At 47.6% G+C, this 72,089-nt stretch overlaps 1 protein-coding gene across 1 annotated transcript; it reads right to left on the reverse strand.

Annotated features, from left to right (window-relative positions):
• Positions 1-428: 428 nt before the first annotated feature.
• On the reverse strand, positions 429-44,201 carry USP22 (ubiquitin specific peptidase 22). Its single transcript, XM_021667277.2, has 13 exons — positions 44,031-44,201; positions 28,194-28,326; positions 24,281-24,394; positions 21,912-22,013; positions 20,745-20,914; positions 18,284-18,431; positions 15,991-16,096; positions 14,028-14,186; positions 10,863-10,989; positions 9,892-9,983; positions 5,437-5,499; positions 4,738-4,887; positions 429-3,644 (listed from the first exon to the last, which is right to left on the reverse strand). Exons 1-13 carry the CDS (start codon positions 44,199-44,201, stop codon positions 3,602-3,604), a joined length of 1,578 nt encoding a protein of 525 aa, XP_021522952.1. The 3' UTR covers positions 429-3,601.
• Positions 44,202-72,089: the final 27,888 nt, after the last annotated feature.

Raw genomic sequence — 72,089 nt, forward strand, 5'->3', positions numbered from 1 at the left:
AGTATTTCTTTTCATCTGCTACTCTCCAATCACCCAGGGAGTTTGCTACAAAATGCATGTTAACCACAGCCCAGGTCGTGCAAGCCAATCTGGCAGATTCAGTATGTCAAGGGCTTCAGGTGACTTTCATGCATACCCAAGTAAGTCTGAAGGTCCATGGCTGTCCTGAATCCTGGTGTTGCCTTCCTGCCCCCAAGAAGAGGGACAAAGCTCAACCAGCAGCAGGCCAGCCACAGAAAGGGACGAAACATGAGCGTGTGGCCTTCCTGAGACCCAGACAAGACTTTGGGCACAAAGCCAGGCCGCAGCTCTGGCCCCTGACTCGGACCAGGGACGCCCCCCATGCGGGCTGGTCTGCCCTGGCTGTTCTTCTCCCTCCTGCCACCTTCTGTTAGGCTGCTTGTGTCAATAAAAGGAAAATCAGCCAGTTTTCAGAAGAAAATGTAGCTTTATTATGACATAGGAGAGATTACAAAGCATTAGGGGAGGAGGAGAAGGAATTACACAGGGCCTTGAAATGAGAGGGGACAGGAAAGGGTAACATCTTGGTAAATAAAGTCTCCAACCACAGCACAGTCATTGGAATTTTTTTCTTAATTTTTTTTATTTTCAAACTTACAGTAAACAAGTCACTTAAATTGTCAAAAGAACAGCAATTTTACACAAGGAAAAGCACACACACCAAGGCAAAATACAACAGCACTCGGGTCTATAGGTTGCAGTGATGCTGGTGCCGGAGGGGACGTCCAGGGAGGTTCCAGTGCCCACCAGGGAGCCCAGGTCCACAGAGGGCCCCGGGGCTGGAGGGAGGCCGCCCACTCCCAGCCCATCACCTGCCTCAAAGCACTCCCTTCAGGCATCTGAAGAGGGAAAGCCCATTTGTCTTCCTGTGAAGCACTGAAAGGACAGCCAGCATCTCCAAAATGCAGGCTATTTTAAATACACTGGTGTGAATGTTATTTTTTTGGGGGGGGGTCACCCGGGGGTCCCTTAGGGGTCAGATCCACTTTGTCACAATTTACACCTACATGGGGCGATTACTAGGCAATGGGAGAACAGGTTTCCTCAATTTCATAGCCAGATCAGAAGCTAAAAGGAGAGATTCCTGAACCCAACTTGCGAATATTTTGCTCTGACAAAGTAAATTCACAAGAGCACATCAAACACAAGACCTAATGCAAGGGCAGTGCCCAGGTCCGCTGCCTGCCTCAGGGGAGCAGCTCTTCAGCAGCAAGTATGGGGTAATTGCTTAGAACAGCAACGCCACAGTGCATAGGGGGATAACTTGGATACAAAAGTTTAGAATAATGCCCGCCAAGAATGCAAGTGACCAGCTCTCTTCCCAGATCTAATGTTCTCAGAACAACAGCCACCCCGAATCCAAGTGCAGAGAGAAGAGGGGTGGGAGGGGAGACAGGGCCTGGCCAACCACAGGCAGCTGCCAGAAAGGCCCAAGGCCCACGCTACTGCCTTCCACGCTCTCCAAGACGCCGCCATAAACCAGGGTGTCCCCAGGTGGCAAGCCTTCAGGAAGGCACTGCCCGGCTCACAATCCTGTGGGCCAACATCAGTCAACTCTCCTTTCCGTTAGATTTGTTCCTGATTAAAAGACAGCTCATCCTCAAAAGAGATCATCAAAGCATTGTCACCCAAACAACTTGGTCACATGAGGCCATTTCTAAAAATCTCGGCCTGTTTCTCTGATAATTCATTTTACAAAACATGCCTCCACATGAATAAACGCAGAACGACAGAAAATGAACTTGAGCACGTATGTGAGAAATCGAATCCCCAAGGCTTCTGCCATACATGACGGAAACTGCATCCCCTAGACTTCTGCCGCATGATGGTTCTGTGGGGTGTGATCGCCAAGTCCTGCGTCCTCATGTTTTCTACACTGAGCAGTGAGTAGCTACTCAGCTGCCCCTGTCACTGCCCCTCCCCACCCAACCGGCTAAGGAACTGGGTCTGGTCCCCACCAGCTTCTCTATGGCCTGTGAGCTAAGAATACTTTTCACATTTTTAAGCAGTTAAAAAGAAACTCTAAGTTTCTTGACATGGAACATTATGTGCAATTCAGATTTCTGTGTCTACAAGTTGCACTGGTCACAGCCACACGTCTGTGTATTGATGGCAGAGACCGTACAGCCCACAGGGCCAGAGGGCTCACTACCTGGCTGTCTATGAAAACACCTGCCCACTCGAGACAGAGGATCCCACCCTCTGCAGGACTGAAGAGCCCTCAGTTCAGATGCAGCTGGGGCTCCCGGGACAAGCACAGTTTGAGCTATGGTTGCTTCAAAAACCATATTTAAGTATTCTTCCTCCCCCTTGTTCCTAGTTTGTAATTTCTCAGTGGACAAATGGACAAAGCAACTGTTTAAATTTGAATACAAAGATACATGCAAGATATCTTACAAGGAAAAATGCACATCTTCCTACTTCCTCCCTTGGCTCTGCAGACAACCTCAATCATGATGTCATTTTACCCCCACCACATCCAAAAGTACACCAAACGTAAAGCAGAGGCCGATGAGACAAGACAAAGGCCCCACAAGAAAGCACTCCAGCTTCGTGAGCAACACGCCTGGCTGCCAGGTGGCGGGAGCCAGGCCACGGGACAGAGGGGAGACGAAGAAGCAAGCACGAGGGAGGGAACCGATCAGACACCAGCAGAGGCTGGACTGACTCCAGACTGAGATGACAGAGACACAGTGTGAGCCGCAGCACGACTCTCCAACACCACGCCCACTGCCAGCCACCCACAGACACCACGGCGCCCAGAGGAGCCAGGCACACAGGGCGGCAACAGCATAAACAGCACCGATTAAAAAGCAAGACTCGCTCTCAAGACCAAAGGAGAAGTTAACTAGACTTCCCTATAAACTCCGTGACTCATTCACTTTGCTAGTATTACATTTATGAAATTCACCTCTGTGGAAACAGGAAAGGGAGAGGGATAAGAAAACGCCTGTTTCTAGAAAACTGCAAGATGCTTCCTCGTGCAGTGTGTTGCTAAGTTACCTGTGGAACAGACACGCTTGAAAACCCAACATAGTGTCCTTCATTCCGAAGCTCTGGGGGCTCCTTCACAGCCACTGAGAAAAACGGAGGTGAAGAGTTCCACACTCTCTGTATCTTAACACTAAAACACGAACAGAAAGGCATCTGCAAGGCCCTCTGGCCCACACACTACACCTGTGTGTCTTCAGCTTACTGCTTTAATGGACCCATAATCTTATGGCAGGCAGGGGCCTTTCCACACCGAGTGCTAGGCAGCGCTAGGCAGCGGTCACTCCGTGCTGTGAGGCCCCCGTTGGACCCCCATATTATGAGCACAGGATATTATGACGGGTGCACGCTGCTCCTCCCCCCAGAGCACACCCCTCATCTCATCCATCTTCAATGTAGCTCCGGGAGCCTCCCCGTTCATGTGGTCTATCTCGAACCCAGGGGTCCCAGGTGCAGAGGGGCCATCGCTGCATGGGAGATGGTGTCACCAGGCCGGGGAGGCAGGGGGTGGGGGTAGGGGGCAGGGAGGATCACTTTGTGAGGCTTGCCAATTCGTTGCCTTTGTTTTTCTGACCGGCTGCAGATAAGGCTACTCGTATTCCAGGAACTGTTTGTGATAGAACAGCAAGTAACTGTGGAGGAAGAGAAAGGGAGGATGCTCATATCTAACTCCTCAGACAGGGAGCCAGAACGACCCGCCCTACACATGCGCACACGTGTTCTGCACAGCTCTTCAAGGCCTGATTGCATGGGTTTGGTTTTTCAGGCCCAAGGAGGAAAGAGTGCTTCAGTGGCTGATGCTACTGACCCCGCCCATCACCGCAGCCCGACCACCACTCCCACCTGCCATGAGGTCACCCACTGCCTTACCCAATCTCCCACAGACTCTCCCACACTCGTGACAGTCCCACTGCTTTTAACTGGGTCCAGCCCAGATCCATCTCATTGCCCTGAAGGCTGTCCTTCAGCCCACAGATTCTTCCAAATAAAACCTCTCAAGACGGCTTCCATGTGGCTCAGAATGTAAAGTGCAAAGCCCTCAAGGAGTTGATGGCAGCTGGGGTCCCCTTGAACCCTGGAGGGTCAACAGGTTTCTATGCCATGAAGGAATGAAACTGGCAAGGAGAGGAGCTGATAAAGAACTTATGTGGGCCAGGCGTGGTGGCTCACACCTGTAATCCCAGCACTTTGGGAGACCGAGGCAGGTGGATTGCCTGAGGTCAGGAGTTTGAGATGAGCCTGGCCAACACGGCAAAGGCTCATCTCTACTAAAATACAAAATTAGCCAGGCGTGGTGGCACATGCCTGTAATCCCAGCTACTTGGGAGGCTGAGGCAGGAGAATCACTTGAACCCGGGAGGCGGAGGTTGCAGTGAGCCGAGATCGCGCCATTGTACTCCAGCCTGGGCAATAAGAGCGAAACTCCATCTCAAAAAAATAAAAGAACTGATGTGTTCAGTTCACACAGTAGTTAAAAAACAACTGCCCTCGAGTTCTCTGCGCTAAGGGAATGCCCCTAGAGAGGGCCTTTGCTCAGGCACGTCTTCTCCCACGTGAGCGCCCATTGAGGCTGGCATCCTATTCAGAACAGGTCTCACTACTTCAGCAAATGAAGGTCAACACCTTCAGACTGGTTCTAGGCTCAGACGTGGGCTGGTCTCAGCTATACCGAAGCGGAAGCAGCGTGGCCACCGCAGGGCCTTCCTCCCACCCCACAGGACGCACCCTTCGCTGTCCAGCACGTCCTTGATGCTGGCCTTGGTGATGATGGCATCGTCACACTTGAACCACTGGTCTTTGTGCTGCCGAATAAAGCTGGTGTAGTGGCCGCTCTCCAAGGTCCCTTGATGGTTAACAACAGCAAACAGGGAATACCTAGTACAGGAGGAAAGGAGAGGGGGGTGCAGCTGCCTCCACGCCGTCACTCGAGGTCATCACCATCAGAAGCCAGGCCGCCCGGGCAGGGAGCAGGAGGCCTGTGAGCCTGGCTGTCACCCCCCTGGGCCTCAAGCTGAGGCTGCAGGGACTAAGGGAGCTTGGTCATGCCCCTTGGCTCTAGCCCAGGTCCAGCCGCTTCCTGGACACCCATCCAGCAGGCGTGGTGACTCAGTCAGCAGTGGGGACGCTGGAACATCCTACTAGCCTTTTGTTCTTTCTACAACCTCAAGGCTAGAAGAATGGACACCAAGTTTTCCAGATGGAACCTTCCTCCTGCCAGAGGCCAGGAGTGGAGCGGGACTCCTCCAATAGGAGGGAGCATTTGTGGCACCGCATGAAATGGCCTTCCCTAGTGGGGCCGCGGGCAGCCAGGCAGGAAGCAGGTCGGTGGCAGGAGATCTGCTGGATGCCCTACAAGCAGACAGGAGCCCACCCCCAGCTCTCGGCCAGAGGCCCTGGACACCCACACCGCTGAGCACCACTTACTTGTTGTCGTTGTTGAGACTGTCCGTGGGCTGCTGGTACTGTCCGTTCATCCTGCTCTCTTTGCTGTAACAAACAACGGCAGGATTCAGCATCATTAAAATCAAGAGGCCCAGAGACACAAGGCTCTCGTGAAACCAACACTTATCCAGGCCTGACTGTGCAGACGCAGCGCTGGGGTGCGCTTCACGCTGCAGGGAGAAATCTCCCCACATTTCGTGAGGACACTGACACTCGCATTGTCGAGTCCCCTGCCTGAGAGCACACCCGGGTCCTGGGGCCATCTGGCCTGACCCCTGATTCTTCCAAGGTGGGTCCTGAATGGGCCTGGTGATGGGAGCTGGATCTGGATGAATGTGAGTTTGGTTTGTGACACAGCAGGTGGTGAAGGCGCTCTTCCTCCCACACATAAAGGGTTAGCTTGAAAAGGGTAAGCTGAATCCATTCCACAACCTAGGCAGCTGCCTCCTCAAAAGGTACAAAGATTGCTGCTCATTATTTCAAGACCGGCACCTCTCCTGGCGAGACGGGGGAGGGGCGGCTGGGAAGAGGAAGCATGCATGCTATTTACTGCATTTTCCCACGTTTTGAAACACCCAAGATCTCTGAGACTCCGACCTCAGAAACAGCACTGCCACGCCCCTCAGTACGTGACCATCGTGGTCAGACTGACAATATGAAGCTCTGACTCTGGTGGTCTTGTGTTATTCAGGAGATCAGCTGTGTGCCACAGGGGTGGAACAGCCATGAGAAAGGACACCAGGGGCCAGGCGCAGTGGCTCACGCCTGTAATCCCAGCACTTTGGGAGGCCAAGGCAGGAGGATCACGAGATCAGGAGTTCGAAACCAGCCTGGCCAATATGATGAAACCCCGTCTCTACTAAAAAATAACAAAAATTAGCTGGGTACAGTGGGGCGCACCTGTAACCCCCACTGCTTGGGAGTCTGAGGCAGGAAAATTGTTTGAACCAGGGAGGCAGAGGTTGCAGTGAGCCGAGATCGCACCACTGCACTCCAGCCTGGGTGACAGAGTGCGACTCTGTCTCAAAAAAAAAAAAACAAACATAAAAAAAACACCAGGGAAGAGGCCGATTACCAAAAGGCAACATGCTTTTCATGGTGCTGGGGCTGGGGCTGTGGCCGCCAAAAAATAACACCCTGCAAATAACAACATCCGTGTCTCAACCCTCAGAACCTGATTCTGGAACCTCATCTGTGAAACTAGTCTTTGCAGAAACTCAAAGTAAGGATGTCGAGATGACATCCTCCTGGATGATCTGCCTGGGCCCTAAATCCAACCACCTCTGTCATGACGGAGAAGCAGAGGGAGACTGGCCACAGACTCAGGGGAATCAGCCCTGTGACCAGGAAGCCGGGGGAGTGGCGCGGCCACAGAAGGAACATGTAGGACCACCGGCAGCTGGAGACGGTGAGGAATGGAATCGTGAGGAATGGAATCCCCCAGACCCTAGTAGGAATGTGAGGCCCTGCCCAGCTTGATTTCAGATTTCCGACCTCTAGAACTGTGAGAAAATTAATTTTAATCCGCCAAGTTTTTGGTCATTTGTCACAGAGCCATAAGAAACTCCTATGTGTCTCATGCATTGAACAGCATGGTATTCTGGAGGGTTAAATTCCAAGTGCCCCATAATATGCAGATTTGAAAAGGAAGGAGAGAGATCCAAGATGGCTGATCATTAGCAGCTCGGGCTCCTAGCTCCCAGTGAAAGCGCAGAGAACGAGAGGACGCCACACTTTCAGACGAATATTTGTTGCTCACGGACCAGGAGATTCCCAGCAGAGGAGCCCCACGGGTCGCCAGTGCGACTCTTGCGGCCGGCGCAGGGGTTTTGCTGGTGCCTTAGCCCGCCAGTTTTTGGTGCAGAGTCCGGAGATTCCCAGGCAGAAAAGCACCATCAATCTTAACACCGCTATTTTGGCCGGCACAGTAGACTGCTCAGATTTCGGCGCTGGGAATCAACAAGTTGGACATCTGCTCAGAGACCTAGTTAGAAAGTCGGTAATTACAAAGACAACAGACGTATAAATATATAATGAAGGGAAGAAATCAGCGTAAAAAGGCAGAGAATACTCAAAATCAGAATGCCTCTCCCTCTACAGGGGATCGCAATTCCTCATCAGTAACGGAACAAGGCTTAATGGAGAACGAGTATGTTCCAATAACAGAAGCAGGTTTCAAAACGTGGGTGATAAGAAACTTCTGTGAATTAAAAGAACTTGTTCTAACCCAATGCAAAGAAACTAAGAACCTTGAAAAAAGATTTGACGAAATGGACAATTTAGAGAGGAATGTAAGTGAATTGATGGAGCTGAAAAACACAACACGAGAACTTCGCGAAGTATGCACAAGTTTAAACAGTCGAATTGATCAAGCAGGAGAAAGGATATCAGAAGTCGAGAACCAGCTCAGTGAAATGAAACGAGAAGACAAGATTGGAGAAAAAAGGATGAAAAGGAATGAGCAAAGTCTCCAGGAAATATGGGACTATGTGAAAAGACCTAATTTACGTTTGATAGGTGTACCTGAATGTGATGAAGAGAATGAATCCAAGTTGGAAAATACTCTTCAGGATATCATTCAGGAAAACTTTCCCAACCTGGCAAGGCAGGGTAATATTCAACTCCAGGTAACACAGAGAACACCACAAAGATATTCTTCAAGAAGACCAACCCCAAGGCACATAATTGCCAGATTTATTAGGGTTGAAATGAAGGAGAAAATACTAAGGGCAGCCAGAGAGAAAGGTCAGGTTACCCATAAAGGGAAACCTATCAGACTTACAGCAGATCTCTCAGCAGAAACCCTACAAGCCAGAAAAGAGTGGGGACCAATATTTAACATCCTTAAAGAAAAGAACTTTCAACCCAGAATTTCATATCCAGCCAAACTAAGCTTTATAATCGAAGGAAAAATTAAATCCTTTGCGAACAAACAAGTACTTAGAGAGTTCACCACCACAGGCCTGCTTTACAAGAGCTTCTGAAAGAAGCACTATACATATAAGGGAACAACCAATATCAGCCTTTCCAAAAATATATCAAAAAGAAAAGAACATTAACACAACGAAAAATTTACACTAACTAATGGGCAAAACAGCCAGCTAGCATCAAATGCCAGTATTAAAGTTATATATATTCTAATTGGATAAAAAGCCAAAACCCATTGGTATGCTGCATCCAGACCCATCTCACATGCAACGATACACCAAGACTCAAAACAAAGATAAGGAGGAAGATTTATCAACCAATCAGAGAGTAAAAATAAACAAATAAAAAGCAGGAGATGCAATTCTCGCCTCTGATAAAGTAGACTTTAAAGCAACAAAGATCAAAAGAGGCAAAGAAGGACATTATATAATGGCAAAAGGATCAGTGTAACAAGAAGAGCTAACGATTCTATAGATCAACCAGACAGAAAATTAACAAGGACATCCAGGACTTGAACTCAGACCCGGAACAAGTAAACTTAATAAACATTTATAGAACTCTCCACTTCAAATACATAAAACATACATTACCACCTCACACCTATTCCGTAAGTGACTACATAATTGGAAGTAAATCACTCCTCAGTAATCGCATAGCATTTCATAGGTTTAAATGAAATATTGGTTGGCTGCTCGTTTGTTATTTTCTTCCCTTATTCCTTCCTGTTTACATCAAGTATAATTATTGGTATAAAAGAGGTTTTCAATACCCATTACTAAACTGCATTCTAGCCTGGGCAAGAAAGCAATACTCCCATTCTCTCTCTTTCTCTTCCTTTTTCCTCCTCTTCTTTATTCTTTTTCTTTCAAAAAAAAAAAAAAAAGGAAAATGAAAATGCAGTCTACAACTGCAAAAACAACTGTGCCTGTCTGTACTTCAACCTCTGTTCCAGGAAGTAAAGTGTTACTTTCTCATTGTGATCCCACCTTGAGGAATCTGCCAGTTTGAAAGTGGATTGAGAATTGTCAGAGAAACATTCAAAGCAAAAACAGGGTATCTGACAAAGAACAACTCATTAATGTGTGCCACATCTTAAGATTAGGATAAATAGGTTTTGGGAAGGTGGGGTTTCTATTAATATAAACAATCATCTTTTTTCTTTTCCCCAGAGCCGGAGTCTCCCTCTGTCACCAGGCTGGAGTGCAGTGGTGCGATCTCGACTCACTGCAACCTCCACCTCCCAGGTTCTAGCTGGGACTACAGGTGTGCACCACTATGCTCGGCTAATTTTTTGTATTTTTAGTAGAGATGGCATTTCACCATGTTGGCCCAGATGGTCTCGATCTCTTGATCGCGTGATCTGCCCCCCCGGACTTCCAAGTGCTGGGATTCCAGGCGTGAGCCACTGCGCCCAGCCAACAGGTGTCTGACAGGAGTTCCAAGCGGGATTCCTGTCCTGATAGGATCACAGACCCTCCGGACACAGAATGGGCCAACACCCCCACCTACCTGGAGGCCATGAAAGGGGTCATGTCCAGCTCCAGGGGGAAGGAGACATACGTGGTGATCTTCCTCCGCAGCTTGGCTGAATGTTCAAATCGCTACAGAAATAGGAAAGGGGCAGAGGGAAGAGGAAAGAAGACCAGAAATGTCACTGGAAGCTTCAGGGGCTTCTTGCGATGACAGGTGTCTGTGTATCGCTTTGTATTTTATTGAATTGCCTTGTGACTACATCTATAATTAGATTTAAAAACAATGGTAATCCATACAAGTCTTCATTTACAGAGTTCAAGTCAAGTCTTCAAATGATTGGCTTGTTCAGTACCCAGAGTGCAAAAAGTAATCTCGCAGCAAACCCAGCAGAGCATAGAAAACAAAACAAAGATCCATGACCCGAGGCAGCAAAAACAAACCAACGGTTCCTTTCACCGAACAGACAGTCCTTTGCCTAGATCAGGAGTTACCCATTCCAGCCAGCAAGCTAGGAATGGGTGTGTTCCATGTTTAAAGGGTGGTAAAATGAAACAAAGAACACGCAACAGAGAATCGTATGCTCGCACGCAGCCTGTGGAGCCTGACAGCTTCACTATCTGGGCCTTTAGACAAAGAGCTGGCCAACTCCTGGACCAGATCTGAATCCTGAGGGCTTTTGCCTTCAAATAAAAGAACAACAGAAAACCTGAGGAGGGAGGAGCTAGAGGAATCTGGGTGGAAAAACTTCACAAGGCTCTGCTCCCCAAGAAAAGTTGACTCACATCCTACTTTCACTGTGAAGCCACTGATTCTGTTTACTGTGGCACAGACAAAAGGACAATTCACAGACAGAAGGACAATTCACGAACGTCCTCCATTCCTCAGCGTTCTCACTGGCTTGCTGCAATGATAAAACATGTAACTGCACAGCAAACCAAAAGGCTGAGGGCCGTACTGTGGACTGAAAATTGAGCCTGCCACTCGAGTCGGCTTTCTGGAAAACTCACTTTGAGATGAAAACAGGCTACAATGGGCAGTTTCTTCATGGTGAGCTGCTTCGTGGACTCCTGGTAGCTGTGGCACCCGCTACACTTGATCTTGGCACTGCTGCCCAAGTGCTCTGGTCTGGTGAATCTGCAGGCATTTAAAAAAGGCAGAAGCTTAGGTAAGGGAAACGTAAGAGACAGAAAAAAGAGGAAAAGGGTATTTTATCTCTTTCAATGGGTTGATTTCCCTACCAAAAACATACACAATACAACTAAAAATGAAACAATGAAAAAGAGAGATAATGTTGTCCACCTTTGCTGCCTATCTCTCTTTAAGGAATATTTATCCTAAATATTGTGTTTCCAGGAAAGGCCTGGGGAAATGGTAATAATTTTCCAACTACCGTATGATCCAGCAGTTGAATTTGAGCCAGAAAAATGAAAACTAATGTTCACACAAAAACTGTCCACGAATGTCTACCAGAATGCTACTCATCAGAGTCACGAAACTGGAAACAACCCCTTTCTTCCCATGGGTGAATAATTAAAGAAACTGTGGAACACTGTACCGTGTGTGGAATAGGAGTCAGCAGCAAAAAAGAAAAGAACCACTGATCCCAAGCCACACCCTGGATGCATCCCCAGAAAATCACGATGCATTGAGAAAAGCCAATCTCAAAGGGTTCCCTGTTGCATGGTTCGGCTGACGTGACAGTCTAGAATTGTAAGGCGTATGCGAATGGAGGAGTCCTGGGTGACTGGGGTTACAAATGGGGTGATAAGGGAGGAGGCCATGCTGGGTACTTTCTGCATAAACATCTGAATCATGGCGAGGGCACTGCACCACAGTGCTAAGGAGGTCACTATCAGGGGACCTGGGCAGAGGGTAGCTAATGGCTTCTTACTGCATGTGAATCTACAATGATCTCAACATAAGCAGTTTAATGTAGACAGGCAAGACGTCTGGGAAAGGTGATTTCCTGACAGTGCAGAGGCAGGAGTAGGAGGGCTGCGTCAGAAGTGTGACTGGCACAGGTGACAGCTGCCACTGACAAAACCTGCGGAACAGACGATTCAACAAGTGCATGCCAAATTTTAAAATATCCATCTTTTCACAACCAGGCATGGAAAGCCCTCGTTGATGCTCTGGAAATTCTGCTATCTCACCTAGGGCAAGACAAGGGGGCCTCTGTGCAAAGCTGCACCTGTTTCATTGGTAGCTTTGTGATCTGCTCTCCAAAGGACTCAACAAGGAGCTTTTGCTTGCAATACAAAGTGTGGAAGGGTGCACTCCACCTCTCCCCCTTCCTGGAGCCAGACCTGCGCCATGTATCCGCTACCAACACAGGCTTCCTACACACTGTAGTTTATGAAGCGTAGTTTCCTCCTCATGGCCTGCTGTTTTGGCAAAGCTTTCATCTTATTGTAATTTATGATTAAATTTAATTTAGTTGCAAAGACTTTCTTAAAAAAGGTTTTGGTTTCCATTGCTTATTTGCTAGTTTTCCAAATTAAAAAATGTGATACCCTATTTTATATGTGCACTTACGAGTGTAACAAAGCTGATGCTTTCAAAATTCTCGACATGCAAACTTTCAGCAGGGCACAGTGGTTCATGTCTATAATACCAGCATTTTGGGAGGCTAAGGTGGGAGGACCACTTGAGCTCAGGAGTTCAAGACCAGCCTGAGCAACATGACAAGACTGTCTCTACAAAAAAAGAAAAACAACCAGGCATGGTGGCTCATGCTTGTAATCCCAGTACTTTGGGAGACTGAGGCAGGTGAATCACCTGAGGTCAGGAGTTTGAGACTATCCTGGCCAACATGGTGAAACCCATCTCTACTAAAAATACAAAAATTAGCCAGGCATGGTAGCGGGCACCTGCAATCCCAGCTAGTCGGGAGGCTGACGCAGGAGAATTGCTTGAACCCAGGAGGTGGAGGTTGCAGTGAGCTGAGATCGTGCCACTGCACTCCAGCCTGGGTGACACAGCAAGACTCATTCTCAAAAAAAAAAAAAAAAAAATTCACAAAATCACCTGGGCATGGTGGCATGCCCCTGTAGTCCCAACTTCTCAGGAGGCCAAGGCAGGAGACCGAAGCTGAGGTGAGATGGAGGCTGCAGTGAGCTATGATGGCACCACTGCACTCCAGGCTGCATGACAGAGCAAGACTCTATCTCAAAAAATAAAATAAACATGCAGCTTTGGTCCTGCTGACTATGCAGCCAGACAGAAACCAAAAGATTGTACCTCCTCTAAGGAATACGTCCACTCAACAAGGATTCTTCTGCATTACCTTTAACTGACACAAATACAACAAACACTTGACAAAATTTAGGAAGGTTTTCTGCTGTCTTTACAATTGTATGATACAGTTATTTAATACATTAAAAAAAAAACCACTCACAGGTGTGGTGGCTCACATCTGTGAGCACTTTGGGAGACCAAGGTGGGGGAGGATCACCTGAGATCACGAGTTCAAGACCAGCTTGGCCAACATGGTGAAACCCCGGCTCTACTAAAAATACAAAAATTAGCCAGGCATGATGGCACATGCCGGCAGTCCCAGCTACTCAGGAGGCTCAGGCAAGAGAATCGCCTGAACCCGGGAGGCAGAGGTTGCAGTGAGCAGAAATCACACCACTGCACTCCAGGCTGGGCAGCAGAGCAAGTCTATGTCTCGGGTAAAAAAATAAATAAATAAATAAATAACTTTGTAAATTTTATTACTTATCCCAAATGAAGCAATGAATGCACAATTTCAAAAATGGCCCTAAGTGCAGAACATCACAACTAAGTTTTAATCACATGCAGAGAAGGCTATGGGCTACGGGGAGAGGGCCAGGCGCTTCTCAGCTCACATACTCCGGGGTAGGTGATTACCACAAAGGCTGAGGTAGCATCTAGTTTGGCTCTGGATTCATTTACAAGAGGAGGTTGGAACAGCAGCTGCTGACACCAATGCCCAATATCGTGCAAAGCTGGGGACAGAAATATCCAGTCATTTAGCCGAAACAAAAGACAAACCAGCACCAGAGACCGCAGCCAGCCCAGGCTCATGCCGCATCTTTGCTCAGGCTCTGTCCTGGGCGTGTGAAAGAGCCCTGCTCTGGTCCTGATGGAGCACAGCCTCCCTGCCAGGAAGACACACCCCTGCCACGTGGGTGCAGAAGGGTTCTCACCGTCGCAGGCAGTCCGTGAGCGTGGTGGTTCCCGCCACGTGGCTTTCCCCGTTTACCACGTTGCCCTCGCTCCCTGGGCTCAGGGGCCAGAATGGGGTGGAAGAGCCGGGAAGATCCAAGCTGATGTCCCAGAAGGGGTCTATGGTGGTGGAGACTCCACTGGAAGCAGAGGGAAAACAATGGCTGTGAGGACTAATGCCCGCCCAGCTCCAGAGGCAGCCCAGGGTGGAGGCCATCCCTTCCCCTTCCCCACCGTGCCCTTTGCTGCAGTGACACTCAGGTGGGATGAGGCAGGAGCGAGAGCAGCACTGCTCACACCCAACCTGTCCTGGCTCCCAAGGTGGCCCTGGGGAGGGGTGTGTGTAAACCCAAAGGCAAGGGGCACTCCTCAGACAAGGGTTGTCCAGCCTGGAGACCATCACAGTCACTGAGGGACTTGAGAGGAGGATAAACTCATGGGGCCCGTCAGAGGCTCTGAATCCAGCTGCATCTAGATCTATCTCAGCTGCATCTAGAACTTGGGGCCTGCAACCCTAGGCAACACAGGAGGCCTCCACGCACACCTCAGAGCGTGCCTGAGCCAGCCCCGGCAGCCCCACCTGCTGCATCTCACAAAGCCAGTTCCTCACTAGAAATGTATTTAGCAATACAAAAGACGAAAACTTGCAGACTGGGAAACGTACTCTCGATATTTATACAGGATTTGAATCTGAGACAGTCTCCTGCTAACGGAATTCAGTAGGTAAGGACCAGTGAGGAGGTCCAAATTGCTCAGAGCAAACTTGGTTTCTAATGCTCAGAGCCAAGGCCGCTTACAGAAAATGGCACCCGTGACACAGGCAGCACTGGCCTTTCCCAGTATTCGCTGGCCTTATGCAGATTACAAGTGGCAATCCGTTTCGGGTTCTGAAATAATTTCGGTGGATCATGTCCAGGGCTTTTAAAACTTAAACTGGAGTAAAGAACAGAGCCAGGCACGGTGGCCCACGCTTGTAGTTCCAGCTACTTGGGAGGTTGGGGAGGGAGGACTGCTTGAACCCATGGGTTCAAGGTCAGCCTGGGCAACGTAACAAGACCCCATGCCTGAAAAAAAACTGAAACAAAAACCAGCAGCATGCACTGAGGTGGGGTAAGAAGGTCCCAATGACCTAACAAAGCAGTGGGTTCGGGCCGGGCGCAGTGGCTCACGCCTATAATCCCAGCACTTTCGGAGGCCGAGGCGGGTGGATCACGAGGTCAAGAGATCGAGACCATCCTGGTCAACATGGTGAAACCCCGTCTCTACTAAAAATACAAAAAATTCGCTGGGCATAGTGGCACGTGCCTGTAATCCCAGCTACTCAGGAGGCTGAGGCAGGAGAATTGCCTGAACCCAGGAGGCGGAGGCTGCGGTGAGCCGAGATCGCACCATTGCACTCCAGCCTGGGTAATGAGCGAAACTCCGTCTCAAAAAAAAAACAAAGCAGTGGGTTCCTCCTGCATTCAACACTTGGGGATCTAAGCAGAGACCACACCTGAGAAGAATTAGGGCCACCACATCAGAGAAAATGGAACCAGAAACCATAAAACAATGAAACTAACATACTTCAAAGCATGTATGTAAACAATTCGCCCTCATGATCCACCCCTTCTTAAAAGGGACTATTTTATTTGGTCCTTGCTCAAGGACTAGAAGACTGTAAGCTTCCCCCACCATTTCTCCAGGCTTCCAAGAACACACTGCTGGCTGTACACAACAGTGAAGACCTCAACACGAAGGGTTCACATCCCAAAGGACACATGTCCCAGGACCTCCCCAAGAGGAAGCAGACCCACCACATGACCTTTGCTCTCAGGGCGTCTGTTAATCATTTCTCTTGTAGTTCCTTAAAACCTCTCAGAGTACACAAAGCTCTGGAGACTGAGGATACCAGCACCGCCCCAGAGGCTTCTGACATTGCCGAGCACACAGCCTCTCACTTACTGGCAGACCTGGCAGGTGACGTCTGACTGCAGCCCACCGGTGAAGATCTGGTCTATGATACAGTTGCAGTGGTTGGGGTTGTTGGCCTTCTTCCCGTTGTCATCACCTGGGGACAGACCACGGCTCTGGGATTAGTGTCTGTGCACCCCAAAGATGGGGAGTCTCTAAGGGAAGAACAGTTCACCCTGCAGAGGCCTGGGAAGCCAGGGCCGACGCTTTAAAAGGCCACCTGAAGGTCTCATTTTTGGGACAAAATGTTAGCGCACCAGAATATCCATGCAGGAAGATGCAAAGAAAGAAGAACGGAGAGATGCCATGGAGGCCACAAGGACAACCAATGCATGTAACCAAGGGCACGTGGCCAGGCGCCTTGCTAAACGGCTCTGACAAGCAGGCTTCTAAACAGAAGAACCTTACACTTCTTCCCAGACATTTCCAAGGGAATCCTGTCAGAAGCACATCAGTGGTTTTGTCATATTTTGGTCACATGAACATTTTAACAGCAACACATTTTTGAACAAGTGATTTTTAGAACATCTTTCTGCTGCTTGCAGATAGCTCTTATTCTGACCAGGTATTTTGGACTAATAATGTAGTCCACTTCCACAGAGGTTCTTTTCTCTCTTATAAATCATATGGCCAGCATGGTGGTTCACGCCTGTAATCCCAGCACTTTGGGAGGCTGAAGCGCAGGTGGATCACCTAAGGTCAGGAGTTCAAGACCAGCCTGGCCAATGTGGTGAAATATCATCTTAAAAATACAGAACTTAGCCAGGTGTAGTGGTCGGCGCCTGTAATCCCAGCTACTAGGGAGGCTAACGCAGGAGAATTTCTTGAACCCAGGAGGCAGAGGTTGCAGTGAGCCAAGATTGCGCCACTGCATTCCAGCCTGGGCGACAAGAGCAAAACTCCATCCCAAAAATATCATAACATAAATAAAATAAATCATACTAGGAAATGAAACTCTACCTAAGCTACTAAGTAACTTTGATTTCTAGGGTAAGAATTAGAAGGATCATGAAGTTCTTCAGTAGGAAAAAAATCAAGTACCAAAAAAATAAAACCCAAAATCACATTTGACCAAAACCAGTCATTTTAGCTCAACTGTGGGGTATTTCTGGCTGCAATCTCAGAACCCATAGTGTGTGTGTAAGTGCCCAGCTGCACAGCCCTGAAACTGATGAGAAGCGCTGGGGAAGCCAGCCCACCAGGCTGTTAACCAGTGAACCACCAAAACAAGACTCTGTTCTCTAAAAGTCTCTTAAGTTAAAATTAGCCAGTGGGGTATCACCTAGAACTAGCCAGCCCAGAGGTCACAGGTAACCCAGAAGCAGCCAGGTGCCCTGTTACCTGAGCTCATGGGTTCTCAGAGCATGGCATCTGAACCAGTACCATCAGCTGGGAACGGATTAGAAGTGAAGAAGCCCCTGCCCCTCCCTGCAGACCTACTGAATCAGAAATGCCAGGGCGGGCTTTAGGAAGCTGCAGGTGACCAGCCCACATTCATTTAAAAGGCCAAAGATTTATGCGATCTGAAGAGAAACCAAAATATCCACACTAATTTAAGAATCACCCCTCAGTCTCTGCCTGTGTGGACAGACTTCAGCTACAGGGGAGGAGCTGACCTTGGCTCAAGCCATTCAGTCCTAGCCTCCCATCTCCAGCCCTAAGACGGTCCCCACCAACTATCAACACCACACAACTCTGAGAACCTTGGGAGGGCACCATCCTGGGGCCAGGCTGTGGGAGATGCCGAGGTCTGGTGAGACACCAAGAGAAGCTCTGCTCGCCCTGTGTCCCAGCTCTCTGGCCATTTCAGAGCAACCATCAATCCTTTTGGAGAGTCCCCAAGGGGAAGGAGACGGTTGGGTGGTTGTGTTTGAGGGATGTTCAGAAGCCTCAGGCCTGATAATCCACAGGATCCCAGAACTGCCAAGGCAGGCAGAGGCCTCAAAGCACAGGCCCAAGAGGGCCCCGAGAGCTGGCTGTTGACTGTGATGGGCCACTGAGGATCTGCCGTACTGCCGGAACTACTTCCTCACTGAGGACCTGCCGTGCTGCCGGAACTACTTCCTCACCTCCTAAAAGTAAATTAGGAGGAGCCTCTCTAAGGTCATTACTTATGGTGTTTCTTATTGGAAACATGATGACAGAGGCTACAAAACAATGCAATGTGTCTCCCATGCCCCCTTTTCCCTGAGTGCACACTGGCACCTTGTTTCCTTCCCTTTCAAGGAAAGCATCCTGCCCTGACCCCCGCAAAGGTGTGGAGGGTGCAGAACCCAGGGCCCACCTTTGCAGTGTCGGTGGAGCACGTCCAGGGCCGCGATGAGGAACTCATGGGCGTCCTGCTGCTCGTAGCCTGCCAGGTGCCTCGCGTGGGTCCACACCAGGTGCAGCAACTTATACGGGATGTGAGGGGACCGGTGTCCAGAGTAAAACTGCCGGCGGGGGAGGGGAAGAGAAACCTTGTCAGGAATAAATGTAGACTCTGAACACAGAGGTCACACAATCAAAGTCTTTATCAGCTGCCTACCATTGGCTGTGGCTCATCTGACACAAATGGTTGAATTTTACTTTTCTACATTTTGCAAAGTCTATTTTTATCTGGCCTCATTGGACTTTGAGTCCTCATATGAATTTTTACCTTTCCACCATCTAGTTTTCCACGTATAAGCCTAAAAGATGAATTATGACTTGCTACTGTGAGATCACATGCAAATATTGGGGACTCGATTTGCCCAATACTAGTTTCCTCAAAGCACCAGGCCCACAGACACCAGCACCTCCGCAAAGGGAGGCGCATCCTGTGATGATGCAGAAATCACCAGGATCAGCCACAGGACTCGCCGGCTCTGAGGCTAATGGCAGTTAGCTCAGGGCTTGCCAGTCAACCCCCTCCGCCAACTCAACTCAGGACACCAGACCCAGCAGCACACCGTCCATTCCACGGCTTCTGAATCAGGTCAGAACCCACAGAGAGGTCTTGCCTGTGCATATACAGAATTCAGGGCAGTTTTGTTCCTCATTGGAAAGGCCCGAAAACCACAGACCACCCAAATGTGTCTGAACTGGGAAACAGACAACTAAACTACAGCCCATCTCCATACTGGAACCCGACTCAGCCACCAAAAGCACACATCATGGCTGCACACGAAGATACGGGTGAACCCACCACGTATAAAGTTAAGCAGGGGCAGCCAGATTCAGAAAGGCTACTTCCTGCATGCATCCATCCAGATGATGTGCTGCTAAAGGACACTCAAGGGACCGAAGACAGATCGGCAACTGTCAGGGTCTGGGGATTAGGGGTTGACTTCAGAAGGGCACGAGGGAGTTTGGGAGGTGACAGTTCTTCATCTTGAGTAGCAGCAGTTATACAACTATGAATTCATCAAAACTTGTATCTATATACTAAAAGGTGGTTGTGACTGTAATTTACACCTTAACAAATCTGAGTCTAAAAAACAATCTAACACTTGTGTTAGATTATTACTAAAGTCAGTCACACAACCACCCACCAATTTCCTAGCTGCATCCTCCTTTCTCCTATTTGGGCTGTGTCCCCATTAGTTACGGAACATTGCAGGTACTTAGAGGAAATGGGTTAGACTCAACTACAGGCTGGCAAGGCCCAGGCAGAGGCTGGGTGCGGTGGCTCACACGTGTAATCCCAGCACATTGGGAGGCCAAGGAGGGTGGATCACAAGGTCAGGAGTTCGAGACCAGCCTGGCCAATACGGTGAAACCCCGTCTCTACTAAAAATACAAAAGTTAGATGGGTGTGGTGGTATGTACCCATAATCCTAGGTACTCGGAGGGGCTGAGGCAGAAAAATCACTTGAACCCAGAAGGCGGAGGTTGCAATGAGCCGAGACTGCGCCACTGCACTCCAGCCTGGGCAACAGAGCGAGACTCCATCTCAAAAAAAAAGAAAGAGAGGGAGAGAGAAAAAGAAAGGAAAGGCCGGCCCAGGCTGTAAACAGTTTCAGCTTTGCAGGTAGGACAGCCTCTGTCCAACTGCTCAACTTTGCGGCTGTCCCGAAAAAGCGACCAATGACCAGACATAAGCAGGCAGCCGTGGCTGTGTCTCTCGCTGAGGTTACTAACAGAAACAGGCCAGGGCTGTCGGTTGACACCTGTGCAAGGCACCTGAGGGACAGGCACCATCCTGGTCTTTAGTTGAGGTAACTGAGCTGCTTCAGCTCTAAGAAGCACGTCGTAGAGCTGGTGGGGGCTGAGGCGGCAGCCCTTATGTGCCTCGCCCTGAGCACTGCCATGCTCTGATGCTGGACTGGGGATAGACATGGACAGGAACCACCAACATGCAGCACATAGCTCATGAGAATAGAGGCTCTGATGGGGCATCTTAGAGAGGCCTGGGAGCGGCGAAGACCCACATTCCAGGAGGACGCAGGAAGGGGGCACATGCATGCCTTTCTGAGCCCGGAAGGCAGACCATGGAGGAAGAGGAAGAGGGAGAATCACCCGTCTTTAGAGACAAATGTCACCTGCCAGGGAACTCCGCCATGCGCCTCCCAAAGATCTCCTCTGTTCTGAGCCAGCAGCGTGTCCCCAAAACTCATGCCAGGTCTTCCCTTTTTGGAAAATCGTGTTTTCCATAACTGATATGTATATTAAACATTAACTTACCACAAAAGGTTCTTAATGTACCTTCCTTTATCACAGGCCACCTTATTTCATTTTTTATTTTTTTATGGAAATGCTCCCCTGCAGAAGTCAGTGGTACTCACCTCCTGAAACAGTGAGGACATCTCACACACCAGACAGGAGCTGGGGCTCTGCATCTCACAGCGGTGCCTGTCAGACAGGAAGAAGTCCCGCAGAAGTGGTGTGTGGGTCAGAGCCTGCACAATGCAGTTCATGAAGCACGTGTTCCCAAGGTTGATCAGGCCGCGCAGACCTGCACAGAAGTCACCAGAGAGCAAGAGTTACCTGTGTGCTGAACCACAGGCGCTGCCGGACCCCAGAAGCTGCCTCACCCTCTACATACTCATTTTCTTTTATTCATTCATTTGAGAAGCCAGAAAACAACAAGATGTCGCATTTTGCTCGTTTTGATGCCACTTTTACATGAGCGGTATTGAAGAATGTCCCCCATCTTCACCCCCTCACACTTTGGCCATTGTGTGCTTTCACAGAATTACACAAATACAGTTTCTACAACAGGCCAGGTCAGAATGGAGCCTAACAAACAAACAAAACAGCTTTCAAAAAATGTTCTAGGGCCAGGTGCCAGGGCTCACACCTGTAATCCCAGCACTTTGGGAAGCCAAGGTGTGAGGATCACGGGAGCCCAAGAGTTTGAGATCACCCTGGGCAACATGTGAAGCCATGTCTCTAAACAAAACACAAAAATTAACCAAGCATGGTGGTGTGCACCTGCAATCCCAGCTACTTGGGAGGCTAAGGTGGAAGGATCGCTTGGGCCCAGGAGATGGAGGCTGCAGTGAGGTGAGATGTCAAAACTGCACTCCAGCCTGGGCAACAGAGCAAGAACCCGTCTCAAAAAAACAAAAGTTATAAAAGGTTTTCCCTCAATTTGTAGAAAATTGAGCAAACACTTACACTCACACACATCATTTCTCTCCCTGAAGATTACTGTCCCAGCCTCACTCTGGTCAGAATCAACTTGAGTCCCTTCACATGCACAGACGCAGAATGTGGCGAGGGCAGGGGTCACTGCCACGCATTGCTGTGTGCCCCAAGCCCACCGCAGGTCCCTGCAGAGAACAGGTGCTCAAGAGCTGGTCACTGAGCACATCGATGAGTGACAGTTATGCAGGGTTTCAACAGAATCACATGGACTTACAAAACCCCTAAATCTGTATTTACTTTTAAACCCTGGAAAGAAGCCGAGCTGAGTGACAACGCGACTGCAGACAGCGCCCTCCACCCACCTATGGTGCAGTTCGAGGTGATCTTTCTCCTTTTCGGATTGTGCTTCAGCAGTTCAAGCTCCCGTTTGGTTGGTTCCCAGGTTGAAAACTTCTCTCCAGCACCTGAGCAGATGAAGGACAGTTCCAGTTGCTATTAGCAAAATTTTCACATCAAGTGTGTTTACACATAAAAGCTGTGGTGCTATCATATCTGTCAGGGTGCATTTCAGTGAGTGACAGCCACAGCACCAGGGCCTTCTCAAACCCTCCTGTGCTGATGGGCTACACACAACACTGAAAGGAGCTTCTCACAGAGGGTGTGAGCTACATTTCCTGCAAAAAGAAAAGCAGCACCTCCAGTCTAGACTACCCCAACGCCAATGCCCAAACAGTTCGGTTTTTTTTTTTTTTGAGACAGAAGTTTCACTCTTGTTGCCCAGGCTGGAGTGCAATGGCACGATCTCAGCTCGCCGCAACCTCCGCCTCCCGGGTTTTAAGCAATTCTATTGCTTCAGCCTCCAGAGTAGCTGAGATTACAGGCATGAGCCAAAATGCCCAGCTAATTTTGTATTTTTAGTAGAGATGGGGTTTCTCCATGTTGGTCAGGCTGGTCTCGAACTCCTGACCTCAGGTGATCCGCCCGCCTCGGCCTCCCAAAGCGCTGGGATTACAGGCGTGAGCCACTGCGCCCAGCACAATTATTTTTCAAATGTCTTTCATCCTTCAGCCCAGAGATGGCAGTATCAGCACCATGGGAACTTACATGAAGGATTCTCCTGCAAACAAGTGAAATCGAAGGAGAGAACATGCACTTTTCAGCAAACTGAAATAGCATAAACCCAGCATAGTTACCAAACTAAAATAGATTCAACAGTTAAAAACGTGGGTGCCACAAAATATTCAGAGTGGTGTAAACGCAACCCTTTGCACTCAGAGGTACTGAACAAGTGGCATGGAACCATGCCAGCCAACATTTCTGAATACTTCAAAATACTTTTAAAGACAAGCGTGGCCAGGCATGGTGGCTCACGCTTGTAATCCAAGCACTTTGGAGGCCAAGGTGGGCGGATCACCTGAGGTCAGGAATCCAAGACCAGCCTGATCAACATGGTGAAACCTTGTCTTCTAAAAAAAAAAAAAAAACCAAAAAAAAAGACATAGCGTGTTGGATAGATGGAATTATGAAATGATTCTAGAAGAATTCCATTTAAAGCCTAGACATACATCTCTGAGGCATGTGCTTTAAATGCTCTGCACAAAACAATACTCGCACACTTAAGCCACAATGTTATTAAATTTCTGAAGGAAAAGAATAGAGAACACAAGTCAGAGATTGCTCTCCAGAAAAGACTTGTTAAACACAAATAATTCTGCTCACTGAAAGAGCGCCTGTTGCTATTCTTGCCTTCTCAAAACACTGGGGTGTTTCCATTGGAGAATAACCAAGGCAAGAATGTAAAACAGGCGCCGGGTTCATACATTTCCTTTGCAAACAGCAATGACTCTGCTACCAGAGAGATCAGAAGCTCGCCTGTCAACTAGGGCAAACCACACCTGTCACTGGCAACCACTATGAGCATCTGTCAGAAGTGAAAAACAAAAACATAAAGAAAATCAACTCGGGGAAGGCAAGAATAAATAAGTAATAAAGAACGTGACTGCATGATGTCTGCACCTCTCACTCAGTGCAGCCGATAACCAGAGCGTGCGGCACGGAAAGGCGAGGGCAAGTGTGAGAGCCACGAGGGTGGCTCCGAGTGCAAGGATCTGACTGTGCGGGGCAGGGGGCTGGCAGGAGACTCTCCTTGCTTCCATCTGCTGAGTTCACTCTGCTGACATGGACTTAATGTCACCCCAACAGTCCACAGTTTTCAAAGAGATTCTATCACAACTCACTCAGAAAATAGTCTACCCTCCTCGGAGGAAGCAGGTGTGTTTACACATAACATTACAAGAGATCACTTGCTAGAATCCAGTAGAGCTGAGGGCAAACCACTCTGGGATTTCCGGATATGGAGTCGCCTGTTCCCCAGAGGTGTGACCTCACCACACTGGTTCAGTCCCACATCTGCAGGTGCACCCTGGGAGAGCTTACGTACTCCTGGGGTTGTTCCCCTAACCCAGCCACAGGCCCATGGGGGAGCCTGCAAGGTAACACCTTGGAAGTGGTCCCAGGCACAGGGGCAGCTACGCATGCCTCAACGCGAGCCCCTCCCCTGCAGTGCACAGCTTCAGCTGACTCCACTGAGGGCCTTAGGGGAAGATGGGGGGGCCTCTTCCCACCAGCCACCACCTTCCTACTAGGTATTTCTATTTCTCCTGTGGGGTCTGCCCTTGATGGACATGCAGGAATTGCAGGGTCAGGGAGGTAAACTGAGGCAGAACCAAACCTTGCATTTTCCAAGCCTTCCGCTGCTCCTCCTTGGCGATTATTTCCATGTCTTTGTCATAGATGTAGTCCTGACACAGAAAGCAGTAGATGCCTCCATACATCAGATCAATGGCTGAAGAGAGAAAGGAGGGAGGAGAAACCGAGTTGACTTAAAAACAACAAGGAAATGCTGCAGGGCGAGTTAAATACAGTGAGGTTCTGGAGACACTGACTGTTCATGGCACCTTCCTATGCCCAAGCCGCAGTGCCCAGTCCAGCAGGGTCTCCTATCCTCATCAGCTGAGGGGCATGCACTGTGCTTGGGAGCTCATGCCCAGGGCTGAGGTGTCTAAAAAACAGAGGCAACCCATACATACTTTTCAAAGTAGCCAATACTCCAGGATCAGGACCTCTGCCACCTTCTCTGAATGCGTGGTATTTAAAACTGGTACATCTGCATTGGGTATTTTCACTCCTGGCCACCTGACACACAGTGACTGTGCTTCCCTCCATCTAGGACTCCTGACACCATCACCATAAAGAATGCAGCAGCAACTTGCTATGACTTTTGTGGTTGGCGGCATTCGCTACTCTTACCTTAAGGACAGGGGTAAAATAGTTTCTCATCGGATGACCTTGATTGACATCCTGACCCATAACTACCTGAAGATGGATCTCCCAGTTTCTCAACTGCATCTTCTATAAAAAGGGACTAATAGGCTGGGAGCTGTGGCTCATGCCTGTAACCCCAGCACTTTGGGAGGCTGAGGTGGGCAGATCACTTGAGGCCAGGAGTTCAAGATCAGCCTGGCCAACATAATGAAACCCCGTCTATACTAAAGGACAAAAAAGTAGCCAGGCATGGTGGCACACACCTGTAATCCCAGCTACTTGGGAGGCCAAGACAGGAGAATCGCTTGAACCTGGGAGGCAGAGGTTGCAGTGAGCCAAGACTGCACCACTGCACTCCAGCCTGGGCAACGAGAGAAACTCCTTCTCAAAAAAAAAAAAGGTTAATTGGATCTTATGTGGCCAGAAGCAGTAGCTCACACCTGTTTAAGCCCAGCACTTTGGGTGGCTGAGGTGGGCAGATCGCTTAAGGTCAGGAGTTCGAGACTAGCCTGGCCAATATAGTGAAATCCCATCTCTACTAAAAATACAAAAATTAGCTGGGCTGGTGGCGCATGCCTGTAATCCCAGCTACTCAGCGATTACTGGCAGCATTTGGTACTCTTCAGCCCCACATTTGCAGGTAAGCCCTGGGAGAGCTTAAGTACTGCTGGGGTTGTTCCCCTAACCCAGCCGCAGGAGCCTGAGGCAGGAGACTCACTTGAACCCACGAGGAGGAGGTTGCAGTGAGCCAAGACTGCGCCACTGCACTCCAGCCTGGGTGGAGTGAAATCCGCCATGCCCAGACACATACTTTCTTAAGTACAAATATATTTCCAATGTTCCATAACCCTTTTCACCACACTGAATCCTAGCCCAGGTGTAATAGCAGCATGCATTGGTCTGAGAATCAGAGCAGAAACATTCTTCATTTATCCTATTCAAAGTAAGTATCTACACTAGGGAGCTACTGCAGAATTCTATCACACCCACACGGTCCTGATCAGCGTCCTCTCCCTTTACTTCCTCCATGTCAGAAGTCATCACTCTCTGCCAATCCCTCGCTATGGATTAGGCAGCCTGGTCACCTGGGGCCAATCAGGGCCCTGTGTGCCTTCAGCTCTCCTTCCAGAAAGGCCAGGGAACTCACTGTTACAACTTGAGGCCCTACTTTCAAGCAGCCTTTTCACAACCAGTTGCTCTTAGCTGCAAATGAGATACGTCCCCTGGCAATGACCAACTTACTCATTTTAATCTCTATTACTTAAAGCTTTCTTTAATATCAACTACCACCATGTCACCTAAAAATTAAAGAAATATTTCCTTTACAATAACTGTAGCTGTGGCAAAACAGCATGATATTGAGGCGACAGCTTCCAGGTGTCCATAGGGAAACAGTGGGATCATAAACACATCATATTATAAGGTAAAGGTATGTTTTGCTTTAAATTGTCTCCTTTCTTTTTTATTTTATTTCTTTGAGACAAGGGTTTGCTCTATCACCGAGGTGGGAGTGCAGTGGTTTGACCACAGCTCACCATAGCCTTGACCTCCTAGGCTCAAGGAATCTTGCCACCTCAGCCTCCTGAGTGAGTAGCCAGGACCACAGACACACACCACCATGCCCTGCTAATTTTTAAATTTTTTTGTAGAGACAGGATTTCACCATGTTGCCCAGACTGGTCTTGAACTCCTGAGCTCAGGTAATCTGCCTGCCTCAGTCTCCCAAAGTGCTGGGATTCCAGCTGTGGTGGTGTGTGCCTGTGGTCCCAATGAGAGGCTGAGGCAGGAGGATCTCTCGAGTTCAGTAGGTTGAGGCCACAGGGAGCCATGACTGCACTACTGTACTCCAGCCTAGACTCCAGACAAAGCAAGACCCTGTCTCCAAAAAAAAAAAAAAAAAAAGTATCAGACACATTTTCTGTGTCAGCCTCAGTTAAAGCAGCTGTGGGTCTTATCCTTTACTACGAGTACTCCTTATAGAGAGCTTTAAGGGCCATGGGTGACTGCAGTAACTTGATGGACTCACATTGTTTCCAATAGGTCTTTTTAGGCTAATGTTTTTAAGAGAGCATCAGATTACAGAACTTCAGGGGGGAAAGGCCTAAAAATATCTTTACCTGGAATCACTAGGCTCACATGAATTATTCCCTAAAACAGGTCTCTGGCGTGGACTGCTTGAAAATGCTATTCTGAAGGATATCCTGCCAACTTCATAAGCATTCCAAGGAAAACACTACTGTGTAGAAGAAACATTTAATGAACACAGTCAGAAAACAAAGCCAAGGCCAGGCGCGGTGGCTCACACCTGTAATCCCTGCACTCTGGGAGGCTGAGGCAGGAAGATCACCTGAAGTCAGGAGTTTGGAGACCAATCTTGCCAACATAGTGAAGCCCCGTCTCTACTAAAAATATAAAAATTAGCCAGGCATGGTAGCAGGCACCGGTAATTCCAGTTACGAGGCTGAGGCAGGAGAATTGCTTGAATCCAGGAGGGAGAGATTGCAGTGAGCCAAGATCACACCACCACACTCCACCCTGCGTGATAGAGTGAGACACCATCTCAAAAAAAAAAAGCCAAGAGTTTTATGTAACTTCTAGAATGTAGAATGAGTTTGATTTTGTAAGGCTGTAAAAGGTAAATTTATTTATCTTCAGGCCACACACAATGTTAAGGGAGCCTTTTCAGGAACTGTGTGACTTGAAACAATGAAACCCATTGCTGAGGCCATAAAATCACCTGTGCACACCCAACCCCGTGCTGACCTGAATAATCTCTTGTTGCCCAGTCTGGAGTCCAATGGCACAATCTCGACTCACTGCAACCTCTGCCTCCTGGGTTCAAGCCATTCTCCTGCCTCAGCCTCCCAAGGAGCTGCGATTACAGGCACGTGGCACCACGCCCAGCTAATTTTTCTATTTTTTAGTAGAGACAGGGTTTCACCATGTTGGTCAGGCTGGTCTCGAACTGCACGGAGCTTGTTCTTTACAAACGTTTGCCTAAGATGATTCCTAACTATGTGCTTCAGGGAAAGATGAGGGTCTAATATTTAATTAGCTGGGATAGTGTAACTTTTCACAGGAAGTCAGCCAGACATAGACAGCAGGCCATTCACTCAGGACCGTCGATGCTAAGGCAAACTGTGGGCGCGATTCAGGCGACCTCAGCTTGTCCCTTTCACTTCCCATAACAAGTGTCACCAGTGAGGGGCACCCATTACTTGAGATGAATGACAAAGGAGACTTTTGGAAGAGTGGAACTGCAAATCAAAGAGTAGCGATTTGGGGGCCACAACTATCCCCATCCCAGAAGCTCGCCTCACCCAGGTTGTGCCGCTTCGACTTCGCATGCTCGTGAATATGCTTCTTTGTGAAACAGCCGAAGAAGACGCAGTAGAGGCAGGAATGCAGCCTGTTGAGGTGGACGCCACAGACGTGGCAGATGCAGGACTTGGCCTGAAATTCAGAGAAGCGGAGATGTGGGCGGTGTGTGACAGGACAGGGGTGCTCGGAGGAAACAGTCAAGCAAAGGATCCTCCCCGGAACAGCTACTGGAGGAAGGACAGAGAGTTCCACTCTAGGGGATTAGTTTCATTCTTTCAATTCCCCCAAACGGGACTTCATTCAGTTGAAACCTAGCTCCCTGTAGGAAAACTCAGCCCACAACCTCAACTGCCAAAATCCTGTAAGCTATGAGGATATTCCCCTTACGTCCTCCTCCTGATCCTGAGGGGCACCCCAGGCCCAGCTCCCATCCCCACTGCAGGCCGGTAACTCACACCTAGTCACCCTTAACCTGACATCATTTCAGGTTTGCGAATCCAGGTTCCAAATCACAGCAAATTTAGAAGCAATAAGAAAAAGGGAGGGAGACGTGAATCAAAGCAATGTATAGGAGAAAGAAAAAGAAGCAGGGCATTACCAAGAAACAGACCTCAAAACCCTGAAATGTTAGATCACGGCAATGAGGCACATGGCAGTAAACAACCCTTACACACCCAACCACGCAGGACGCCACTGACCCACACAACACTGACAGGACATGCGAAAAGGGACAGGCACCACTGGCAATGCTAGCACAATGAGCACAGAAATGAAGAATAGGAATAAATTATTTATACTGACTTTAAAAAGAATCCCTAAGTCCAGATTGATAAATATATACACCTACTATATACCCATCAGATTTTTTTTTAAAAGAAATTAATACTATACAAATACACACAAAGTCTTCTTCACAGGAGAATTCCTTCTAATAAATGTCGTAGAAAGACAAAAATACAAGATCTTCATTTTATACTTATCATAGTAGTAACTGATTCAGGCGAGAATCATCAGTGGATGCTGGAACCATTGGGTAAAAAATACTGTGTCGGCCAGGCATGGTGGCTCACACCTGTAATTCCAGCACTTTGAGAGGCCAAGGTGGGCAGATCACAAGGTCAGGAGTTCAAGACCAGCCCGGCCAACATGGTGAAATCCCGTCTCTGCTAAAAATACAAAAAATTAGCGGGGCATGGTGGCATGTGCCTGTAATCCCAGCTACCTGGGAGGCTGAGGCAGGAGAACAGCTTGAACCCAGGAGGTGGAGGCTGCAGTAAGTCGAGATTGTGCCACTGCACTCCAGCGGGGATGACAGAGCAAGACTTCATCTCAAAAAACAAAAAAAAATTGTCATTCCCAACTGTCTAAACAAAAATTGCCCAGATATTCATCGACAGGTGAGTCGGTGAACAAACCGTAGCATATACACAGTGGAATGTTAATTACTCCACCACAGAAAGGAACAAAGTACTAACACACGCTACAATGCTGACTAGCCTTAAATACATCATGCTAAGTGATGGAAGCCAGAAACAAAAGATCACGTATCCTGTGAGTCTATTTATATGAAATACTCAGGATAGGTAAATCCACCAACACAACTCAGATGGGAAGCTGCCAGGGACTGCGGGCAGGGAGAACAAGGAGATGAAAACGCTTTCAAATTTGATATAGGTAGGGCAGTGACTGCACAGCAGTGTGAGCCACTAAGTGTTGCTGAAAGATTCCTCTAAAACAGTTAGTTGTATTATGTGAATTTCACCGCAATAAAAAAATACATTAAGTTACATATAGAATTGTCCCTCAGTATCTAGGAATTGATTCCGGGATCCTCTCAGGTACTAATCCATGGATACTCAACTCCCCGATATAAAATGCACTTGCAAATAACCTATGCACATCCTACCATAAACTTTCAATCATCTCTAGATTACTTATAATACCTAATACAAAGTAGGTGCTATGCAAACAGTGGTTATAGTGTATTGTTTCAGGAATAATGAGATGAGAAAAAGTCTGTACATGTTCAGTACTGATTCAACCATCCCTTTTCTCCCCCAAGCATCTTTGATTTGTGGTTGACTGAACCCACAGAGGCAAAACTCAGGCTGCTTGTATATGTATGTATGCACGCACACATGTGTACTTGTGTACTAAGGCACTGAACACCTACAGTTTCAGAGTATCACCCCAGAGACGACTTCAGTCAATTAAACAGGAAAAGATCACCTCTACAACAGAGAACTCTGGCCAACGCCACCCTAAGCAAACTCACCCCCGCCACGGAGCAGGCAGGTGCAGAGGATGGCACAGCAGCACCTGTGGAGTGCTCTGACCAACATGGTCCATCTGGAACCTACTCCTGAGGAGGAGGAGGCATGTCCAAACTGAAGGACTTCTGCAAAATGACTGACCTGAGCTCTTCAAGAATATTCCCGTAATGAAAGAAAAATAGGCTAAGAATTTCTAGATGAACCAAATCTAAAGACACATGAAAACAAATGCAATCCATGATCCTGAATTGAATCCTGTATGCAAATATTTAAAAGCATAAAGGATATTATCGGGACAATTCAGGTATTTAAATTTGGACAATATATGTTAGCTAATACGATTTGAAAAATTAAGCTTTGACTGTGATGACTGTCCCAGGAGTTAAACTGTCATGATGCCCACAACAAACCCTCAGATGATTCAGAAAAAGGTACAGACATAAAACCAGCCAGCAAGAAGCTAAAATTAATGAATTCATATAAATGTATGATATTAATTTTGGCATTCTTGCTATTTGTTGTAGGTTTATTCTCAAAATAAACTGATAGGAGACATTAAATTGAGCATACATACCCTGCGGCCCAACCATTCAACTCATAGGTTTATATGCAACGAGACACACACAAGGACTTTTGTAGCATTATTACTTGCAATACCTCAACACTGAAAATAAAAATGTTCATTACTAGTTAAAAAAAAAAAAACTATAATACAGTTAATTCAATAGAGCACTACACAGCAACAGAAAGGAACCTATGATATACTTAGCAGTGTGGATGAATCTCAGAACTGAACCAAACTGCGCTAAACACAACTAGCCCCTACTGTGCTACACACTCCTTTATATTCTCTCTACTACACAACCTAGGATGCTCCCCTGCACAGGTTAACCAATCACCAGGGAAGACACATTTTACAGGCCTTATGGAGCCAACACAGCTAAGAGACAGCTTCTCCATGATTCAAGCGGCCAACCAACAAGGCAACTGGTACTAAATACAGAAAACGGCTGTCCCTGACATACTGATAAAGCCTTTATCTTATGTCTTGTCTAGTCACGCACCACATAGCGATGTTTCAGTGAATGACAGGCTGCATGTACAATGGCGGTCCCGGAAGATTACAATAGTATATTTTTACTGTATCTTTTCTGTGTTTGGCTACAGACACACAAATGCTCACCATTGTGTTGCAATTGCCTGTGGTGTTCAGTACAGTACATGCTGTATAGGCCTGCAGCTGAGGAGCAACAGGCTCCATCACACAGCCTGGGTGTGCAGTAGGCTGTACCGTCTAGCTTTGTGCTACGTCACTCTACAATGTTCGCACAACGATGAAATCGCCTAACAATGCATTTCTCAGAATGTATCCTGTTATTAAACAATGCCATGACTGTTATTTTATTTCTCCCCAACTTGCACTGTGCAATGGTGAGTCCATTAATACTGCATCAGATTGAAATTTAGTAGAAGCAGACACAGGAGGGAGGCAACACAAGTCTTCCAGCGTCTGGAGGAGGCCAGGAACAGCCTCTGGGGGGACTACCCGGCAAACACTTTATTTTGGACTTCCAGTCACAGAATTTGAGATGAAACTTCTGTTGCTCTGAGTCACTCCATGTGTGGTAATTTGTTACAGCAGCCCTGGGCACTCACATGCGACTCACGTTCATTTTTATTCTAACTCCCTTCACGGCACTAAAGTAGAAAACACAGCCAGGCGTGGTGGCTCATGCCAAAAATCCGACACCACTTTGGGACGCCGAGGTGGGAGGACTGCTTGAGGCCAGGAGTTCAAGACCAGCCTGGGCAAAATAACAAAACCTCATCTCTACAAAAAACGCAAAACTTAGCTGGGCACAGTGAGGCACACCTGTAGTCCCAGCTACTCGGGATCATCTGAGCTGGGGAGGTCAAGGCTGCAGTGAGCCAAGATTACATCACTGCCCTCTAGCCTGAACAACAGAGCCAGACCTGTCTCAAAAAAAAAAAAAAAAAAAAAAAAAGTTAAAAATGCATTCCACAGGCACCCTTGTGGCTCAGGTTCCAAACATGTCTTGGGACACATTTGCAGACCACAGGGTTGGTGAGTAAGCCAAAGAGAGAGGCCCAGTGGGGGCACCCACATGCTGGCATGGACTCTGAAGGGGTGGCCTGTTTAAGCAGCCCAGCACACTAGTTCCTGGTGTGGTGGGCTGAAGAGGCAGGATTCCCCAGGCTGGTGCATTTTCCTAGAAACTCAACCTAGAATCTACTACTCCCATAGCCCTTGCAATGATTTCTGAATTAAATCCCTTTCTCCTATAAATTAATTCAAGTAGACTCCATAGACTGCCAGTAAATCCTGAAACATAACTAGGATTTGTATGTGACAGGAATTAGGAGAGGGATCAGTAATTTAAACAAATTGTTGTTGAGAGAAACACCCTGCCAAATCCATTAATTCAGTCCCAATATTAAGAATATTCCTGGCCAGGCACGGTGGCTCACGCCTATAATCCCAGAACTTTGGGAGGCTGAGGCGGGTGGATCACGAGGTCAAGAGATCGAGACCATCCTGGTCAACATAGTGAAACCCTGTCTCTACTAAAAATACAAAAATTAGCTGAGCGTGGTGGTGCACGCCTGTAGTCCCAGATACTCGGGAGGCTGAGGCAGGAGAATTGCTTGAACCCAGGGGGCGGAGGTTGCGGTGAGCTGAGATCGCACCATTGCACTCCAGCCTGGGTAACAAGAGTGAAACTCTGTCTCAAAAAAAAAAAAAGAAATATTCCTCTGACTAATCTATTCTCTTAACTCCTTACACTGCCTCCCACCCCAAGAAGGATGGGGAGGAGCAAGAGGGGCATAGCCCTTGTACTCAACCCCATGAGGGTTTACCCTCTGGATGGCTCATCAGTACATTGAATTTTGAGTTCAGCTTTTAAAAGTGTGCAAACGTGACACAGCACCTTAGGAGCTAGTGCACTTCTCACACATTACCCATGACTTCCTACTGGTCTAGAACCTGAGCATCTTAGGAAGGTAAGTTTAATTCTTGTGCATTCTCTTCAGTAACATTTTCAAGGGTTCTAACACTGACATAAGTGAAGGGACAGGTCTAAGTATTCTTTTTTTTTTTTTGAGACAGGGTCTCACTATGTCACCAGGCTGGAAGTTCAGTGGCACAATCTCAGCTCACTGCAACCTCTGCCTCCCAGGTTCAAGCAATTCTCCTGCCTTGGCCTCCGAGTAGCTGGGATAATAGGCGTGTACCACCATGTCCAGCTAATTTTTGTATTTTTAGTGGAGATGGGGTTTCACCATGTTGGCCAGGATGGTCTGGATCTCGACCTCATGATCCACCCACCTCGGCCTCCCAAAGTACGGGGATTACAGGTGTGAGCCACAGCACCCGGCCTAAATATTCTATCCTTTATATGAAAAAATATGGCACTAAAAAGCTAAAGACTTCACCAAAATTAGGTAATTTTCTCAAATTAAGTTCCCCAACCTCAGACACCTCAGCATCCAGACTCAGGCCTCTCAATCTCAATCTAAAGGTACTAAATTCAATCTAAGGGTACAGCACCTCCAGACCTTTCAATCCACAGAATGGGTAATTTCATTCAGCAAGGGCAAGACCTCAGACTGACCTCGTTTCAAGGCCAGGACCCAGCAGTTACCGGTAGTGTCCTTGGGCAGGTTGGAGACTTATTTGCCAGGACTACCCAAGTACCAAAATCAGGATGAAATTATGTATGAAATATATAAGATCACAGTAGTCTTTCCTTAACTACAGTTTCGCCTGTTGTGGTTTCAGTTACCCAAAGTGAACCTCATGGAAATGCCAGAAATATTTCATAAGCTTTAAACTGCCCGTCGTTCTGAGAAGCAGGATGAAACTGAGTGACATCCCACTCTGTCCCATAACCATCCCTTTGTCCAGCTTCTTCATGCCGTCTAGGCCACCTACCCATTAGTCACTTGGTAGCCGTCTTGCTGATCACATCAACTGTTGCAGTGGCTTGTGTTCAAGCCACTTTTATTTGACTTAATATGACCCCAAAGCTCAGAGTACTAATGCTGCAATTTGGATACGCCAAAGAAAAGCCATAAAGGGCTTCTTTTACGTGAAAAGCTGAAAATTCTTGACTTAATAAGAAAACAGTATCATATGCTGAGGTTGCTAAGATCTACAGTCAGAACAAATCTATCCATGAAATTATGAAGGAAAAAAATTTGTACATAGTATATATAGGGTTCAGTATTATCTGTGGTTTCAGGCACCTACTGGGGCTCTTGGAATGTATCCCTCAAAGATGGGGGTAAATACCGTATTATCACAAATGGAAAATGAAGGAAGGAAGCCCAAGAGATGCTGGGAGCTGCCGAGGGACACACACTTGGGCAGAGGCAGGCTGGGGCAAAATGCTCCTGGTACTGACTGTCTTAGGCTAGTCTTTCTTTAAATGGAGCTCACCTCACACCGACTGTCAATTACACATGAATGGGGAGCAATCACATTATCCTAAAGGCTTATTTTAATCTGTCATGCCCACTTAATTCCTGGAGTTTCTTACCAGAGCTGCTAACATGTAATAAAACTCACACTCAATTCTCTCTCAATTTCTACTCTTCAGCACCCTCTGCTACAGGTATTGGCCAACATAAAACAAGAGGCAAGAAATTTAATCCCTGAAAACTGAGTTTACTTCCTAAGCTTGCATCCACTTGATACCGATGTGATCAAGTCTGTGTGCTAAATACAGGAAAAGCCTTGATAGAAGACCCTGCTACCAATCTGTAGGAAGCAGAACCAAAAAAACCCACTTTGAACTTGCACTGTGGAGTGTGCAATCAGCAAAATCCGGACTATAGGAAAGTCAACAAGTCAAAAGGCCCAAGTTCTTCAACAGATAAAGTAGAAGCCAAAAAAAAGGTAAGGAGGAAGGAATGAAAAGAGAAGCTACAAATTAAGAGACTTAAACGACTTATCAGTATAGCCACATGGTAAATACCATCAAAAGATACAAAAAAGTGAACTCAAGCCACTCAATGAATGTTGCTAGACAAAAGAAGCCAGTCTGAAAAGGCTGCAGACTGCATGAGCCCAATAATATGACATTCTGGAAAGGTAAAAACCTCAAGAGATGGAGAAGAGACTGGTGGTTGTGGAGCACTTAGGAGGTGAGGCACAGGGATTTTGGGTGCAGTGCAACTGTTCTGTACAGTACTGTAGCTGTGGATGCCTCTGTCAAATCCAGTGAACTTTACAGCACAAAGAGCAAACATTAATCTATGCAATTTTAAAAATAATTAATGAGGCCCTGTGGAATGCAGGCTGAGGCAGAAGAAACTCATTGGATTACACGTATAGGACTCAACTACGCAGGGGGTGGGGAGGAAGTACCTAAGTAATGTGGAAACGAGGGGAGAATGTTAAGACTCAAAGTGAAAGGAACTGTACCTAAGCGTTGTACCCTAAGGGGTCAAGTCGTTTCCCAAGGAATACAGGACAACAATTCTGAAACCTCTATTCATGTATACCAAAGCGGAGCAGATAAGTAAATGGACTGGGGATAGTGGGAGCGAGGATGTTCTCTGCTGGACAGAGAAGTTACAGATAAGCTGGAGGGGAAGGCTAGAATAATCCCTGCAGAGTTGGAGACATCAGCATGAATGCATGTAGAGCTTAATATGGATGCAGATGGATATATATCAAAATAATCACAGACGTGTATATACACGCATTTGTATATACACGCATTTGTATATACACACCTGTTTTCCCAACTCTGTCCCCTGAGGGGGCCAAGATGCCATGATATCCCAGTAATAATGAGCACACCAGTGCCTAGATCTTGGTTTCTTTCTTTTTTTTCTTTTTTTTAATGAGAGAAAGAAAGAAAGAGAAAGAAAAAGGGGGAGAGAGAACAGGATTCTTGCTCTATTGCCCGGGCTGGAATGCAATCTAAAAATAGGTATTAAAAACCTCTTTTATGCTGATAATTGTGCTTAACAATGGAGACAAGAAGGAATAAGGGAAGAAAATAACAAACAAACAGCCAACCAATATTTCATTTAAGTCTGTGAAATGCTATGCAAATGCTGAAGAGTGATTTACTTCCAATTATGTGGTCACTTCCAAAATAGGTGTAATGTGATACTGAGAAAAATGTATGTTCTGTGGACCTGGGGTGGAGAATTCTATAAATATTCACTAAGTTTACTTATTCCAGGTCTTAAGTTCAAATCATAGATGTCCCTATTAATTTTCTATGTCGTTGATCTGTCAAATATTAACAATGTGGTGTCAAAATCTCCCGCTACTATTGTGCGGGAGTCCAGGTCTCTTTATAAGTCATTAAGAACTTGTCTTATGTATCTGGGTGCTCCTGTATTGGGTGCATATATATTTATAATGATTAACTCCTGTTGTTGCATTGATCCTTTTACCATTATGTAATGTCCTTCTTTGTTTCTTTTAGTCTTTGTTAGTATTAAAGTCTACTTTGTGAGAGACTAAAGATACAACTCCTGTTTTTTTTTTTTTTTTTGCTCTCCATTTAATTGGTGAATCTTCCTCCATCCCTTTGTTTTGAGTCTTTGTATGTCATTGCTTGTGAAATAGATCTGGATACAGCGTACCGATGGGTTTTGACTTTTTATTCAATTTACCTGTCTGTGTCTTTGATTGGGGCATTTAATCCATTTAAATTTAGAATATTAAATATTTGTGGTACCGATGGGTTTTTACTTTTTATTCAATTTATCTGTCTGTGTCTTTGATTGGGGCATTTAATCCATTTAAATTTAAAATATTAATATTTGTGAGTTCAATATTGTCATTTAATGCTAGCTGGCTATTTTGCCCATTAGTTGATGTAGATTCTTCATTATAGAGATACTCTTTACGTTTTGGTTAAGTTTTTGGGATGACTGATACTGGTTGTTCCTTTCTGTTTGGACTGCTTCTGTCAGAAACTCTTGTAAAGCAGGCCTGGTGGTGGTGAAATCTCGAAGTGCTTGCTTGTTAGCGAAAAATTTTCTTTTTCCTTCGCTTATGAAGCTTAGTTTGGCGGGATATGAGGTTCTGGGTTGAAAATTCTTTTCTTTGAGGATATTGAATATTGACCCCCACTCTCTTCTAGTTTGTAGGATTTCTGGTGAGAGGTCTGCTGTGAGTCTGATAGGCTTCCCCTTATGGGTAACGTGACCTTTCTCTCTAGCTGCCCTTAGAATTTTCTCCTTTATTTTAACCCTAGTGAATCTAGCAATTATGTGTCTTGGAATTGCTCTACTTGAGGAATATCTTTGTGATGTTCTCTGGATTAGCTGGAGTTGAGTATTGTCCTGCCTTACTAGATTAGGAAAGTTTTCCTGAATAATGTCCTGAAGAATATTTTCCAACTTGGATTCATTCTCTTCATGACATTCAGGTATACCTATCAATCGTAAATTAGGTCTTTTCACATAGTCCCATATTTCTTGGAGACTTTGCTCATTTCTTTTTACTCTTTCTTCTCTAATCTTGTCTTCTCGTTTCATTTCATTAAGTTGGTCTTCGACCTCTGATATCCTTTCTTCTGCTTGATCAATTTGACTGTTAAAACCTGTGCATACTTCGCAAAGTTCTCGTATTGTGTTCTTCAGTTCCATTAATTCACTTATATTCCTCTCAAAGTTGTCAATTCTCGTTAGCATTTCATCAAACCTTTTTTCAAAGTTCTTAGTTTCTTTACATTGAGCTAGAACATGTTCTTTTAGCTCACTAAAGTTCCTTATTATCCACTTTCTGAAGCCTAAATCTGTTATTGGAATGCACTCGTTCTCCATCAGGCCTTGTTCTCTTGTTGATGAGGAACTGTGATCACCTGTAGAAGGAGAGGCATTCTGATCTTGGGTATTCTCAGCCTTTTTACGCTGGTTTCTTCGCATCATTTTAAGTTCATCCACCTGTCGTCTTTGTAATTGCCTACTTTCTTTTTTTTTGAGACGGAGTTTTGCTCTTGTTAGCCAGGCTGGAGTGCAATGGCGCGATCTTGGCTCACTGCAACCTCTGCCTCCTGGGTTCAAGCAATTCTCCTGCTTCAGCCTCCCGAGTAGCTGGGACTACAGGTGTGCACCACCATGCCCAGCTAATTTTTGTATTTTTAGTAGAGACGGGGTTTCACCTTGTTGACCAGGATGGTCTCGATCTCTTGACCTCATGATCCACCCACCTTGGCCTTCCAAAGTGCTGGGATTATAGGCGTGAGCCACCGCGCCCAGCCAAGCAATTGCCTACTTTCAAATGAGGTCTCTGAGTGGACATCCAACGTGTTGATTCCCAGCGCCCCACTGCGCTGGCCAAAACAGCGGCATTAAGATTCATGGTGCTTTTCTGCCCGGGAATCTCCGGTCTGGCTTCCCTCTTGAGTCCCTTCTTCAATCAAGTAAATGGGCGACTCTGCCTTCCCGGAGCTCCAAACATCGATCAAAAGGAGACCCAGTCCCGTTTACTCTGCACCAAGAACCACTGCGCTGGGGTGCCAGCGCGCCAGCAAAACCACGACTCCAGTCACAAGAGTCACCCTGGCGACCAGTGGGGCTCCTCCACTGGAAATCTTCCGGTCAGTGGGTAACAAAAATTCATCTGAAAGTGTGGCGTCCTCTCATTCTGTGTGCTTTCTTTGGGAGCTACAATCCCGAGCTGCTAATGATCAGCCATCTTGGATCTCTCTCCCTCAGATCTTGGTTTCTAATTCCATTCTTCCATAAAAGGAACTGGGGATCCTTGGAGAAATGCTGGAGCCTAAGGCTGGGGCAGAAAACACATAGATGATCCCAGAACATCGTGTAGTTCCAGAAAGTAAGGAAGTGCTCAAAAACAGCAAACAAATAATAATGTGACTATGTAAAAGGGACACAGGAGCCAGCTGAAAGAGCTCCCAGTGGACACAGCCAGATGACAGGGGCAACAAAACAAACCACACAGCACTGGATGATAACCCAAAGCATACACTCAGTATCTGCAAGTCCGTGTGGATATGAGTAACTGAATAAACACACAAATGAGTAAGGATCAGCAAATCTTCCATACAGAAACATTTCAAATAATTTATGTAGCTACTCCGCCCTCCAGGAGGAGGAACAGAACTCCCCATCCCAGTAGAGTACCTGTCCAGAGCAACTCCCTTCCAAAACGAACAGTACATAAAAGAGAGAAAGAGTCATTCCACAGTGGAGAAACCTGGCAAATATGACCTCAGCCATGCAGTCAAGCCCAGCAACCCGAGACATCTTGACATCATCACCCTTAATATAAGGGAATGAGAAGAGCACTTAACCTCCGTGGTCTTCCTTCCCAAAACCCATAGCCACAGCTGAATCATGAGAAAAACACCAGAAAACCAAAACAGGGACATTCTACAAATCACATGACCAGTATTCCTCAAAACTCTCAAGGTCACCAAAAAGGACGGCCTGAGAAACTGTCACTGTCTAGAGGAGCCCAAGGGGACATGAAGACTCAAAGTAATGTGGGATTCTGAGACAGCATAAGGACATTAGGAAAAAACCAGTAAGTTCTGAATAAAGTATGCCAGGTAGTTAATGAACACACACACAAATGAGCAGAAGTAAAAGCAGAGAAATCTGAATGAGATGGTGGATTGCATCTAAGGTAGACTGTACCAATGTCAATATCCTGGTGATAATTGTACTCCATTTCTGCAAGAAGTTACCCTTGGGGAACTGGGGAAAGATATACAAGATTATTATTTCTTACACCAGGTATGTCAATCTACAATGATCTCAAAATTAAAACCTTAAACAGAAAAATGCTTACATTTTAGACCTTTTACTTAGGCCCCACCTAGTATGAATGGTATAATGTTTTGTTGTGATGATTTGAAATATACAGTTCACTAAAAAGTAAAAAGTAAATTCCTCAAAGAAACAAAGTTTGAAAGTCTACTTTTAAAATAGCACATATCATTCCAGCCCTGTGAGAGACCAAGGTGTATCTCCTTATGCCAAAAGTTCCAGACCAGCCTGGGCAACATAGGGAGACCTAGTCTTTATTTATGTGTTTATTTTGAGATGGAGTCTTGCTCTGTAGCCCAGGCTTGACTACAGTGGCGCGATCTCGGCTCACTGCAACCTCCACCTCCTGGGTCCCACTTCAAGCAATTCTCCTGCCTCAGCCTCCCGAGTAGCTAGGATTACAGGTGCGCGCCACCATGCCCAGCTAAGTGTTGTATTTTTAGTAGAGACACGGTTTCACCATGTTGGCCAGGCTGGTCTTGAACTCCTGACCTTGTGATCCACCTGCCTCGGCCTCCCAGAGTGCTGGGATTACAGGTGTAAGCCACAGCACCCAGCCTATTTTTAAAAAATAAATAATAATAAAATAAAATAGCATATTATCAGGAAAATGAGCTAGACTAAAAATATTAAAATAAAAACAAGTAATGAGAGCTCTCTACAATGTGCTCACCACCATCTGGCTGAGCCAGTAAAGACTAACTGAGTCATTGTTGGATGGCTGGGAGGGGTGGCTCATTCCTGTAATCCCAACACTTTTGGAGGCCAAGGCCAGAGGATCGCTTAGCTCAGAAGTTCAAGACCAGCCTGGGCAACACGGTGAAACTCATCGCTACCAAATACAAAAATTATCCAGGTGTGGTGGTACATGCCTATAGTACCTGCTACTTGGGAGACTAAGGCAGGAGAATCACTGGAGCCCAGGAAGTCAAGGCTGCAGTGAGCCATGATTACACCACTGCACTCCAGGCTGGGCGACAGAGCCAGACCCTGCCTCAAAAATATATGTGTGTGTGTGTGTGTGTGCGTGTGTGTGTTTTGAGGACACATTGCCGTAAAATTTTAGATTCCAAGAAAGAAATGTTTTTAAAAGCATTACCTGTTCTCCAAAGTATCTATATTCAAAATATAATGTAGAACATTAAATCATAATCACTTCCTGCCAGTTCCTATCTTTATGGACAAACCCTGAAGTGGTAAGAAATTTGTTCTATTTAACACACACCAAAACACAAAGGAGAGGCTGTGGTTGTGCCAGTCCTAAATCATGAAAATACTTTTACAGTCAGCCATACAAGAGTTTTACTGCAATTCAAGCTTATTTTGGACAGAAATTTAAGCCTGATCATGTTTTTGTCATTTTCTGCCTATTAAAAGACGGATCAAAGTTTGGATACAAAATCTGTAACCCACTTGTCCTTAGATAACAAAATTTGTAATTCCTATTCATTCAGGGATTCATTTCTGTAGTTAAACTGTACCTGAGATGTCGATCTCAAAAAGTACCTTTGTTTGTTTACAAAGATTATAATTTAAATTGAACTTTGTTGTTTTGAGATAGGTTTTGTTCCCAGGCTGGAGTACAGTGACACAATCACCAGCTGAGCTGAAGTACTTTTACAGTCAAGTTCATATCATTAAAACCAAAATATGGCTGAGCTCAGTAGCTCTGGCCTGTAATCCCAGCACTTTGGGAGACAGGAGGATGGCATGAGGCCAGGAGTTCCAGACCAGCCTGTGCAACGTAGCAAGACACTGTCTCTACAAAAAGTAAAAAAATACTGGCTGGGCATGGTGGCAGGAGCCTGTAGTCCCAGCTACTCAGGAGAGGCTGGAGTCCAGGAGTCTGAGGCTACAGTGATCTCTGATCAGACCACTGCACTTCAGCCTGGGTAACAGAGCAAGGCTCTGTCTCTACAAATACTAACTTTTAATTAAATGTCCTAAGCTTACAGATCTGATGAAAATCCTATGCAGATTGTTCAGTATTTCTCAAACCAACTCTTCCTTAACTGGGCCACTAGACAGTGCTAGAAATGCAGTTACACCGTACATGAAGTGATACAGAAATTTCAAGTCCTCCGAGTCAGAGGAAAAAGCGAGGGCGGCGTAAAGGCTCCTTGCTGGCACATTGCCAATTGGCACTGCAGCAGCCGCCACCTGAATTTTCAAAGAAACATTTTTCACTGCCCATCTACAGCTCAACTTCTAACCGGTGAATACCACAGATGTGGTTCAACAGTTTTCACACTAAGCAACTAACATCTTAAATTAAGATTAATCAGAACCATATATAGTGTAAAAAAAAAAAAAAAAGCAATTCCTTTAACAAATTTGGCAAAGTTAGTTAACGATGGTTTAAACTTGACTCCTTCAGCTTTGTTCAAAAATACAAGAGGGAAGAAGAAGAAAGGGAGAGGGAGGGATGGAAGGGAAAAAAGAAAGGAGGAGTGAGGGGAAGAGTGGGGCATTTCCCACTTGGTCCAAAGTAGAAAAGGATCTTGGGCGCCGTCACGTCCCCATCCGGACACTACCGACCCAGAACTGCAACAGGACATTCCCCTGTAGAAGGCCGGCTTCAACCAGGCCATCTTTTCTTAAAGGCACACAATTCCATTAGCAAGATTCTCTCTCCGATCCTAACAGAAACGTTTTACCTCTGATTTTAGTTCTAGACGTAACGCTTCCCAATATCATTACCGATAAAATAATTTTTGAGTTGCTGCTTAACATACCCCTACAATCTCCGCGGACCTGTTGGTTTTACCACCAAAAACTGACACTCAAGGTGGAAACTGCCCTGACAACTCCCAATCTCGGACTGCAATCTGCAAAAGCGCGTGAAACTGTAAAATCAAAGTGTGTTCACATGGAAGAATCACGTTACGTTCTGATTTCCAAACCTTTAGCAAGCCTAACTGCTGGACACAGGACTGGACTCGCTCCTGGCTAAGGTCTGCTACAACCCATAGCGCACTTTCAAGTCCACTCCTCTGGGCCGAAACGCAAACCTGCGCCGCAGATCCGCACCCACAGGCTCGCTCCGGCCCCAGCACCCGCCGCCCCCTCCCTCCAGCGCCTCGCCACCGCCAAGGAGGCTGCGAAGCTCCCGCCCCACGCCCCGACCCCGCCCCCTGCCCTAGCTCCCCTCCAGGGTCGCTCTCAGCGGCGGGCGTCCGCTGCAGACAAACGCCCAGATCCCGACGGCCCCTCAGCCTTTACTCATTTTTTTTGACATATTTCTTTCTCAGCACCCCCATCCAGCCCACCCTCCGGAACCAGGAGGATTACCCGCAGAGACCTCGCGCTGGGAACACCGGGGACCGCCCAACGAAGTCCCAGGTTCCCTGCGCAGCCCGGCCGGAGAACACCGCCCCCCGCCCGGAAGCACTCACCCCTCCCCGGCCAAGGAGAGAGAGAGGAGGGGGAGGGAGAGAGAGGAGGGGGAGGGAGAGAGAGGAGGGGGAGGGAGAGAGACGAGGGAGGGAGAGACAGGAGAGGGAGGGAAAGACAGGAGGAGAAGGGGGTGGGGGAGGGAGAGGGGGTGGGGGAGGGGGAAGGATGAGAAAGGGAAGAGGGAGTGGGGGACGGAAAGGAGGGTTAGAGAGAACAGAACGGGAGGGGAGAGAGAGAACTGAGGGCAGAAGGTGAGGGGAAAAAGAGAAAGGACAGGGGAAGGCAAGTGGGGAACGGGGAAGAAGGGCCCTTCCCCAGGCCGGTCTCTAGAGCGGCCGGAGGCCCCGAGCCCGCCCCGGGGTGGGCTGCCGGGCGCACCTTGCGCTTGCGGGCCTCGGCCGTGCCGCTCCACACGAAACACTGGTAGATGGCTCGCAGGTTCTGCTTCCAGTTGTCCACCTTGAAGCTGCCCAGGTGCGAGCAGCCCGGCGGCGCTATCGCCAGCTCGGCGTCCATGGCCTCGCCCTCTGGCTCTGGCCGAGACACCATGGCGGGCAAGGCCCGGCCGCGCGCGGGGGGCGGCGGCGACGGGGGCGAGGACGACGCCAGCGCGGCGTGGAGGCTGCCCGATGGTGGACCTGGCCGGCCAAGGCACGGGCGCCAAGAACAAAGCGCGGAGGCCGGACAAAGACGGGGCTGGCGATCGCCAGGGGAGGTTGCGGGGCAGGCACCGCCCCCGAGCTGCGGCTGCTGCGGGCCGCCTGCGCAGCGCTCTCCCAGTTCGCGGAGGGCGTCGCGGGGCGGGGCGCCGCGGCCGAGGACGGAGATTACGTCACACACCCCTCACCCCCCGCCGGCCAGCACACCGCACTGCGCAGTCTCCAGCCCGCGCCAGGCCCCTTCCCCCACTCCTCTCGCGGGTCCGCAGGCTCTTGGTAGACCCGCGCACAAAGAAGCGTGGGCCAAGGAGCTAAGGAGGGCCCGCCCTCTCCTCTCCTCTCTATTGGTCGCCTGCCTGCTGCAGCACCTTCGGCCATTGTCATAGGCTCTCAGTACAGTTTGTCTGGTTCAGAGCCGCCTCCTAGGACTCTGGTGGCTAGACGTTCAGTGTCTCCTCCTGAGGACTGGGGAGGCGGGGGCGTGCTGCGATTGGGCGGTACTAGACGTCGGTCGCAGCACTGAACCGGTTTGCGCCGGCCAGAGCTCTGCCGCAAAGAGGCGGGGCGACGAGCTGGGGCGTTGCGGGTCGGGCCTGCGCTTTCCCACCCAACGGCAGCTCTTACTGGGGAGCTGTCTGCAGGGGCCCCGGTTGCCCTAACCTGGGTCGAGCCATTCAGTGGCCGTCGCTCGGGGCTGGAACTGCCAGCTGCCTGTTGGGCGCCGCTCCGGGCCGCAGGCTGGGGCGCCTCTGGTCCGGAGCCGCTGGCTAGTGAGGGCCATCCCGGCGCCATCCAGTTTAAAGACGGTGCATGCCACACGCCTGATTTCACATTTGCTAATGGCTACATTTTTCTAATAAAAAAAAAGTTAAATATAAGAATATACCTTAACTCAATAGAGTCAAAATATTTCAACATGTACGCAAGTATTGCAAAATTGTTAGTGGACTATTTTACAGTTTTTTGTGTTTTTTTTTTTTTGTTTTTTTTTTTGAGACGGAGTTTCGCTCTTCTTACCCAGGCTGGAGTGCAATGGCGCGATCTCGGCTCACCGCAACCTCCGCCTCCTGGGTTCAGGCAATTCTCCTGCCTCAGCCTCCTGGGTAGCTGGGATTACAGGCACGCGCCACCATGCCCAGCTAATTTTTTGTATTGGTAGAGACAGGGTTTCACCATGTTGACCAGGATGGTCTCGATCTCTTGACCTCATGATCCACCCGCCTCGGCCTCCCAAAGTGCTGAGATTACAGGCTTGAGCCACCTCTCCCGGCCTATTTTACAGTTTTTGCAGTAAGTCTTCGAAATCTGGTATTTACACTTACAGCACATCCAATTCCTACTGCTACCACAGTGGGCGACACAGGTCTAATCGGTATACGAATAACTGTCCTAAGGCAAACTGAAAAGACCTTTAAAGGCAGTGCAAACAATGTTCTGTGGGAGCCAGGGCGCAAGGGTCTGGGGGAACTGGAATGAGGTCCCTATACTCATCCCACTGCTAACTGCTTTGCTCATTCATCCACAGACTGCAGGAAACAGCATTTGCGATCCAGAGCCATCGCAAGTTAAAAAATAAAGATTGTGATCTCACAACAGGGTTTAATGGGCTGATGACTGGAATAAAGCTCTTGTGATCAAGATTTATTGCCGTACACAGGTTTTTGCTTCATGACCTTTGTGCTTGCAGTACCCTCTTCCTAAGATGCTTTCCGCACCCCTTCACCCCAGCATCCTTTTATATTCCATGGCTGAATGGAAAGCGCAGACCCCAGTATGTGATGCTCCCCTCCCTGTGTCCATGTGTTCTCATTGTTCAACACCCACCTATGAGTGAGAACATGCGGTGTTTGATTTTCTGTTCTTGTGTCAGTTTGCTGAGAATGATGGTTTCCAGGTTCATCCATGTCCCTACAAAGGACACGAACTCATCGTTTTTGATGGCTGCAAAGTATTCCATGGTGGATATGTGCCACATTTTCCCTGTCCAGTCTATCATCGATGGGCATTTGGGTGGGTTCCAGGTCTTTGCTATTGTAAACAGTGCTGCAATGAACATTCGTGTGCATGTGTCCTTGTAGTAGAACGATTTATAATCCTTTGGATATATACCCAGTAATGGGATTGCTGGGTCAAATGGAATTTCTATTTCTAGGTCCTTGAGGAATCACCACGCTGTCTTCCACATGGTTGAACTACTTTACACTCCCACCAACAGTGTAAAAGTGTTCCTATTTCTCCACATCCTCTCCAGCATCTGTTGTCTCCAGATTTTTTAATGATCGCCATTCTAACTGGCGTGAGATGGTATCTCAATGTAGTTTTGATTTGCATTTCTCTAATGGGAATAATTTTTTTTAATTTAAAAAAAAAAAAAGGCCAGGCACGGTGGCCTACGCCTGTAATCCCGGCACTTTGGGAAGCTGAGGCAGGAGATCACTTGAGGCCAGGAGTTTAAGACCAGCCTAGCTAACATCGTGAAACCCTGTCTGTACTAAAAATACAAGAATTAGCCAGGCGTGGTGGTGCATGCCTGTAATCCTAGCTACTCAGGAGGCTGAGGCAAGGAGGATCACTTGAACCTGGGAGGTAGAGGTTGCAGTGAGCCGAAATTGTGCCACTGCATTCCCGCCTGGGTGACAGAGTGAGACTGTGTCTCAAAAAAAAAAATCTCACAATGTAGTGTGCTTAGTAGCGATATTGCCAGCAACATTAGCAGGCTGTTATGGGAATATAAAATTGCAGCGATAAAGGAAAGTCTAGGTAATATCATAATACTCCAAGACGCCTCTAACCCTAATCCTACCCAGACAGCTATGGTGGAGGGGATCTGGAAATGTTTTTTAATACCGTACCTAGGTATAGAAGCCAGTTTTTAAAAACAAGTGACATGGTCAGGTTTTTGCCTCAAAAGGCATTTTCCACCATTCATGGGACTAACACAGCCTAAAATGTTATTTTCTAAATTTATCTATTTTTTTTTATTTTTGTTTTCAAATTTAAAAGAATTTAAAACAGTCATGGGGCCAGACGTGGTGGCTCATGGCTGTAATCCTAGCACTTGGGAGGCCAAGGCAGGTGGATCACCTGAGATCAGGAGTTCAAGACCAGCATGGCCAATGTGGTGAAATCCCATCTCTACTAAAAATACAAAAAAATTAGCCAGGCATGGTGGTGGGTGCCTGTAATCCCAGCTACTTGGGAGGCTGAGGCAGGAGAATTGCTTGAACTCAGGAGGTGGAGGTTGCAGTGAGCTCAGATCATGCCATTGCACTCCAGCCTGGGCAACAGAGCGAGATGGTCTCAAAAAATAATAATAAATAAAATAAAATAAAAAACACTTATGGAATTATGCTTCCTAGATTGTCAAGTAATAATCCTAGACCAATCCTCCCTCATATAACAACTATGAACTCTGGATACAATGCAAACACAAATATCTAAAGGCTTTGGAGAATGAACCAAAGCAGGCAGACCTAGGAGGGTACAGACGTGTGGAAGAAGGGACCTGTGCAATGGAGATAACGCGATGTCAACGGTTTATAGACTGAGGATAGGCTATACTTGGAATCCAGACAGGAAGCCTGAAACTCTGATAGAAATCCCACAGTATTTCTGGACTGAAGAAGCAGAAGACAGAGTACACAGCAACCAAAGACACTGAAAAGTGAGAAGAGAGTCAAGACAGGAAGCCCCAGAATCTATGCATAACTACATCCGAGGGTCTAGTTGACCACCAAACCGCTCCTGTGGGGCAAATTCCAAGCAGCCAAACTAGAACAAAAAGAAGTGAGCAGAGATGTAAGCTACCAGTCAAGAAACTGCTCAATACCATGAATTGCCTGGTAAAACAGAAATATTAACTGTCTTTGGAGGTATGTAACAAAATTCATACTTTCAACAACATAACAGTAATAATGTCCAGGATATGATTCAAAATTATTTGACAGATGAAGAAACAGGAAAATGTGCCCCCTTTTAAGAAATAAAACAGCAGCCAGGCGCAGTGGTTCATGCCTGTAATCCCAGCACTTTGGGAGGCCGAAGCAGGCGGATCACGAGGTCAAGAGATCGAGACCATCCTGGCCAACATGGTGAAACCCCATCTCTACTGAAAATACAAAAAAATTAGCTGGGTGTGGTGGTACGCATCTGTGATCCCAGCTACTCAGGAGGCTGAGGCAGAAGAATCACTTGAACCCAGGAGGCGGAGGTTGCAGTGAGCTGAGATTGCGCCACTGTACTCCAGCTGGGCGACAGAGCAAGTCTCCATCTCAAAATAAAATAAAATAAAACGGCAAAGATGATCAACCATAAGATATGTCAGATATTCAAATTAGTGTATGAGGATTTCAAAGCAGCTATGGTAACTGTGCACAGTGAGGTAAAGGAAAGTATGTCTACAATGAATAAAAGGATGGAAAATAGCAATGAAGGCCGGATGCGGTGGCTCACACCTGTAATTCCAGCACTTTGGGAGACTGAGGCAGCAGGATCGCTTGAGGCCAGGTGTTCAAGACCAGCCTAGGCAATATAGTCTACAAAAAAACAAATAAATTCCAGCCTGGGCAACATGATGAAACTCTGTCTCTACATTAAAAAAAAAAAAAAAAAAAAAGAGCTGGGTGTGGTGGCACACACCTGTAATCCCAGCTACTTGGGTGGCTGAGGTGGGAGGGTCACTTGAGCCCTGGAGTTGGAGGCTGTAGTGAGCCATGATCACACCACTGCATTCCAGCCTGGGCAACAGAGCCAGACCCTGACTCTAAAAAAAAAATCAAAAAGAAAATAGCAGTGAAATAAAACTATACAGAAGAACCAAACAGAAATCCTGGAACTGAAGTATCAATATCTGCTATAAAAAGGTCACCAAATGGGCTTAAAGGCGGAATGGAAATGACATAAAAACAAAGAAAAAATAGTTGTAAGAAAAAAAGAACAACATCTCAGAAACCTGTAGGGCAATAGCAAAGGCCGAGCATACGTGCAATTCGAGTCCTGGAGGGAAAGGGGGGAGAATGAGATAGAAAAATATATTTGAAGAGATACTGGCAGAAATTTTCCCCAGTTTGCTGAAAGATACAGATTTACATATTTAAAAATCCCATTGAATTCCAAGTAGGATCAATGTGAACAAAATGTATATAAGCCTGTCATAGTTTAACTGCTGAAAACCAATAGTAAAGAGCAAATTCTTGGCCGGGAGCGGTGGCTCACACCTGTAATTCCAGCACTTTGGGAGTCCGAGGTGGGTGGATCACGAGGTCAAGAGATTCAGACCATTCTGACCAACATGGGGAAACCCTGTCTCTACTAAGAATACAAAAATTAGCTAGGCGTGGTGGTGTGTGCCTGTAGTCCCAGCTACTGGGGAGGCTGAGGCAGGAGAATTGCTTGAACCCAGGAGGCGGAGGTTGCAGTGATCTAAGATCACGCCACTGTACTCCAGGCAACAGAGAGAGACTCGGTCTCAAAAAAAAAAAAAAAAGAGCAAATTCTGACAGAAGCCAGAGGAAAGTAAGACATTATTTAAAGGGAACAATGACTTTTTTCTTATTATTATAGTTTTCAAAATGGAGTCTCCCTCTATCACCCAGGCTGGTGTGCAATGGCACAATCTCGGCCCACAAGAACCTCCACCTCCCAGGTTCAAGCAATTCTCTTGCCTCAGCCCCTGGAGTAGCTGCGACCACAGATGCCCGCCACCATGCTCTGCTAATTTTTTTGTATTTTTAGTAGATACAGGGTTTCACCATGTTAGCCAGGATGGTCTCGATCTCCTGACCTGGTGATCTGCCCACCTTAGCCTCTCAAAGTGCTGGGATTACAGGCCTGAGCCACTGCACCCGGCCTTTTTTTTTTTTTTTTTCCCTGAGATGGAGTTTCACTCTCGTGGCCCAGGCTGGAGTGCAATGGCACTCTCTGCTCACTGCCACCTCAGCCTCCCAGGTTCAAGTGATTCTCCTGCCTCAGCCTCCTGAGTAGCTGGGATTACAGGCATGCACCACCATGCCCGGCTAATTTTTTGTATTTTTAGTAGAGACAAGGTTTCTCCATGTTGGTCAAGCTAGTCTCGAACTCCTGACCTCAGGTGATGCACCCACCCCAGCCTCGCAAAGTGCTGGGATTACAGACGTGAGCCATCGTGCCCAGCTGACTTTTTTATCAAGGGCCACACTGCTAAGGGATGTGTGAGGATAACCCTAAGAGCACGGCTTGAAATAGACCCTAAAATGCCCCAGGCACAGTGCCACCTACAGCTTCAGGACCATCTTTATGTCCACCTGGGAGCCCTCCTTCCTGTCTCACTGTGACCACCTGCAGGAGTGTCTCTTAGCCACTTGTTCTTTTTAGAGAAACTTGTTCTCTAAAATCATGGACTGTCAGAAAGTTTGCTGTTTGAAACCATGTTAGTGAGACTGGAACGTTCTTGGACACAAAGAAGCAGCCTCAATTTCCAGCCCAAGTGCAGAGCTTCAGAAACAGGATTTTTTTTTTTTTTCCAGAAAGGCGCTTTTAAAGCACAACATCCTACATTTATTTTAACTTCATAGTTTCTAAGGGAACAGGAGCCTGGGTCGGCTTCTGATGTTAACCCCTTTGCAGCTTTACATGTAATCCTGTGTGCTTCATGCCTATCACAACACTGCTTTATTTTATTGTACCTGATCTCTATCCTCCTCCAGATCCTGTAAGAAACCTGCCTCTACCTTTGTTTGAGGAGGACACCAGGTTCCTCTGGTAAGTGATCTCTCTTGCTGCAAGGAGGCTAAGAAATCCATTGTTTTGAGACTGCAGGTTTGTCCCTGTTAGGTTTTATTACAGTCCTGGAAATGGTACATTTATTGCCTAACAAATATACAGGAATGGATTTTTTACATCCACAGAATAGAGAACAAAGAGGAAAATTGCTCCTCTGTGCATCACAAAACTTTATATCATGTATTCTAAAAATTTAAAACTCAAAAATGTTCCTTTATGAGTAGCTGAGATTACAGGCATGTGCCACCATGCCCGGCTAATTTTTATATTTTTAGTAGAGACAGGGTTTCACCATGTTGGTCAGGTTGGTCTGTACCTCCTGACCTCATGATCCACCTGCCCCGACCTCCCAAAGTGCTGGGATTGCAGGCATGAACCACTGTGCCCAGGCCACAAATGTCTAAATAAATCATTTATTTTGCATTAATTCATTCAAATTGCCAAAGCAGAGATTTCCATATATCATCTTGGGTAATATTTTGCACTAAGAAGAGGGAAATAAAGAGTAGAGAAGAAAAATCCCATTACCACCCATGTGCATGACTCTTTTTAGATCCCCCAATCCCTACCCACACCCACACCCCCCACCCACACACCCCCACCATCACCCCCAACCCCACCTGCCCACTCCCCCCACCCCCACCCCCACCGCTAGATGGAGTTTCGCTCTTGTAGCCAAAGCTGGAGTGCAGTGGCGCGATCTCGGCTCACTGCAACCTCCGCCTCCTGGGTTCAGGTGGTTCTCCTGCCTCAGCCTTCTGAGTAGGTGGGACTACAAGCGTGAGCCACTGTGCCTGGCCACTTTGTAGGTTTTAAAGGGCTTTTCCACATATGATCTCATGTGACCCTTGTCATAATCCTGTGAGGTGTGTGCTTTCATCCCATTCTTACGGAGAAGTAAACGGAGGCTTTGGGAACTCAAATCACCTCCCCAAGGTCACAGTGGACGCAGGTATCAGAGGGTGTCATCCCCACAGAAGGCAGGAGACTATGTCCTAAAGTCGGTAGAATGTGGCTTTGGTTACAGTCGTTGTCTCAGTGTCATTCATCTTCATCATTTGGTTGTTTTGCTCCTAATTCGTCTTCACTTAATAAGACAACCTTGCATATTCACTCAATTCACTCAGGCCCTAGACATGGATGAGGGCCTGTTGAAATAGTTTGGCTATTAGAATTCTCCTCTGTATAAAAGAAAGCACAGAAGACATCATTTCTAAAGTAGCTAGGAATACATGCCTCTAAGGGGCAAAGTAAAGCATCTGCCTGTAATCCCAGCACTTTGGGAGGTGGGCAGATCACTTAAGGTCAGGAGTTCGAGACTAGCCTGACCAACATGCCGAAACCCCATCTCTACTAAAAATACAAAAATTAGCCAGGCATGGTGGTGCACATCTGTAATCCCAGCGATTCAGGAGGCTGAGGCATGAGAATCATTTGAACCCAGGAAGCAGAGGTTGCAATGAGCCAAGATGGCACCACTGCACTCAAGCCTGGGCGACAGAGCAAGACTTAGTCTCAAACAAACAAAAAAGCGTAGGTCAGGACCAGGCTGCCTAGGTTCCAATTCTGTCTGAAGTACTTACAGACATGTGACTTCAAGCAACTCACTGCCTCAGTTTCCTCATTTGTAACATGGGGTAATGACAGTATCCATCTCATGGGGCTGTTGTAAAGATTAAATGAGTTACAAAGAGTAAAGAATTTAGGACAGGCTGGGTGTGGTAGCTCATCCCTGTAATCCCAGCACTTTGGGAGGCTGAGGCCAGTAGATCACTTGAGCCCAGGAGTTCCAGACCAGCCTGAGTAAGATGGCAAAACCCATCTCTACAAAAATAAAAACTAAAAAATGAGTCAGGCATGGTGGCATGCACCTGTAGTTTCAGCTACTTGGGAGGATGAGGCCGGAGAATAGCGTGAGCCTGGGAGGCGGAGGTTGCAGTGAGCTCAGATCACACCACTGCACTGCAGCCTGGGCCACAGAGCCTCAAAAACAAACAAAAAAAACCCAGAACTTAGGGCAATGCCGGCACGTGGTAACATAGGTCATACAATTGACCCAATCATCATACTCACTGCATGATGTAGAAGTCCAGGGACGCAGACAGACTGGGAGGGACCCTATGGACACGAGCATCCTCCTCACCACAACAATAGCACAGACTGAGCGAGCACTGTGTGCCAGGCATCACGTCGGGCATGTGAAATGTGGCATTCCACGGGGTGGGGGTCATTCACTCCACTTTACAGATGAGGATGTCTGGACCAGGCAAATCAGACAATCTTCCCAAGCTCATACAATGTCACATCCCCAATACCAGTTCTTCGCAGGTGCCTGCTGCTCCGTCCACACAGTGGGCCAGAGATGGGTTCTTTGTCTGATTTTCATACTTCCTGTTAATGTCATAATTGACTAATTACATAAACTGCCTATGGAAGGTAATCCCAACAGCCTCAGGCAAGACAGAGAGGGGAGCTAAGCAGCCGCCTCCCAACCCAGGAGTAGGGAAAGCATCTGTCAAGGCCAAATTCAGCAAACTTCACACTTCCCTAGGCTCTAGCACCAGAGTTGTCCATCCTGGGTGCTTTGGATGGGATGAGAAGTCAGATTCTCAAAAACTTCCAGCCCCTCCTGCCAGGCAGCACGGAACCAGGCAACACGCCACTCCTTGATGTTTCCAAGATGCCAGTGGCCTCAGATGTGCCACCAGGGTGAAGAAGCAGCTCTTCCTCTCTTCTGCCAGGGAACCACAAAGTAAAGCCCTACATTGGGTGCCTTGCTCTCTGGTATCACGATGCCTGAGGTCCAGGCGTGATTGATGGCAGCTAAACAGATGCACGCCACATCATGAGTTTCCAGGGTCTATTCAGCCCGGTGGGCAGCTTTGTGGTGCATGGGAGAGAGGAGGGGAAGGCCTGGACACCAGTTTCAGGCCAGACAACTCAGCTGATCTCCAGAATGGTAATGGAGCACTTGGCTTTCATTTCTATCCTCCAGATATGCCTTTCAGGTCACAGATTCTTCCTGTTCACATGATAAAGGGCTCTGTTTTCCATTCTCCCTTGGTTGCAATCTCTCTGCTGCACCCAGAGAGCACCCCAGCAGATTAAGGAGCTGGCAGGATAGCAAGTAGAGCTAGCCACAGGGTCGGGGGGTGGGGGGCTCACAGAGCATGCGGGCGGCTCTCCCTGCAGGTGTCCATGTTGCCCACCAGCGAATCCCAGCCCACCTTGAAATAGATCCAGCACCCTCACTGCCACCATGCTGGGCCAAGCCGCCTTTCTCTCTTACCTAGATGACTGCTCTTCCCTATCTCTTCTTCGCTTCAGCCAGGTCGTATCCCCTCCCTGCTCAGAACCCTGCAATGTCCCCTACCTCACTCAGCATCAAAGCAAAGTCCTTAAAGCAACCCAAATATCTGTCAACAGATGAAAGGATCAGCAAAATGCGGCATATCCATAAAACAAAATATCATTCTGCCATAAGAAGGAATGAATGATGCCTGCTACAACATGGATGAACCTTGAAAATGTGATGCTGAGTGAAAGAAGCCAGACAGAAGGCCACACGTTGTACAATTCCACGTATATGACACACCCAGAATAGGAAGCAGATTAGTCATTGTTAGGGATCGGGGGAGGAGCAAAGAGGCAGTCACTGCTTAATGGGAACAGGATTTCCTTTTGGGGTGACGAAAGTGTCTGGATAGAAGTGGTGGCTGCATAACATTATGGATTCACTTAATGTCACTGAATTGTACACTTCAAAATGCTTAATTTTATAGTCTGTGAATTTCACCTCAATGAAAAAAATTTAAAGTATTGCATTAAAATTATAAAAAGTAGGGACAGGCATAGTGGCTCACACCTGTAATCCCAGCACTTTGGAAGTGCCAAGGCGGGCGGATCACAAGGTCAGGAGTTCGAGACCAGCCTAGCCAACATGGTGAAAACCTGTCTCTACTAAAGGTACAAAAAATTAGCCAGGCATGGGGGCACATGCCTGTAATCACAGCTACTCAGGAGGCTGAGGCAGGATAATCACTTGAACCCAGGAGGTAGAGGTTGCAGTGAGCCAAGATCACACCATTGCATTCCAGCCGGGGTGACAGGGTGAGACTCCATCTCAAAAAAAAATTATAAAAAGTGGTTAAAATGATAAAAATGTTATGTTTTGCATATTTTGCCACACATGCGCACACACACACACCCCAGGTCCTTACAACCAGCCATTCCTCCACGGCCATCTCCTCCACTGTCCCCTTTCTGGTCCACTCCAGCCACACTCGCGACTCCTTCCAGCTCCTCCAAAACACTAGGAGTGTTCTTGCCCCAGGACTTTTGCACCTGCTGCCTGTGGCCTGGAAGGCTCTTCTCCGGATGCAGCATGCTTCCTTGCCAAGTCGCTCAAAGGTCCCTTTCTCAGTGAGCTCTTCCTAACCATCCTATTAAACCTGCACCATCTCCTCATTCAGCGTCTCAGATTCCCTTCAACCTGCTTTCTATTCATCCACATCAAATTATTTTTATCACGTTTGTTTTCCCTCTCCCTTTATAGGCAGGTGCCGGCCCTCAGTAAATACTTGTAAATGCATCCCTTTTACCCGCTCACACTGTTCTTTCTGCCCCAGGAGCTCCCCCTGGCTTTCCCACATTTATTTTTTCTTATCCATTACAAGTCCTGCTCATTCCTCCTCCAGAGTACCTACTTCCTTTCCTCTCCACATCCATCACCAGGTCCACAGATGCTGACCCTGCCTCCTACCCTGGTCCCCTGAATCCAGAGTCCTCTTTTCTCTCTCTCTCTCTCTTTTTTTTTTTTTTTTTTTTGAGATAGGGTCTTGCTCTGTTGCCCAGGGGGAATCAGTGGCATGATCACAGCTCACTGCAGCCTCAACCTCCCAGGTACCAGTGATCCTTCTACCTCAGTCTCCTAAGAATCTGGGACTGCAGATCGTGTGCCACCATTCCCAGCTAATTTTTTTTTTTTTTTTTTTTTTGGTAGAGTTCTACAGATAGGGTCTTGTTATGTTGCCCAGGCTGATCTCAAACTCCTGGCCTCAAACAATCCTCCCGCCTCAGCTTCCCAAACCATGGGATAACAGGTGTGAGCCACTTAGGTGTCAGCCATCATTTCATTTCACTTAAATGATAGATGTTAATATTTCTGCTTCCTCTTTGAGGAAGGAGTTCAGACAGCCCGAGTGTAAGAGACAGAGCAAACATTCTCCCCCAGTTCTTGGAATTTCAAAGCCCTCCAAAGTGGCAGACTGAATAATGGTTACAGAGGGACCACATCCTAATTCCTAGGATTCTGAGACAGAAGATGACCCTGGACCAACCAGGTGGGCTCAGTGTAATCACAGGGCCTCGTGATAGTGGGGCGAGAGGAGCAGCAGCAGGAGACGTGACAACAGAGTGGGTGTAGCGAGTGAGAAAAGGGCTCGGTTAGGAACACAGGCGACCACTGAAAGCTGAAAGACACAAGGACACTCATTCTCCCCTTCAGCTCCTGAAGGAACCAGCTCTGCCCACACCCTGACTTTCGCCCTGTGAAACTGACTTCAGACTTCTGACTTCCAGAAACATTCTCCTGAGATTAAATGTGTTAAGCCACTAAGCTTGTGGTAGTAGCTTATTACGGCAGCCATCTCACACGTTTCTTCCGGACCAGCCAGCAGCAGGGAGGCCAGGTGGGACCCGCAGAGACACTAGCCAGAGGGACTAGCCGCCAAATGCAAGGGAGGAATGCCACCCGCCGGTTGTTGACCAACTGTTTGTCATTCTACTCCCTCAAGCGTGACTGACTACAAGTGATCAAGACGCAAACAATGAATGGATTCAGGAGGCTCGGAGTGGGGCTGGGTGAGGCTTTGGTGCAAGGCCCTGGAATAAGCCCCAGCGGCACAGACCGCCCATGGCCTGGTTCTGAGGCCTCAGGAGGGGAGGAGGGAATGGCTGTGTGCATGAGGACAGCAAATGCGCTGTGTTGCTAATGCCGCGGGTCTGGACCAAGAACATGGACAGCAGCCACTCCAGGGCTGGGGTGGGAGAGGCCTCCAGAGAGGGCTTCGAGGAGGGCCTTAGGACACAGATCTGTTCTTGGCTGTGTGAGGCCCTCAACTCCCGGGCTGGGAAAATCTCTTTTCCTGTCTGGACCTCCTATAAAATAAGGGGGTTAACCAGCGAGCTCTCTAAGACTCCAGGTCAAACACTCACAGATTCAGAAGGTTGCAGCAGAGGCCATTAGGTCAACTGGGTTAACAGAACAAGCCTTCGAGCCCAAATCTAGACTTGTGGTTTTAGATGACTGTATTTTGCATTTTTAGTCTCCAGAGAGGAAATGCTATTCCCTATCTGCTTAAGGTGTAACTGACAATAATAATACTTCTTCCCCACAAGTTTTAGTTCCAATAAATGGGAAAACAGGTGTGACCACTGCCACCAGCATCATTTCATCTCACTTAGTTAAATGATAGATGTTAATATTTCTGCTTCATTCAGACAGCACTAGTGGTAAGAGACGGTAATAATTACTATTACTATGGTTGGTAATGATAACAAGAAGGAAGCAGAAGACAGGCTTACCATGTGCCACATCCTATGCTGAGCACATTGCAGATGTTTTTTCATCCATTTTCCAGTCATCAATGCCACAAGGCAGGTACTCTGATTATCCCATGATGCAGATGAAAACATTGAGACCCCACAGAGCCTACGGGTCCCGGGGCAGCGCCGGGGCCGTTCCTGCCCTGCCAGCCTGCAGAAGTCGATGGAAACTCCCCGCCAGCTTCCCCCGAGGCTCCAGCCGCTAGCCCCTCGACGGCCAGCACGGCTCCGGCCGCACCTGCACATCTCCGCCAGGAACATTTCGATCGTCTGATCAGCCAAACTTCGGTGTTACGCAAAGGGCTTCGCCTTGGACACTCCGAGGTTGCGCCGGGGGCCAGAGCGGCCGCCTGCGAAAGGGGCGGCCCGGGGAGCCGCGAAGAAACGCCGGCGGCCCGCGCCCCCTCCGCGCACCGCGCAGCCCCGCCGCCCTGCACCGACGCTCCCCACCACGAGCACCTTCAGCCACCTCGACTGCTTCCCCTGCCCCCCGGCCCTGGTGGTAGGGGAAGACGGAGACCTAAAGCCGGCATCCTCGCTTCGCCTCCGGGGAGACTCTAAGCGCCCCCCCCCGCCCACCCGCTGTGGAGGTGGCGTATGGGAGGTCCCGCTGTCCCTGAGCCCCCTGGCCGCAAATTCTGGGGGATCAACGTGGATGAAAGCTGACCGTGGGACTTCTGCCAAAGGGGAAAAGTTGGGACCGTGGCCAAATCTCTGACTTGAGGAGGGAGCCCCGCTTCTCACAGTTATCCCCTTTCTTTACATTTTAGGAGCTGTGGGCAGAGGGACTTCAAATGACAGTCATCTTCATTCAAGCACGTAAGTGTTGGGGGTGGCAGTCCCTCCCCCTCATCCTTTGCCGAGGAACCCAGGGCTGGAATCGGTAGAAAGCTTAAGCAAAAAAGGCTGATGACATAGATTCTAATCCCTACTCCCTTCCATCTCGGACCGTTGGGGGCAGGGCCTGCACCCCAGTGGGAGCAAAGGAGGCCACCGCTCAAAGACACCCCCCCCCCAACAAAAAGGGAGAGGAGAGAGACCTCGGTGATGGACAAACCGGTTGTTACAGTGTCTGTGGGCGAGCCTGGGGTGCGGGGGCTGTGGTGGGGGTGGGGAGGTGATTGGCAGCTCCCTGGGGGCATCCCCCACCCCCACTGTCCAGGCCTTTAACCCTTTGCTCCCCTCAGGCCTTCTCTAAAGCTCCAAGCACCGCTGGAGTCTTTAATGGGTGAGGGAGCTTGGGTAAGAGGAAGATCACCTCCTTCCTGTCGCCTTTCTAGGGCCCCTCAAGTGCAGGTGGCCCCTAATTGATGAGATCTTCAGTCTCAGCCGCCGACGTTTCCCTTATGTCCAGTTTTGGAGTTCCCTTTTTTTCCTTATTTGGTTACCAAGTATAAGGTCTGGCCTGTGAGAGAGATTCCCCCCAACCTTGATTAATCAGCCTCCTCCCCCAACTTACTCCCCTTAAGGTGGGTAGGGCTGAGGGACCTCCTCTCCTGGAAAGTGCTTACTTCGCCTGGGGAAGGGGCTAGACACTGTCCCAGGGAAAGTAATAGAAGGTGGAAGAAATCAAAATCAGACCAAACAAGTCGCCTTTCGAGGGCTTGCACCGATTTACGGATGAGAGGGGGTGGAGGTGGAGGCCAGACCCGACTCCTTTCTTTGGATACCCAAACTCGGCCCCTTAAAGAGTGGAAACAAAACAAGCTGCGCTTTGCAGAGGTGGTAAATGAGAGGACTCTTGGTCTAACTGCAAGAGTCCCCTGGGGTTTGAAGGGGCAAAGTTTGAGTCTAGATGGGACCTGGGCTGAGGTGCCTTCAGCTTCCCCTGGGACACCCCAGCCTCAGGCCTTTTGGGAGTTGTCAGGTCTGATGGATCCGAAGGGGGCAGGGCCAGGGGATTAGGTTTGGGGTCAGAGGTTCTGTTTTCCAGAGGAGGGGTGAGTTAGGCCTGAATCATGCCCTCCAGCTAGGAGGATCTTGAGTCTGGGTTAGAAGCGCTTTCTCCTCCACCCAGGTGGGGTCGGGGGAGGTTAGGTCTTAGGAAGACAGCAAGTTGAGGTATGAAGGAAAGCTGGGGCTTTTGGATCTGCCGAACCACTGAGGGACCCAGTGCCCCTTCTGCCCCGCACTAGTGAATAGCATCCCCTCTTCCCCCAAAGGCGAGGTGAGAGAGGAACAATTCCCAAGCTGGGGAAGGACTTGTCTCCTTTTCTGTGAAAATGCTTTGTAAAAAGTTGTTATTGTTTGCATAGAGCAGATTCTGGAGGAAAACTGTTTTGGACCATAAAAGTTTTGTCTTAAAAAAAAAGAAAACATTGAGACTCATCAGTGGCTTCCGCTGTTGGCCAAGATCTGTAGTAAGAAATACATTTTTGTTTTGAGACAGAGTTTTGCTCTTGTTGCCCAGCCTGGAGTGCAATGTCACAATCTTGGCTCACTGCAACCTCTGCCTCCCAGGCTCAAGTGATTCTCCTGCCTCAGCCTCCCAAGTAGCTGATTACAGACATTCACCACCACACTGGCTAATTTTGTATTTTTAGTAGAGATGAGGTTTCCCCATGTTTGTCAGGCTGGTCTTGAACTCCCAACCTCAGGTGATCCACCCATCTCGGCCTCCCAAAGTGCTGGGATTACAGGCGTGAGCCACCGTACCCGGCCAGGAATACATTTTCTTAGTAACATGGTACACACACATGCACACATGTGCACATATATACCCACATGCACACACAAGTATGTGGTTGTCTCTTGAAATCCATGGGAAAGTGATTCCAAGACCCCTGCACATGCCTAAATCTGAGAGGCTCAAGTCTCTGATATAAAATGGTATAGTGTTTGCAAATAACCCACGCACGTCCTCTTGTGTAGTTTTTTTGTTTCATTTTGTTTTGTTTTTCCTGATACGGAGTCTCACTCTGTCCCCCAGGCTGGAGTGCAGTGGCCTAATCTCGGTTCACTGAACCTCTGCCTCCCAAGTTCAACCGATTTTCCTGCCTCAGCCATCCAAGTACCTGGGACTACAGGCCATGCCACCACGCCTGGTTAATTTTTGTATTTTTAGTAGAGATAGGGTTTCGCCATGTTGGCCAGGCTGGTCTTGAACTCCTGACCTAAGGTGATTTGCCCACCTCGGCCTCCCAAAGTATACAAGCATGAGCCACCATGCCCAGCTCTTTTGGGTACTTTAAATCATCTCTAGGTTCCCTATAGTACCTCACACAATGTAAATGATATGTAAATAGTTGTTATACTGTATTTTTATTTGTATTTTTTTATTGTTGAAATGTTATTTTTTATTGTTGTTTTCAACAGTTTTTCCATCTGCTCTTGGTTGAATCCAAGGTTGTGGAATTGTGGATAAAGAGGGCTGCATATAACTGAAATAATGACGTTACAAAACACACGCCTGCTAGCTATAATACTGTATGATATTTTCTCCTCCTTTTTATTTTTATTTTTTTTTGAGACAGAGTCTCCCTCTGTCGCCCAGGCTGGAGTGCAGTGACATGATCTCGGCTCACTACCACCTCCACCTCCTGGGTTCAAGCGATTCTCCTGCCTCATCCTCTCAAGTAGCTGGGACTACAGGCCTGGCTATTTTTGTATTTTCAGTAGAGACAGGGTTTCATTACATTGGCCAGGCTGGTCTCGAACTCCTGACCTCGTGATCTGCCCGTCTTGGCCTCCCAAAGTGGTGGGATTACAGGCGTGAGCCACTGCGCCCAGCTTCTCCTCCATTTCATTAAACTTTGTCTCTAAATTATTTCTTGACTCATTACTGAGTCCTGACTTGTGGTTGGAAAACGCAGGACCTCAAGACCTGTGAGGCTCTAAGACTGATGCAGGGTTGTGGGGGGACCTGGGATCCAGTCCAGAGGCACCCCTGCTCCCAGCTCCTGTCCCACTTAGCCCAAGAACTGTGTCCAGGCCCACAGCCAAGGCCGCTTCAGCAGTTCCTGCAGCCGTCCCTTCCCTGTGACCAATGCCTGGGTTCCAAGCCCACCCTGCCTGCTCCTACACCTCAGCTGGGCCCCCCCACACCTCCTACTCCCTAGGCCATCTGGCCTGGATTTCACACCCCAATTCCATGTCTCTACATATGTTAGAATATAGCTTTGGCCATGTGTAATAGCAACACAAAACAGGAGCACTTGAACAAGACAGATGTTTATTTCAGAGCCACCTTGTGTATAAGAGGTCTGGCGCCAGGGAGGCAGCATCAGTGCTCAGAACTCAGGTCGCCTCCATCATCCCTGAAGCACAGCCAGGTCTGCATGGTGTCCCTGCACACTGCCACCTCCAGCCACAGCCACCAGGAAGAGGGAAGGGGGAAAAGCAGGGAAGGTACCTGTAAGGTCTGTTTTCGCCGAAGACGAAACGGAGAAACTGAGGCCAGCACGAAAATAATCCAATGCAAGGGAATTTATTCAGGCTCCCGGACAAGGTTCCGCGGTCCGGACGGGAAGAGCCAGAGAAGTCGCACGGACTCCGCTCAGGCACGGGGTTTTATAGGGAGAGGAGGCATCCGATTGGCTGTGGCCCAGGTGGGTGGGACAAAATGGAGGGGAGTGGGACCCGGATGGAAGGGAGTGGGTCCTGGATGGTATCAGGTAAGTCCTGATGGGGCTTTTTTCCCCGGGCTCCCGGCGTGGGGAGGAGGCGTGTCTGAGCTCCCGGCAAGGGAAGGAGGCGTGTCCGAGCTCCCGGCGAGGGGAGGAGGCGTGTCCGAACTCTCCACGACGCAGCCAACCTTACAGTACCATCCTGTCCCTTAAAGGATATGCACTTAAAAGGAACACAGGATAATTGTGCTCAAATCTTCACTGGCCAGAACTTAGTCATGTGGCAACATCCAGCCACAAGAGACAGTGAAAGTTACCTGAATTTTTTTTTTTAGATGAGGTTTTGCTCTGTTGCCCAGGTCGTAGTGCAGTGGTGCAATCATGGCTCACTGCAGCCTCAATCTCCAGGGCTCAAGTCATCCTCCCACCTCAGCCTCCCAAGTAGCTGGGACTATAGGTGTGCACTACCATGCCCGTCTAATTTTTCAAATTCTTTGTAGAGATGAGGTCTTGCTATTTTGCCCTGGCTAGTGTCAAATTTCTGGGCTCAAGCAATCCTCCCAACTTGGCCTGCCAGAGTGCTGGGATTACAAGTGTGAGCCACCACACCCAGCCTCATTTTCATCTGTGAGCCATGGTACTTTGTGGCACCCTAGGACCAAGGCTCTTTAGGACTGAGATCTTTGCCTTGCTCTTTTTTTTTTTTTTTTTTTTTTTTTTTTTGAGACGGAGTTTTGCTCGTTACCTAGGCTGCAGTGCAATGGCGCGATCTCAGCTCACCGCAACCTCCGCCTCCTGGGTTCAGGCAATTCTCCTGCCTCAGCCTCCTGAGTAGCTGGGATTACAGGCACGTGCCACCATGCCCAGCTAATTTTTTGTATTAGTAGAGACGGGGTTTCACCATGTTGACCAGGATGGTCTCGATCTCTTGACCTCGTGATCCACCCGCCTCAGCCTCCCAAAGTGCTGGGATTACAGGCTTGAGCCACCGTGCCCGGCCGCCTTGCTCTTAAAAGTTCTTACTAAGGGACTTGCATTCCATCTGTGGGGACAAATGTGACTCTATTTTATTTATTTATTTATTTATTTATTTATTTATTTTATTTTATTTATTTATTTATTTATTTTTTTTTTTTTAAGACTGAGTCTCGCTGTATTGCCCAGGCTGGAGTGCAGTGGTGCTATCTTGGCTCACTGCAACCTCTGCCTCCCAGGTTCAAGTTATTCTTCTGCCTCAGCCTCCTGAGTAGCTGGGACTACTGGCACACGCCACCATGCCTGGCTAGTTTTTGTAATTTTAGTAGACAGGGTTTCATCATGTTGGCCAGGTTGGTCTCAAACTTCTGACCTTGTGATCCACCTGCCTCGGCCTCCCAAAGTGCTGGGATTACAGGCGTGAGCCACTGCGCCCAGCCATCCCTTTTTCATCTGTAAGTTTGTATGGTCTTTTCAACCACCCCATGAAGCAGGCATCAATTTCTACTTCACCCACAAGGGACTGTGGCTCACAGGCCCAAACTCACACAGCTTTAGTGGCGGCTGAGGCTGTGAAACTGGCTTTCTGAGGCCTTGATGAGCCTCACAATAACAAGGCTAACTGATAATTATTGAGTAGTTACTATGTACCAAGACCTGTTCTACTGTGATACACAGACAGATAGATTGATACATATATACATATACAGTTGACCCTTGAACACTGGGGGGTGTTAGGGACACCAACCCCACACACAGTTGAAAAACTGCATCTAACTTTGGATTCCCCCAAAGCTTAACTACCAACAGTTTACTATTAATGATAACATAAAATTAATTAACACTTTTTTAATGTTATACATATTCTAATCTGTATTCTTACAATAAAGTAAGCTAGAGAAAAGAAGCCGTTATTTAGAAAACCAGGCTGAGCATGGTGGCACACACCTGTAGTCCCAGCTACTTGGGAAGCTGAAGCAGGATGATCGCTTGAGCCCAGGAGGTTGAGGTTGCAGTGAGCCGAGATCCCGCCACTGCACTCCAACCTGGGTGACAGAGTGAGACCCCATCTCAAAAAATATATAAAGAAAGAAACAAAAAGAAAAAGAAAATCAGGCCAGGTGCAGCGGCACACACCTGTAATCCCAGTACTTTGGGATGCCAATGCAGGAGGATCACTTAAGCCCACGAGTTCGAAACCAGCCTGGGCAACGTGGTGAATTCCCATCTCTACAAAAAATACAAAACTTAGCCAGGAGTTGTGGTACACACCTGTGGTCCTGATACTCAGGAGGCTGAGGTGGGAGGACCACTTGAGCCTGGAGGTCAAGGCTGCAGTGAGCCAAGATTGTGCCACTGTACTTCAGCATGGGTGACAGAGCAAGAATCTGTCTCAGAAAAAAAAAAAGAGAGAAAATAAAATCATAAGGAAGAAAATATATTTAGTGGATCATGGTAAAGGTCTTCATCCTCACCATCTTCATGATGAGTAGGCTAAGGCAGAAGAGGAGGAGGGGAAGAGAGAGGAGGAGGGAGGGCAAGGAGGGGTTGGTCTTCCTGTCTCAGGAGTGGGAAAGAAGTGGTGGAGGAGATGAAAGGGGAGACAGTAGAGGTAGGCACATTTTTATTTTTTAATCCGTTTATAAATAGACTGGCGCAGTTCAAACCTGTATTGTTCAAGGGTCAGCTGCATGTATAATTTAAGCTGCATAACAACCCAATGAAGTAGTTGAGACTAGCTCTGTCTGATGTTGACTTTAATTAGACTCTTCAACCCAGAACATATTTACAATTCAAAAAGTCAAAAGGAAGGCCAGGCATGGTGGCTTACACCTGTAATCCCAGCACTTTGGGAGACCAAGGTGGGAGGATTGCTTTAAGGCCAGGAATTGAGCCTGGGCAACATAGCAAGACCCTGTCAGCACCAAAAAAGAAGCCAGGCATGGTGGGGCACACCTGTAGTCCCACCTACTCGGGAGGCTGTGGCAGGAGGAGCCCTTCCACTCAGGAGTTTGAGGCTGCAGTGAGCTATGATAACATCACTGCACTCTAGCGTGGGTGACAGAGTGAAAGCCTGTCTCTCAAAATAAAATAAAACCAAAAAGCTTTCAATTTCTAGTAACCTTGCATTCTGAGACAGGCTATGAATATAGAAGCTTCCAGGAAGCCTTGAAATACACCAAAAGCTTGGCATCTTATATAAACCACACCTTGTTTCTAATTAATAAAAGACAGAAATTTCTGGTTTTTATCAAAAGACCAGCATCTTCCAATGAGAATTGATGAAAGCTATGTAATAATTTGAACAATAAGCACCATCTTCTCTCTCTCTCTCTTTTTTTTTTTTTGAGACAGAGGTTTGCTCTTGTTACCCAGGCTGGAGTGCAATGGCGTGATCTCGGCTCACCGCAACCTCCACCTCCTGGGTTCAGGCAATTCTCCTGCCTCAGCCTCCTGAGTAGCTGGGATTACAGGCACGTGCCACCGTGCCCAGCTAATTTTTCGTATTTTTAGTAGAGACGGGGTTTCACCATGTTGACCAGGATGGTCTCGATCTCTTGACCTCGTAATCCACCCGCCTCGGCCTCCCAAAGTGCTGGGATTACAGGCGTGAGCCACCGCGCCCATCTTCTCTTTTTATCTGTCAGTTGTTAGTTGGTTGTTCTGAGAGCTAGACTGCTTGTTATTAAACTTGTACATTAGACTTTTTTCTTTGTCACTACCATTTCCATTCCCATATTTCAGAAACTGGGACCCAGAGAAGTACAGTAACTGCCTAAGGCTGGGATAGGAGAGGTCAGAGAGAATGTTCGAGTCTCACTGTGTTGCCCAGGCTGGAGGGCAGCTGGGATAGGGAACCAGGCAGCTTGTCCCACAAGCCCCGCTCTGACTTGCCCAGCCAGTACTTGACTTGTAAGCACTCACTTTGCTGAACTTATTCCCTCCATATCATTTACTAGCCCTTACTTTTTTTTTTCTAGCTCTGTCTTAGCTACTGAGAATACAGAAGGTTTATTTTTAAAATGCAGTCACTGCCCACGGGAGTTTAAACTTTTTTTTTTTTTTTTTTTTTTTTTTTTTTTTGACACGGAGTTTCGCTCTTGATACCCAGGCTGGAGTGCAATGGCGCGATCTCGGCTCACCGCAACCTCCGCCTCCTGGGTTCAGGCAATTCTCCTGCCTCAGCCTCCTGAGTAGCTGGGATTACAGGCACGCGCCACCGTGCCCAGCTAATTTTTTGTATTAGTAGAGACGGGGTTTCACCATGTCGACCAAGATGGTCTCGATCTCTTGACCTCGTGATCCACCCGCCTCGGCCTCCCAAAGTGCTGGGATTACAGGCTTGAGCCACCGCGCCCGGCCGGGAGTTTAAACTTTTAAATGAGGGCATCAGACAAGCAAACGGGCAGTGATAATAGGGCATGGAGGAGCCATGATAGATGGATGCAGAGGACTGAGAGCCTGAAGAAAGCCCCTCTCTCAGCCCTAAAGGTCAGGGAAGGCCGCCTAGAGGTGGGACACTGGAGCAGTCTTGAACATCAAGTGGGACAGCATGGATGACATAGAGCGATTCTGTCTCAAAAAGAGAGAAAATCAAGTAGGAGGGCTGGGTACAGTGATTGATGCCTGTAATCCCAGCTCTTTAGGAGGCTGAGGCAGTCAGATCACTTCAGCTCAGGAGTTCAAAACCGGCCTGGGTAACACGGCGAAAACCCATCTCTATAAAATAAAATTTAAAATCCAAAAATTAAAAATTAGCCAGGTGTGGCGGCACATGCCCATGTCCCAGCTACTTGGGAAGCCAAAGGGAGAGGATGACTTGAGCCCAGGAAGCAGTGGTTGCAATGAACTGTGATTGTGCCACTGCACTCTAGCCTGGGTAACTGGCTGTCTAAAAACAAACAAACAAAAAGACGGGGTGCAGTGGCTCATGCCTGCAATCTCAGTAGCACGTTGTGAGGCTGAAGTGGGAAGATCACTTGACTCCAGGAGTTCAAGACCAACCTGGTCAACATGGTGAAAGCCTGGCTCTACTAAAAATACAAAAATTAGCCAGGTGTGGTGGTGCTACTTGGGAAGCTGAGGCATGAAAATTGCTTGAACCCAGGAGGCAGAGGTTGCAGTGAACCATGACTATACCACTGTACTTCAGCCTGGGCAACAGAGCAAGACTCTGTCTCAAAAAAAAAAGAAGAAAAGAAAGTAGGATGATTTGGGTGGGGAAGGAGAGGGCCCCATTATAACTGTTAATCACTTTAAAACTTAGTGGCTTAGCACAGTGACGTTTTATTTTACTTTTTCATGGTTTTGGAAATTGGTTGGTATGGCTCTCCCAGGGTCTCCCATACAGTTGCAGGGAGATAGTGACTGGTACTTGATTCATCTTAAAGGCTTTGCTGAAATATCTACCAGCTGACACTAGTTGTCGGCTGGAACCTCAGCTGGGGCTGTTAACCGGAACACTCCATGTTACTTCTTCACGTAACCCAGACTTCCTGATGGTACAGCAGCTGGGTTCCAAGAGCAAGTCTGGGGTTAGACTTCCCAGGAACAAGGAAGAAGCAATCTCACCTGGACTTGGAAGTGACATGGCCTCACTTTCACCAGTCATAACTCTTACAGATTGAAGCAGAGAGGTTCTACCTCTCAACAGGAGTGTCAACGGCACTTTGCAGGAAGAGGATGTGGGATGGGAAATATCACTGTGGCCATTGGAAAACACCATCTGCCGCAAAGACCTGTGAGAGCCTAAGTACTGAAGAGATTACACTCTTCCCACCACCCAAATGTATCCAAATACAAACAACTTTAGACTGTCAAATAGGAGCAACGCAGCCCAAGTATGAACTTCCCCATAACTCCTTCCATGCATTTTTTTTTTTTTTTTGCTGGAATTGGTGTGGAGGGGATGTCAACCATCAAATACTGTAGAGATATATTCTTTTTCCTCACTCCTTTTTTCTCTTAGGGGGTTGCCTCTGCTTTGCTGGTGCCCTGAGTGTGTGCTCAAACTATATGGTGGATGCTCCAGCCTGGGGAAATGGTGTTTTGGGCAGAGGGAGCAGCACATGAAAATAAGTTAAACAGCATGATTAGGTACATGTGGATGGGTAGAAACCAGAGTGAGAATGGTGATTCATGATGCTGGAAGGCTGAGAAGAAACAGATCAGAAAGAGCCTTGTGCACCAATCATAATATTGAGCATCGATGACAATAGCCTTCTTTTATTCTTAATATTCCGAGCACTTTTCATAAGCACTCATTTAACCACTCAACAACCCTGAGAGGTAGGTAATATGATTTCTTTTTTTTTTTTTTTTGAAACAGCCTTGCTCTGTCACCCAGACTGGAGTGCAGTGGCCCAATCTCAGCTCACTGCAACCTCCCCTGGGTTCAAGCGATTCTCCTGTCTCAGTCTCCTGAGTAGCTGGGATTACAGTCACGCACCACCAAGCCTGGCTAATTTTTGTATTTTTTATTAGTAGAGACGGGGTTTTGCCATGTTGGCCAGACTGGGATTATTTCATTTTGCGGATGAGGAAAACTGGTTACATACTTTCTTCAGGCTCACACTGCTAGCAAGAGGCAGAAATGTGATTTGTGCCCGGGAAGTCTGGCCCCAGATCTTCTCCCTTGACTTAGTTATTAGTCAATAACTAAGTTTGATTAGTTATTAGTAATAACTAATCAAAGGAGTTTGCACTTCAGCCTGAAGGTGAAAGTGAGTGATTTCCTAGAATATGAAATTTGATTAAAACAAAAGTAGAGAATTTCACTAAAACCTTCTGGCCTGATTTTTGATACTTTGGGAAATACAGACTCAAGAATGTTACATACTTTTTTTTTTTTTTAAAGGTATACTATACATATGATTTTATTTTTATTTTATTTATTTGTTTATTTATTTATTTTTTATTTTTTATTTTTTTGAGACGGAGTTTCGCTCTTGTTACCCAGGCTGGAGTGCAATGGCGCGATCTCGGCTCACCGCAACCTCCACCTCCTGGGTTCAGGCAATTCTCCTGCCTCAGCCTCCTGAGTAGCTGGGATTACAGGCACGCGCCACCATGCCCAGCTAATTTTTTGTATTTTTAGTAGAGACGGGGTTTCACCATGTTGACCAGGATGGTCTCGATCTCTTGACCTCGTGATCCACCCGCCTCGGCCTCCCAAAGTGCTGGGATTACAGGCGTGAGCCACCGCGCCCGGCCTTGAGATAGATATTTATTCCTGCTGCAATGACAAAAAGGAATTGTACACGAAGAAAAAAGGCAGACATTTAGAGAAGAGGAATTAACGGGCAGGTTCCCAGGAGGGCTGCTAGAATCTATCAATCTCACACTCCCTCTTCCTTTTTCTTTTTTTTTCTCTTTTTCTTTTTGGCCCTGGCGTCTTTTCGCGCCAAAGCCCTAGAGAACAGAGCCTGATTGGCCCAGCCAGGACCTGTGCCCATCCATTGCTGGACCGACGGACGGATTAACGGACGGCCTCTGGAGCGCACGCGCAGTCTCGCAGTGGCGGGGAGCCTGCCTGCAAGGCCTTGGGGAAAACGCTACCATTACCAAAAGCATAACCACGCCCTTGTCTCCCGCGACGTGCTTCCTGAAGGAATCCCGAGTCCATTTTAAAGTCGCGGATACCGAACCTGCTGCAGAGCTGCCTCCCCAGGGTGGGGCAGAATTTGCACCTCTCCACTTTCAATTTAAGGTGGAAAAAATAGAAAAGCAAGTAACTTATCACGATCAAAATGCGATATCTGATTCCCTAACAACTACCAGGAGGACAGTACCTATTCCACACAGAGCCAGAAACCTGGAGAGGAAAGAAAGAATGTCAATAAATTCTAGGCAAGAAGAATTTTTCTGTCCCTCAGCTAAGAGCCCTGCCACTGTCTTCAGTAATACACGGATTGACATTTTTTAAGACCCCAATGTTAACGAAATCGATAATAGCGTTGAGCACTGCCCAACCTCAAAATGACTATTATTTTCCAAAGTCACTTTTTTTTTTTTTGACAGAGTTCCACTCTGTTGCCCAGGCTGGAGTGCAGTGGTGTGATCTCGGCTCATTGCAACTCTACCTCCCTGGTTTAAGCGATTCTCCTGCCTCAGCCTCCCTAGTGGCTGGGATCACAGACGCCTACCACCTCGCCCGACTTTTTTTTCAGACAGTCTTGCTCTGTCGCCCAGGCTAGAGTGCAGTGGCGTTATCTCAGCTCACTGCAACCTCCGCCGCCCGGGTTCAAGTGATTCTCCTGCCTCAACCTCCTGAGTACCTGAGATTACAGGCGCAGCCACGCAGCCCAGCTAATTTTTGTATTTTTATTTTTATTTTTATTTTATTATTTTTTTTTTTATTTTTGAGACGGAGTTTCGCTCTTGTTACCCAGGCTGGAGTGCAATGGCGCGATCTCGGCTCACCGCAACCTCCGCCTCCTGGGTTCAGGCAATTCTCCTGCCTCAGCCTCCTGAGTAGCTGGGATTACAGGCACGCGCCACCATGCCCAGCTAATTTTTTGTATTTTCAGTAGAGACGGGGTTTCACCATGTTGACCGGGATGGTCTCGATCTCTTGACCTCGTGATCCACCCGCCTCGGCCTCCCAAAGTGCTGGGATTACAGGCGTGAGCCACCGCGCCCGGCCACAATTTTTGTATTTTTAGTAGAGGCAGGGTTTCATCATGTCGGTCAAGCTGGTCTCGAACTCCTGACCTGATGATCCACCCGCCTCGGCCTCCCAAAGTGCTAGGATTACAGGTGTGAGCCACTGGGCCCGGCCCAGGGTCACTTTATAGGTAAAAAAAAAAACCTATAACTTCAAATCTAAGGTGAAATTAAGTATTCATAAACAGATTACAGTATGCTTTAAAGTTCCACATGTTAACCTTTCTTCAACAAAAGATTATTAATGCTTAATCTGTTCCAAAAAGTCACACTGAATATACATAGAATTTCTGTTCTTTGTAGCAAGATTCAGGGTGGTTTGGATAATTAAGACGAATATAGGAGTAATTGTTCCTCAAGGTTCCATGTGTTTGGAGCTGTAAGAATACTCTGCATTCTAAGAATGTGGAAATTACTTTCAGTCTGAGAAAGGGGGCGGGGTTAGGAAAGGCTTCATGCAGGAGGTGGCATGACAACATCATCACATCCTCAGCATTTCTATATTGCAATCAATAAATGCCTATATGAAAAGCACATGGCACTGTGGCAACAAACTAGATATAGCTCTTGCCCTTTAGGAAAAGGGAAAACGTACTCCCCCAAAGATGAGGTATGGTGTGGGCCAAACAATGTGCCTATACTTCCTGCTGAATTACAGTTTTGTGTTGTTTTTTGAGACCGAGTCTTGCTCTGTCACCCAGGCTAGAGTGCAATGGCACTGTCTCGGCTCACTGCAATCTCTGCCTCCTGGGTTCAAGGGATTCTCCTGCCTCAGCCACCTGATTAGCTGGGATTACAACCTCTCACCACCACCCCTAATTTTTGTATTTTTGGTAGAGATGGGGTTTCACTATGTTGGCCAGGCTGGTCTCGAACTCCTGACCTTGTGATTCTCCAACCTCAGCCTCCCAAAGTGCTGGGATTACAGGTGTGAGCCACTGTGCCCAGCCTACAATTACCATTTTTAACCTCTGTATATGACCTCACTCATTGGAGTCCTGACAAAATGGTTGCTTGGGGAAAGCGATTTTTGGAAAACTTCAACTATAACTTATGAGGTCTAAAATTGTCACATTTGTCCAGAACATAATCCAGGGAAATTGTCATATAGTTCCCAAGGACATTTTCCTTTACCTGAGGCCCCTCTTGAGGTATGGCAATTAGATTACTCCAGTTGCCACCCTTGTGTTAAAAACTCTGCCGGGTGT

The sequence above is a fragment of the Aotus nancymaae genome, unplaced genomic scaffold (genome assembly GCF_030222135.1).
Source record: "Aotus nancymaae isolate 86718 unplaced genomic scaffold, 86718_ANA_hifiasm-v0.15.2.pri h1tg000018l, whole genome shotgun sequence".
Lineage (NCBI taxonomy): Eukaryota > Metazoa > Chordata > Mammalia > Primates > Aotidae > Aotus > Aotus nancymaae.

What these genes read in the sequence shown, in the direction of transcription:
- USP22 (XM_021667277.2), bottom strand. Translation starts at nt 44,201, where the DNA reads ATGGTGTCTCGGCCAGAGCCAGAGGGCGAGGCCATGGACGCCGAGCTG. An exon ending in CACCTCGAACTGCACCATAG is followed by an intron (nt 20,915 to 21,911) that starts GTGGGTGGAGGG and finishes ACTTCTGTGCAG; the next exon opens with GTCTGCGCGGCCTGATCAAC. An exon ending in TAGCCTGTTTTCATCTCAAA is followed by an intron (nt 9,984 to 10,862) that starts GTGAGTTTTCCA and finishes CTATTTCTGTAG; the next exon opens with CGATTTGAACATTCAGCCAA.